Below are 72,089 nucleotides of genomic sequence, written 5' to 3'. Positions count from 1 at the left end.
TGTTACAACTACTTTTTCAACAACACTTTACAACTTACTTACATCACTAAACTCTTATGAACTCACCAGCTTAGTTGCTGATCAACTCTTTCAAATAACTTGTATTCTCAGGAGACTACTAGACAGGTGCTCGTGCTGGGAATTCAGAAGATGGAGCATTATAGCTCCAAGTCTTGTTTTGTTATTTGTTTATGAATTCTATGTTTTGTGAACACACACATTGTAAACACTTTCTTTCGAAATGAAATGGTTGTTCATTACTTGCTTACCGTATACATATCTCGTGATACTAAACATGATGTCCTCCACCCCCGAACGATTCCGCCGTTCCGGTTTTGGGGTGTGACAATAATCCAGCTCAAGGAAGTCAGATCTATGTTTTGGAGCTTTGTCTTAAGCGGTTGAGTGTTGAAATCAAGTTTTGGGATGAAGAGGTGATTACGCTTAGCGTAAAAGCCTTCAAGCAAGTACGTTGCGTATACGTGCTGAGTACACCCTGCATACTTAGTCCGTTGGGCCTCGCATGTTTGGGCTTCGAGTTTGGGCTATCTTTTGGGCTTAGTTGATTGGGGAATTGTTGGACCATCTGAATGCAGGTGTTTGGAGCAGGAAAATTTGATGGGCTATAGGGTTAGGCCCATGTAGGGATTTGGGCCCAATTTGGAAAATTGGGCCATATATGGGCCTTGGATGGTTAATTGGTTTTTGGACCTTTTGGATTGAAAGATTGGGCCTTAGTCTTGGGCCAAACTAGGTAAGGGGTAAAATGTTCACCCTAAGTATGGATTGAATGATTTAGATTCGACTCTAATTGTTAACTGGGTGTTATTCAATATTGACAGCTGTGGGAATTGTCGGACCAACAGCCAGGGATTATCAGTGTGATTCAGCAGTGCGAGGTGAGTCTCCTCACTGTACTATTGGGTTGAAGGCACCAATTTCGTCCTATTGGTTTATGTATTATAGGAAGACCAGGGGGTGGCCCTTGGCATTTATATGAAAGTCCAGGAGGTGGCTCCTGGAAAATCTGTATGCAATACCAGAGTTGATTCTGGCAGTTAAGTAGATAAGTAGTTGTAGATTATATGCTAGTTCTCTTTGTGATGCTTGCGTTGAAGACCAGGAGGTGGCTCCTGACACTTGTCTGTAAGACCTAGGGATTTGGTCCCCGGCCTGGCAAGAAAAGACCATGATACGGCTCGTGGCATAATATCAAGACTATGGTTGGCACATAGCACCTCCTATTGCATGTTTGATATGTATGACTCGTATGTCATGTATGGTATGTGGTATTTGGGGAACTCACTAAGCTTTATGCTTACAGTTGTTGTTTATGGTTTCAGGTACTTCCGGTTCGAAAGGGAAGGGTCCAGCTTGATCGCAGCGCATACACCTATGTTTTCCGTAACCTTGAGATTTTGGGATTGTAATCTGATAACCGCTTACATTATAAAATGTCTTTAAGGATTTGAGTAATTGATAATTGGGTGTTTTGGTTGTTTTAAAAATGAAATTTTTACCTTCGTATTTTGGGATGTTACACATAGACTTGGGGAGCTTTATGTTTTGGAGCAACTACATGTTGCTGATGTTGCTGCATCTAGTGTCGATTTGTTATCTTTTCGTTTAAACCCTTTATCGTCTGTTTTTTATCTTTGACATTCTCGTTTGGGACATGTGTCACGTCTCGTTTATAGTTTTTGGTTTCCATTGGTGTCTTAGGTTCTTTGAAAATTGTTGATATTTCTAATTGATGTGGTTGTAAATTGGCAAATTTTTTTGCCTTACCGCTTAATAAAAGTGTCACTCGTTCTATTGATGCCTTTGATATTGTGCATTCTGATGTGTGGGGTCCATCTCCAGTCACATCTAAATCTGGAGCTAATTATTATGTTTCATTCATTGATGATTACTGTGACAACCGTCAATTTCCGGTCAAGTCAAAGTCAGATAAAGTCAATAAGTCAAACCGGTCAACTCATCTAACCCTAGTATATTAGGGTTTACATTATGTTACTTTTATACAACTCGCTAATTTAATAAGGAGTTATCACTTGGAAAGTTCGTAAGTCCAGAAAAATCTAAACCCTAACCAGGGTAAGTGATGAAACTACTCGATAAAACATTATTCCTTAACCCTCGGGGGCATATAACAATCATAACGAGACTTAACGGGATGTACAAACCTTGCGTGGCGAAGCTAAACATCCAAAATCTCTCTCGCTCTATCTCTCTCTACCTCAAATCTCTCCAAGTATGTGAAATCTCTCCCAAATCTCTCCAACTATGTGAAATCTCTCTCAAATCTCTCCAAGTATGTGAAATCTCTCCCAAATCTCTCCAAGTATGTGAAATCTCTCCCAAATCTCTCCAAGTATGTGAAATTTCTCCCAAATCTCTCCAAGTATGTGAAATCTCTCCAAGAATGTGAAATCTCTCCCAAATCTCTCTAAGTATGAGAAATCTCTCCAAGAATGTGAAATCTCTCCCAAATCTCTCTCAACTTTTTATAATCACTCGGGGCATCCCGACCCTTAATTTAGTCGAAAACCGCTCGAAAACGGAAGTTTATGCGAAAAACAGCTTTAAGAAGCCGAACCCTCTTAAGGAGCCGAAACCTCTTAAGGAGCCGGACCCTCTTAAGGAGCCGAAACCTCTTAAGGAGCCGAACCCTCTTAAGGAGCCGAACCCTTTTAGGAACCGAACCTCCCTTAAGGAACCGAAACCTCTTAGACCCGAAACCTCTTAGAACCGAAGTCCCTATGAACCGAAACCGAACCTCGGAAGACCGAAGGTCCCTTCGGACCGAACTACTAGCCAGCTTCGCCTTCGGTCCCTTTTGATGACTTCACCTGCGAGATAGCTCGGACCGAACCTCCCTCCTCTCGGTTCCAATGCACCAACCGAACCAGCCTTCGGTTCTAACCCTCTCAAGACCCAATCTTCGGCCAGACCTCGGATTTTCCCATTTTCTTCCCGGTTTTTGACCCAATCTTCGTTTTAAGCCCATTTTTGATTATTTTAACGTGAGATTTTCACCCAAACTTATATTTTGACATATAAGACCCCATATATTCATAAATTAAGCACATTTTAGGGAAATCTTTATTTAAGAATAAAATCTAGTGGGTGAGATATTTAGGTGGAGTGTTGACTTATCCTTTGGGCAATGACACAAGTTACCTCCCATACCCACTCCTTGACTATTCCCAGTCATTATTCACTCATACCTAGTCAATCATTGTCCTTTTTACGCTCTTTTTCAGCCATAATCTTGATCAAAAGGCTGGAGAAATCCTTATCTCTTCTCCCATTTCACTCACTTTTCACCAAAAAGCAAAACACATTCTCTCTCACCAAGAATTCGAGATTCAAGGCTGATCTTGAGCTCTTCACACACCTTGGTAAGTAAATCTCTTCCCACACTTGATTTCCTTACACTTCTTCACTCAAATCATGAGTTCCTTACACAAATATCGTCATATTTGTTGTTGGATCTTCGAATCATCAAGCATCTTCTAAGTGTTCTTGAGTTGAACACTTCTTTTCTCCATCATCCATCTACTGAAATCACTCAAGGTGAGTTCATACCCCTACATTTTCATGTTTTCTTCAAGTTTTAGGGGGGGGGGGGGAATACAAGTTAAAATACCAAAAACTTAACTAAACTCAAACAACAGCTTTCATCAGAAAAGTTGAGTCTTATTCACAGACTGTTTTGACTATCTTAAACTTAATATCTTTCAAAACTGTTTAATATGAAAATAGTTCAGGTTCATACCTTTAAAATGACTACTTGCACATCTCCATATGATTTTTCTAAGATTTATGGTGATTTTTACAAAACTGCCTATCATTTCAGAAACGAATTCGGACCAGTATGTGAATATGAACATTTTAACACAAGTTACAGACTTCTAAAAATCATAATAAAAATTATGAATAAACTAGACACATTTTATGAACTCTCAGAATTTACGGATTCAGTTTTCGACTTTGTATGATTTTTCTATGATTTTTCTAAAATAGTGTAGAATGGTCAAAAACTAGTTAACAGCTTATAACTTTCATCACACTTTGTAACATGTTGAGCAAAGTGTTAATCTTTGAGGATTTCATATTGTACATGTGTTTCTTGTTGTGGTATAATTATATAACAGAAAATACTCACTGATTTGTAAGAATCCTCCATCATTACCAATAGTACAAAACAAGGCATGATAAACATAGTTATATTTTTGCTATACATTCGACTTACATAGAAAAGGGTTCTTATACACCACAAACAAATATGCTAAACTATAATAGGTATAATAGAGTTGCATATACATTAAAAACATTATGATAAACTATAATAGGTATAGTTTATGTTTCATTTACATTACGAACTCATTACAAAAGGTTTTCATATAAAAGGGGTACATTACAAAGTACCGGGTTTTCATATAAAAGGGGTACATTACAAAGTACTGGGTTTATACAAAAAGGGGTACATTACAAAGTATCGGGTTTTCATATAAAAGGGGTACATTACAAAGTACTGGGTTTATACAAAAATGGGTACATTACAAAGTACCGGGTTTCATATAAAAGGGGTACATTACAAAGTACCGGGTTTATACAAAAAATGGTACATTACAAAGTACCGGGTTATCATATAAAAGGGGTACATTACAAAGTACCGGTGTAACACCCAAAAATTTCGAACAAATTTAAACTTTCAAAACATGTCAAGTTCATCAAAACATTACACTTTGTTTTCAAAATACATTCTATCAGAGTATTCCCAGAAACATAAACATAACAGGAGGAGCTGTACGATCATGCCTTCGTCTTGCCACGATCCCCTGATGTACCTGAAACAATAAACTGAAACTGTAAGCCCGAAAGCTTAGTGAGTTACCCCCAAAATACCGATACACATACGGTCCACATAACCATGTCAACACTAACATATCATAACAAACTGAACAGAACAGCACATAATGGGTCCACAGCCCTACAGACTGAAATACCCACGAGCCCACAGTACGAGTCTCCCTTAGCCCGTAACTGGAATGCTCCCGAGCCCACCGTACGAGTCTCCCTTAGTCCGTAACTGGATTGCTCCTAGGGTTTGTTGGCTACCGCACGAAGCAGTACAACCTCAACCCATCCCATATAACAAACACATATCATAACCACTGAGCATGCAATAATCACATAACATCACAGGTAGTCCTACAGGTCTACCTAACTGGCATAACCACTAGCATGCAAAACTAACTTATACTCAACATCTAACACTGCTAGGATAACATATCCAATGGGCCGGCCTTGGTGCCTTAGACCCCTTAGTATAGTGAGGATAACTCACCTTGCAAATGTCGACCCGGAAGATAAAACCCAACTCTCGAATCATTTGGCACAAGCTCCACCACCTAATACCATAGCACAATATACTCATAAGTCCTTAACCTTATAAGGTACTCCATAACCCACTAGTCAACCCTTGGTCAAAGTCAAAGTCCTCAGTCGAGGTCGACAGTCCATGTTGACCTTACTCGCTGAGTACCCTCGGCTACTCGTCGAGTTCCTTGAAACACCATCCCACTCGCCGAGTCATCGAGGTGACTCGTCGAGTTTCTCCGATTCTCGACCAAACTCTAAGGCCACCCGTCGAGTTTTCCTTTTTGCACACGACGGACACACACACACATTCGTAACTTGGGGAAAACTCATCCGACTCGCCGAGTTGTTCTTCAACTCGCCGAGTCTTATGGTAATCTTCATCGGACTCGCCGAGTTGTTCATCCAACTCATTGAGTTCACGGCCATCTTCATGTGACTCGCCGAGTCAACCTTGCGACTCGCCGAGTCCATTCATTCCTTTTTCCATACAGACTTGTTTTGAGCCATGCAGCGGCTCCAAATCACAGATCCAAGCTTCTAGGGCATGCTTATCACGTAAAGTTGCAAACTTTACGTGCATGCATGGCTATAAAGGCTCTAAATGCCTATTTTAAGTTCTTAATGGAACTTCATGCTCAAGAGGGACCTTAATCATGACCAAAACTGAAACTTTATGCTTATAGAATCCAAGGAGGGTCCAGATCTGAAGTTACAACCTCAGATCTAGCCCATAGCTCATCTTTCCAACTTAATATCTCCCTAAAAACCCTAAAACTCAACCAATAGAAGAGATCCACAAAGAAAAGGCGATTTGGTTACCTCCAGAAGATGATAACTAAGATAAGAGTTGATTCCCACACTCTACTTGCTCCAATCTCCTTCTCCTCTAAGCCTTCTTCCTCCAAGGATCCTCTATTCAAGATTCAAACACACAATGGGCACACACACACGTATTAGGGTTTTAAGGGGCTCTCAAAGACTGCAAAGAGGCCATAGGAGGCTTATCATTCCTTAAATAGGGTGCAAAACCCCGAGATTTAGGGTTTCATCTGCCAGCTCCTACTCGCCGAGTCCCTTAGTGGACTCGTCGAGTAGGTCATTAAACACGCGTTCCAACCCCGCTGCTACTAGACGCGTAGGGCAACCAACTCGCCGAGTAGGACATTAAACCAATTAACCTTTTATTTAAATCCATACCTGGAATCGGGGCGTTACAACCGGGTTTATACAAAAAGGGGTACATTACAAAGTACCGGGTTTTCATATAAAAGGGGTACATTACAAAGTACCGGGTTAACACAAAAATGGTTTTATGGTATTAAAACTACATATCATTTAGAATTGTTAGTTTTCAGCTATAATTGCTAAGTGTACATGTTAGAGTTATATAAAATTGAATTGTAATCGACTTAGAATTGGTAGGCCCGCCTTATTTCCTGTTCCTTGTTTGGTTGTGGACCTAGGGCAGACCGATTATATTCGACGGTTTATTTAACTTAAATTTTTTATAACTTATATACACTGGGTGATTATGGAAGGAATCTACGGGTATTTCTAGGGTACATTATTGCATAACATAGGAGCTTTCATTTCATACTTAGTAAAGAAAATATTGGATTTTCTAGAATCATACTCTATCGCTTTTACAAGGAAAATGGCTTATTTCTCAAATAAAACTCTTATGAACTCACCAACTTAATTGTTGACACTTTTCAAAACTACTTGTATTCTCAGGCAATCAGTGAAACAGGAAATCAACAGCATTTTGAGGATGGGACGTTAAATCATCAAACAGTTCATTTTGTCATTATAATGTAATTGATTTTGAAACATGTAAACATATACTATGGTATAACCTTTTCAATTATATTTATGATGGTTGTATTTACTTTGACCACTATTATACTCTTTGTTGTGATACTATACATGAAGTCCTCCACCCCCGGACGTTTCCGCCATCCTTGGTTTGGGGGTGTGACAATTACACCCGTTATATGTTGGTTTATTTATTAAGCGCATGTCTTATTTTTTCAACATATATAGTGGCTTCAGAGCTCTTGTCAAGACTCAACACTCTGCTGTCATAAAATGTTTTCAATGTGATTTGGGAGGGGAATTTACCTCCAATGAATTTAAACAATTATTAGCATCTGATGGCACTGTGCATCAATCATCTTGTACAGACACCCCTCAGCAGAATGGTGTTGCAGAGAGAAAACATCGAAATCTCCTAGAAACCGCAAGGTCCTTGCCACCTTATGCTCAAGTTCCCAATATGTTTTGTAGAGAAGTTGTTCATACCGCTACTTATGTTATTAATCGCATTCCTACTGCGCACACTTCGGGGAAGTCTCCTTATGAAATGTTGTTTGTGCAACTTCCAGATTATTCTTCATTACGAGTGTTTGGGTGTACCTGTTTTGTCTTCAAGCCTCAAGTAGAGAGAGAGAGAGAGAGAGAGAGAGAGAGAGATAAGTTATCTTCAAAATTAGCCCTTTGTGTATTTCTGGGATATAGTATTGGTCAGAAAGGTTATCAGTGTTATGATCCATCAAATCATAAATTGTATGTCTCTCGCAATGTCGCATTTTTGGAGCACATTCCATTCTATAGCATTTCTGTACGGTCACATGATGCAACCCAATAGGAGCTTCGTACTATTGATCCGTTTATCATTGCCATTGGTGATCCACCACATGCCACTGATCCACCACATGTCGTTGATCATTTGCCTGCATATCACACGATCCCCCGCCATCAAGACCTTATTGTAATAAGAAGTCCACAACGCTTCCTGAATTTGTCTATTCCTCTTACTCACCAGTGTTTGCCTCATTTATTGCTAATGTACATTGTCTCTCTGAGCCAGCATCCTACAAAGAGGTCGTTTTTTATCCCCTTTGGCAGACCGTTATGGCTAAGGAGGTTGCAACTCTTTATCAGACTCATACATGTGATCTGGTTCCGCTTCGACCCGGAAAGCACACGATTGGTTGTTGTTGGGTATATAAAATCAAAACAAAGTCTGATTGGTCCGTCGAGCATTATAAAGCCAGACTTTTTGCACAAAGGTACGTACAAAAGTATGATATGGATTATGAGGAAATGTTAGATGTCATTTTTATGCATCTTAGAGGGTAGTTTTTATTATCATTTGAGCATCATATTTTGTACATTTGCATGTCGTTTATTTAAATAATGTTCAGCTCATGTCTTTCATTAGAATTCATGTACAGCTCATGTTTTTTATCTCAATTTCAGATAGTTCGAGTGGAGCAGTGCTTTGGGAGCAATTAGATGCGCGTTTGGAGCTTAAAATGGAGCTTGGAACTTATGGAGTATGTTGAGGAATGATTGGAAGATGCTTTGGTCAAGAAACATTCGATCGAATTGATCATACGAAGATAGAATCTGCAATCTGAAGTTAAAGGATGTTGCTGACAGCTTTGACCCCCTGTCAGTATTTTGACCATATCTCATGAACCGAAACTCCGATTGATGCGATTCAAAATGATCTGAAAAGTAGATGGAATTTCAGACGTCTTAGGTAAAACATGCGGTCGCAACTCTGGCCCATCCGATCGCATGGAGCATTTATGTGATCGTATCTTTGCTCGCAGCTTGTCTTCGAGGTTTTTTTGTGCCAAAAATTCATCCGGGAGTGAAAATTCAAAACATGTGATCGCAGGTTGTGCCCATGTGATCGCAGTTTGGCCAAAATTTCTCGAAATGGTATTGTACTTCATTTCAAAGGCCCGTGACGCGTTTTCGGTAATACATGCGATCGCGGGTTGTCTATATGCGATCGCAGGCGCGTCGTTTTTGCTGATGGACGTATAAATAGACCCTCATAAACTTCCAGTAACCGAAGTTGGCGTTTCCAGAGGTACCAGATGACGAAAATACGATTTTGGAGGCGTTTCTTCTCTGATTTCAATGATTTCTGAAGATCTAAAGACTGTGGATCATCTCTTTCAAGTAGATTAGTAAGATTAGTTGTTTGATGTCTCTTTTTAGTTGTTTTTATCATATTTTAGTCATGTCTGGCTAAAACCTTAGTTTTCAGTTCTGCAAAGATAAATACTTTTCATGTGATTGATCATTAGATCTGGTTTTCTATTTGTGTTTCTATCTAGATTCTTTAGTTTTGTTCTTAATGAATGTTTGATTTTGATTCTTGTTAGTCTGATCACCTAGCTAGGGTTTTATCATTCCAGTTAATCAGTTATAGAATCCGTAATTGTTCTTGTCAACTGGTAAAAGTAACAAGTAATAAATCGGTTCCGTCTTTGGGATTTGACTTTATTATAAACTGAAAAATCATATCTTTACGCTTCCGAGCCTGTGAAAGTATTGGATATTGCTGGGAATATTACATAGATTATAATGCAACTTTTCTGATCTTAATTAAGAGCTTGTTTGATTAGACAGTAAAAATTTAAGGTTAATTGAAGAGCTTGTTTTGGTTAACTAATTAAGGTAAAAGAGATTATACTAAAGCTTGTTAGTTTTTCTCAGTACCAGCTTAGATAGAACGTATCTCAGATAATCAGATATGGATCAGTTACATGATTAGGAAAGTCGCAGCAGAACTGAAATCTTTTTTTATATTGATTTTCATTTATTCTAATATCACTGCATTTTTAGTTTTTAGTTTACAATAACCCCCCCCCCCCCTTTATATTTCTGTTTTGACTAGGATGTACCTGATGCAAAAAGGCATTGACTTTTAGGCTGTGTCCCTAAGGATTCGACCCTGCTTCCCTGTGCTATATTTTTAGTGCAACCAGCAGTGATAAATTTATTTGTTTAATACGTGCGCGACAGCGTGTTAATAAATTCGTGCCGTTGCCGGGGACACGGTACTGCTAATTGTTTTGTGTCAAAATCTTTACTTACAGGTAATCTAGTCTTCATGCATGGTCGAGCCAACGACCTTAAAAAAGGGCGGTTTCCGGGAGGCAACCCGATGAGTAGTTTTTAGTTTTTATGGTTTCAATAAAGAGATGGTCGCAGTTCCAAGCAAGCTTGGGAAAATTAGAGGATCTTCAGAGTTGCTAAAATCCAGATTTTTTGTCAGCATTCATCGTCAAAATTAGATTTTTGCAAACTTATCAGGTACATTCTTTCCTGGCTGCACATTTTTGTTTTTATTTGCTTTATTGAGCTGTTCATTCCTCTCTGAGCATTGAGGACAATGCATCATTTTAAGCTTGGGGAGGGGGTTAGTGTAAAAAATTTGCATTTTTGTTAAAAAAATTTAATTTTTCAGTTTTTCATTTAAAATTTTCAAATTTTATTTTTCTTTATGCATTTTATTTATTGCATTTGCACATAAAAAATTTGAAAATCGAAAAATATTTTAGTTTCCTTTTTATTTTTCTGCATTCATAAAAAAAACCCCAAAAAAATTTTATTTCTAGTTATTTTTATTTTTTAATTTTCTGCATATTAAAAAAACTCTTAAAAATATTTAAAAAATATTTTACATGAGATGAGGATATCTTTTTACATTCGATAGCTCTGTTAAGATGAAGTGTGATAGTTACCAAAAATAACAGTCTCGTTACAATCAATTTTAAGAATTATCATTTCAAGTGCTTTAAATATTTTCAATATGAACCAATATAAGAGTCAGATAATTTTTACAATGCAACTGTGGGATGGAAAAACGAACAGTGTTTTGAAAATAATTTCCTTGAATGCCTTAAAAAGAACCTAGATTGGATAACCTTTATCATTCCTTGAAGTACTGAACCCTATAGTTTCTACGACTTTTGAGGTTAGGAGGGAGCTCTTGTTATACCCACAATTTATGATCATTTTTGAAGTATTGAAGATATGGTGGTCCTTAAAGTAAAATTCGCGCCCAGTCAATATATATATGTTAGAAATGGTATATTAAACAACTTGAAGAAATCTGAAATTCAAAGTCAAATCCAAGTCAAGTTCAAGTCAAAATCAAGAAGCAAGCAAGTTAAATCTGAAGAGTTGATCAAGACGAAGAAGACATATGGTATAATGAGATTGATCCCTCGATAGTGGAATCATAGGGGTAAGCTTGGATTTTCTGTCCATAATTGAGCTTACCGCGTTTACTGGACGAGTTCGGAAAAAAAGGAGGGGTTGGTCAAGCTAAATTTTTATAAACGAATTTTCATGAAATTATTTTTAAAAATACATTGTTTTCACAAATTTAATTCGGCGTAAAAATTATTTGCTCAACCTTGGTTTGACTTATTAAATATGAAATCTGAATCGTTAATATGAAAGTATTAAGACTGTTGTCTAGGGAGTGATTTCATTGGAGCTTCCTCGTTGTGAAATTTGATCATGTCACAAAAAAGGAGTGAAGTATTTTGATAAAGTTTAAATTTTTAGTTTCCTTAATCTTGTTTTAGTTTTTATTCTAAGTTCCTTTTTATGTCATCTACATATGTCCATTTGTTTATAATGTTTTATCTTTTTCTTACTTGAGGGCAAGTAAGGTTTAAGCATGGGGAGATTTGTTAGATGTCATTTTATGCATCTTAGAGGGTAGTTTTTATTATCATTTTAGCATCGCATTTTGTACATTTGCATGCCATTTATTTAAATAATGTTCAGCTCATGTCTTTCGTTAGAATTCCCGTACTACTCATGTTTTTATGTCAATTTCAGATAGTTCGAGTGGAGCAGTGCTTTGGGAGCAATTAGATGCGCGTTTCGAGCTTAAAATGGATCTTGGAACTTATGGAGTATGTTGAGGAATGATTGGAAGATGCTTTGATCAAGAAACTTTCGATCGAATTGATCACACGAAGATAGAATCTGCAATCTGAAGTTAAAGGATGTTGCTGACAGCTTTGACCCCCTGTCAGTATTTTGACCATATCTTATGAACCGTAACTCTGATTGACGCGATTCAAAATGATCTGAAAAGTAGACGGAATTTCGGACGTCTTAGGTAAAACATGCGGTCGCAACTCTGGTCCATGCGATCACATGGAGCCTTTATGCGATCGCATCTTTGCTCGCAGCTTGTCTTCGAGGTTTTTTGTGCCAAAAATTCATCCGGGAGTGAAAATTCAAAACATGTGATCGCAGGTTGTGCCCATGCGATCGCAGGTTGGCTAAAATTTCTCTAAATGGTATTGTACTTCATTTAAAAGTCCTGTGACGCGTTTTCGGTAATACATGCGATCGCAGCTTGTCTATATGCGATCGCATGCACGCCGTTTTTGCTGCTAAATAGACCCTCATAACCTTCCAGTAACGAAGTTGGCGATTCCAGAGATACCAGACGACGAAAATACGATTTTGGAGGCGTTTCTTCTCTGATTTCAACGATTTCTGAAGATCTGAAGACTGTGGATCATCTCTTTCAAGTAGATTAGTAAGATTAGTTGTTTGATGTCTCTTTTTAGTTGTTTTTATCAGATTTTAGTCATGTCTGGCTAAAACCTTAGTTTTCAGTTCTGCAAAGATAAATACTTTTCATGTGATTGATCATTAGATCTGGTTTTTGATTTGTGTTTCTATCTAGATTCTTTAGTTTTGTTCTTAATGAATGTTTGATTTTGATTCTTGTTAGTCTGATCACCTAGCTAGGGTTTTATCATTTCAGTTAATCAGTTATAGAATCCGTAATTGTTCTTGTCAGCTGGTAAAAGTAACAAGTAATAAATCGGTTCCGTCTTTGGGATTTGACTTTATTATAAACTGAAAAATCATATCTTTACGCTTCCGAGCTTGTGAGAAGTATTGGATATTGATGGGAATTTTACATAAATTATAATGCAACTTTTCTGATCTTAATTAAGAGCTTGTTTGATTAAACAGTAAAAGTTAGGGTTAATTGAAGAGCTTGTTTTGGTTAACTAATTTAGGTAAAAGAAATTATACTAGAGCTTGTTAGTTTTTCTCAGTACCAGCTTAGATAGAACGTATCTCAAATAATCAGATCTGGATCAGTTACATGATTAGGAAAGTCGCAGCAGAACTGAAATCGTTTTTTATATTGATTTTCATTTAATCTAATATCACTGCATTTTTAGTTTTTAGTTTACAATAAAACCCCCCTTTATATTTTTGTTTTGACTAGGATGTGCCTGATGCAAAAAGGCATTGACTTTTAGGCTGTGTCCTTGAGGATTCGACCCTGCTTCCTTGTGCTATATTTTTAGTGCAACCAGCAGTGATAAATTTATTTTTTTAATACGTGCACGACGGCGTGTTAATAGGAAAATTTTGCTCCTGTTGAAAAAATGACGATTGTTCGCATCTTGATTACAGTTTCTTCCATTCGTCAATGAAAGATTTATCAGATGGATGTCAATAATTCGTTCTTGAACTGTGATCTTCATGAGGAAGTATACATGTCTCCTCCCCCTGGTATTGCTCACCAACCAGGTGAAGTTTGTCGACTTCGGAAAGCACTATATGGCCTCAAACAAACCCCTCGTGCTTGGTTTGAGAAATTTTCTACGGTGATTACTTCGCTTGGTTTTCAACCAACTAATCATAACTCGGCTCTATTTGTTCGATGTATATGTAACATCCATAAAATTCATAAAAATTTCAAACTTTTTAAGTATCCCCAAAACCATTCATTGTTTACAAATTGTTTTGAAAATAGTTTAACATCAGAGAAATCCTAGAAATCATAACACAAAATGTGAGGAGGTGCACGATCAAGCCTTCACCTTCCCACGGTCATCCAAAGTACCTGAAACATAATCCAAAACTGTAAGCCCAAAGCTTAGTGAGTTCTCCCAAAATACCAACACCATACAACCAGAACAATGTCATAAACAAACAATATGAATACAGAGTCTTCAGCATGACTGGACCGCCTCACTGGGCCTACACCCTATCTGGCCCACTCTTAGAACCTTCAGCATGTATGGACCGCCTTACCGAGCCTTCAGCTTGTCTGGACCGTTCTCCGGGCCTTCGGCCAGATTGGTACGCCCCTTTGGGCCTTCAGTCTATCTGGGCCGCCCTGGGTCTGTTGGCCTTGAGCATAAAGCAGGACCACCTCAACCCACCCGCCATCACATAATATCAAACACTAGCTAGCACATACGGTTATCATATAGGCCTAACAGATCATCAATCATAGCATCATCCTACATACTAGGATACAAATCTACTCGATCACTACACATAGTATCATACAATAAACCAGGATACAATCCAAAGGGCCGACATTAGTGCCTTCGACCTTGTCAGTATAGTGAGGAGAACTCACCTCACAAGTAGTGTTGAACCGGTAAGATCAAAACCCAACTCACAGCTCCGAACTCAACTGCCTACAACCACCATGTAACTGACTTCATTAAAATCCCGAATACCAAAAATACCCCTTTAAGTCAAACTTGGTCAACCATGGTCAAAGTTAGAGTCAACAGTCAAGGTCAACAGTCCATGTTGACCTAACTCGTCGAGTGCATCTTTCTGACTCGTCGAGTTCCTTCAGAACTCAGAAAATCGGGAAAACCCTAGTCAACTCGTCGAGTTATCACAGCAACTCGTCGAGTTCATACAGTGTCCAGAAGATCGGAGAAACCCTGAGCCAACTCGTCGAGTTGGCAAGGTAACTCGTCGAGTTCTTCTTGTCTTAACTCATTCGGCCACTTTTAGGCGAGTCCAATGCCCCAAACTATAGATCTGGTCCCCTAGGGTTGAGATACCACATAAAGTTGCTAACTTTATGTCCATTCATGGCATCAAAGGGGTAAAACACTCAAACATAGCTCATTAAGGGATTTAGGTCATGAAGAAGGGCCAAGACTTGATAAAGTTGGCAACTTTAAGTCTAAGGAGGCCATGAGACGTCTAGATCTGAAGTCATAGCTTCATGACATGCTCAAATCCAAGAATGACCCCAAAATAAGCTAAAAATGACCATATACTTCCATAAGAGAATATCTAAGCAATAAAAGGCCAAGGTATCAACTTTATACCTCAAAATGGTTGCCACAACAGCTTTTCCCTTCAGCTCTACACCACCCACTTCAAGCTTCTTCAAAATAAACACCAAAAAGGCACTCTTTAAGCTCTCACACACTCAAAATGAGAAGAAATGCGTGAACTAGGGTTTCTATGGACAAGGAGGCGATAAGGGACGCCAACAATGAGAGTTAAGGCCTTTAAATAGGGTGCAAACCCTAAAATTTAGGGTTTTCATGTTCAGCCTTCAACTCGTCGAGTTGGGGCCTTCCAACTCGTCGAGTAGACCTTAAAAGATACGCGACCATTAAAACTCTACACGACGAGTTGGCACCTTCCAACTCGTCGAGTTGTCCTGAAAGTATAAATATATAAGGCTTTATATTCTTACCTGGAGTTTGGGATATTACAACTCTCCCCCACTTAAATTAGATTTCGTCCTTGAAATCTTTCCTCATTAATTCTCATACAACGGCCATCCCCAATGATCTCAATCGGAAATTCTATGCACAAAGTAATTTTCCCAAGGCAACCGAAACTTCTATCCCGAGGATAACATCCCAAGTCCACTCATAGCCCTTCCGATGCTGCCACTGTACCTTTACTAAAGGTATCCCCTTGTTGTGCAGGACCTCTACCTTTCTTTCTAAGACAGCCACCGACCTCTCAACGTAGTTCAGGCGATCCTCAACCTGAATGTCACCCAATGATACCACGACATTCTCATCCAACACGCACTTTCGCAACTGCGAAACATGGAAAGTGCTATGAATCTGACTGAGCTCTTCCGAAAGATCCAGTCTATATGCCACCTTGCCAACCTTGGCAATAACCCGAAATGGTCCAATATATCAAGGACCCAACTTTCCCCTCTTCCTATAGTGGATCACACCCTTCCAGGGTGAGACCTTCAGCAACACCATGTCACTGACCTGAACTCCAACTTAGACCGGCATTGGTTGGCATAACTCTTCTGCCGACTCTGAGAAGTATGCAATCGCTTCCTGATCTGCTGAATCATCTCGGTGGCCTGCCGGATCACCTCGATCTGCCCCGTGATCATGTGGCCAACCTGGCCTCAATAGATTGGGGTACGACATCTCTGCCCATACTATCCATCACTAGTTACATTCCCCTTATTCCCTAAACTGACTACTCAACCCTGAAAACCTGAAGTTCTTGCCAAGAACAGAATCATAGATCATACGCTGCTGCCGATACTTCTTTGCTGGGAAAAAAAAGAATTAGATATTCTTTCAAGAGAAAGCTCATTCAAATGACCAAATTTCCAGGGATAAATGAACAACGGGAGGCAAACTGGGGGATGAATCCTTTTTGTGCTGACAGGATAATGCTTCCTTTAACTCTCGAACTAACATACATATAATAACCAACTAACAAGCATGAACACTCAGACCTGGCCCAATCAACCTCGGGCTGGAATACCAGGCATGCCTACGACGGGTCCAATCATCCTTAGGATGGAATTCCCCCGTATCATACACATGTTTGGTCCAATCAACCCTCGGGTTGAAATACCAAACACGTCAGGTCCAATCGATTATAGGGTTTGGTCATCCTCGGGATGGAATACCCTAGATTGTAATACCACTATACACATAACTCGGGTCTAAACTCATAACCTAAGATCCAAGGACCTACCCTTGCACTTCGCCCAAAGTCTTTTGACTCATCGCAACTGATTACGGCTCGCCCGAACCCCCAATAGTGCATCCATTCTGAAGGTTCTTCAAACATGGAAAATGAGCCATTAAGATCACTAGGCCCTCAGCCTATGACTAGAATACCCTTACGTGGTCCTCACATAGGTTTGGATTGCCTCTGAGCCCACAACATGAGTCTGGTACGCCCTCCCTGGCCCTTACCTCATGACTGGACTGCTCCCGATAACCTATCGACACTGTCGTCGTCACATCAGTCGCCCAACTTCGGGCCTGAAAGTACTCACCTTCCTCCATTGCCCCAAAAGGGCCTAATCGACGTCCCGCACAACACCAAACAAGCGTCACAGTGCTGAAACCCTACCACATACGATTCACTTATAGAACAAGTTGCTACCCAAACAAAATCTTACGAAACCATGGTTGCACACGATCCGAGAATAGGATGATGGTCGAACTCTTGATCCACTTCGCAGACTATAACCCCGACCTAACCATGCACATAAGTCGAACCAAACCCTATGTCCACCCTGAACATCCACAGATACACACGAAGAATCACCACCATGCACATACTTAAGGAACTCCTAACCTCATGTTGATCGCCACAAAATCCCATAATTGATCGAGACTGAATAGATTCTACTAATACAAGACTAGCTCGAGAAGACTTCCAAGGTTATCCTGAAGGTTTCCTAAAACCCAAGTCTGTTACGAATCTGAATTCCACTCCACCATCGAGGGTAAACATACCCCAAGACTGAGGAAACATAAACACACTGCACAGGGGAATTGGTGACGCATTCCTAGCTTATCACCTGTCACCTCTCGAACCCTTCGGAGAATTCCCGCTGAAGACGACTCAACGAACAATGGTCTACAACACCCTGACACCTAAACCAAGGAACCACAAGTCCACCTGGATTTGAACATTCCCGCTTCTGGAGAGGTTCACCGATCAACGCCTGCCCAACCACTCTGGAAACCGTAATCCGAACAACAGCAAACAAAACCTTCAATGGTTGACGCGCAATCTGAGAATTCCCAATTCTCCCCCACTTAGAACACTAACCACTACCCACTGGTGGCGAAACCAAAACATAACTTAACCATCCCAACCAGGTATTACCTTACTTAACCATGTAATGGATAACCTATGCAAAATAATCCTCAAGGTACGGAGCAACCGAACTTTAAGAGAAATCTGAATCCCAGCTGAAGAGTTATGAATTTCCAAACTATAACTACTTACCCTGGACTGGCGATTCTTTACCCTAAGCTCTCATCCTCAAATGAATCTCTGAATTCTAACCATCTACAATCCCTTGATAATAAATTCCCCGGGCACCTCCTATGTCCTAACGACTCATGCGGAAGGCATATAAAAGTTCACAATACAATCATAAACAATAAGATAATAGATGAAGACATACTAGCTATAACATCTGGTGTTGTCCTGGCCTCCTTGGCTGTAAGCTGTAAGGTGCGACCTTGAGCCCTCGAGGGCTCCGCCCTGCCCCGACTCCCGTCAGTAATCCTCAATGTAGCCGGCGCTGGAGCTAACACCAGCCTGGCAGCGAGCAATGGACAGTTGGCCTTCACGTGGCCAACCTAATCGCAGTGGTAGCAAATCCTCATACTCTGAACCGGGGCTAAATGGCGGAAATCCCTCGCAAAGTGCCCCTCCTTGCCACATTTGTGTCACACACCACCGGATCGACAAGCTCCAACATGAACCTTCCCGCACTTCCCACAAGTGCGGCCATGCTGACCTCTAGACCTAGAATCTGCGGCCTTGAACCGATTCGGTGTCGGCTGCGCCTGTGTCGGGGACTGCCTTTGCTCCCTCAATTGAAACTCTATCTCAAGCTCACTCCGCCTGGCGGCCTCCTGTAACTCCAACAAAGTGTCACACCTCTGAGTAGAGACGAACTGTCTGATTTCCGTCTTGAGCATGCTCAGATAACGGGTCATCTGAGCCTGCTCTGAAGCAAACTCAGGGCAAAATATCGCCCTATCGGTAAACATCCGGGTGATCTCCGTCACCAACTCCAATCCCTGTCTCAAATCCAAAAACTCTCGAGCTAACTTCTCTCCTCAACCCGTTGAATGTAGCGAGTGCGAAACATCTCCCTGAATTGATCCCATGATACCACAGCTCTCTTCTCATTAGAATATGATCCCGTAATAAGTCTCCACCAATCCTTGGCTTCGGACCTCAGCAAGTTCAGAGCACACCTAACCTTCTGGTCAGCAGGGCATGAACAAGTGAATAAGCATCCCTCCACATCAGATAGCCACCTCATGGCCATAATCGGGTCCTGAACTCCATCAAAATTCGGGGGCTTCGTATTATCGAAGTCCCAATACTGAAAGGCCGGACCTGCCCCACCACCTGCAGCCGCCACGGCTGTGAAGGCTGCAGTGGCAGCCGTCTCAGCAGTGGCTGCATAGTGCTCATCAAAGTACTCAACCATAGCGGTCTTAATAGACCCAAAAATCTCTGGCAACTCAGCCCAGAAAAGTGCAGCAACCTCATCGTGCAGGATCTCCTGAATCCTGACATCCAACTCATATGGTCTAACAATAATCGCAAGCATAAGTATACACTCAATCCTCACTCCCTAGAGGAAAGGCTAAATATCTCCCGACTGGCCGGCTGACCCCGCACAACTCATCCTACCACCAATTGCCACACAACCCTCCATTGGTGCCAGATAGTCATTGCATGAACACTATCACATACCACATGACTTAAACAATCCTAGGCTAAAAGATTCAATCTCACAACGGTTGGACTTAGACGAGAGTTGCGTAGCAGGACCAAACCCTCTAACCTATAACCATTTAACCCATGCAATATGTGACTTAACGCATTCATTCAATAACTAATTCATACCTAAAAGAGTCACACAACAATCAAGGAGGTACACGAGATAAGGCATCAAAGATCAGACAGTTCTATCATGCAATTCCTGAAGATCCCTAGCCTATCACTAGCATAATGTTCTAACATTTTACAATATCAAATAATAGCATGGTATTTTGGGGTCAACTTACTGGGTCCGACTGGTATTTTGAAAACCGTTTGAAACTCTTTTCCTTAGTTTGAGACTAGATTCACACGAGTGTTCCTCCAATTCACTAAAACCAAGGCTCTGATACCAAGTTCTAACATCCCTAAAATTCATAAAAAATTCAAACTTTTTAAATATCCCATAAACCATTCATTGTTTACAAATTGTTTTCAAAATAGTTTAACATCAGAGAAATCCCAGAAATCATAACACAAAATGTGAGGAGGTGCACGATCAAGCCTTCGCCTTCCCACGATCATCCAAAGTACCTGAAACATATTCCAAAACTGTAAGCCCAAAGCTTAGTGAGTTCCCCCAAAATAGCAACACCATACAACCAAAACAATGTCATAAACAAACAATATGCATACAGAGTCTTCAGCATGACTGGACCGCCTCACCGGGCCTACAGCCTATCTGGCCCACTCTCAGAACCTTCAACATGTCTGGACCGCCTCACCGGGCCTTCAGCCTGTCTGGACCGTTCTCCGGGCCTTCGGCCTGATTGGTACGCCCCTTTGGGCCTTCAGTCTATTCGGGCCGCCCTGGGTCTGTTGGCGTTGAGCACAAAGTAGGACCACCTCAACCCACCCGCCATCACATAATATCACATAATATCAAACACTAGCTAGCACATACAGTTACCATATAGGCCTAACATATCATCAATCATAATATCATCCTACACACTAGGATACAGATCTACTTGATCACTACACATAGTATCATACGATAAACCAGGATACAATCCAAAGGGCCGGCATTGGTGCCTTCGACCCTGGCAGTATAGTGAGGAGAAGTCACCTCACAAGTAGTGCTGAACCGGTAAGATCAAAACCCAACTCACAGCTCCAAACTCAACTGCCTACAACCACCATGTAACTAACTTTATAAAAATCCCGAATACCAAAAATACCCCTTTAAGTCAAACCTGGTCAACCATGGTCAAAGTTAGAGTCAACAGTCAAGGTCAATAGTCCATGTTGACCCAACTCATCGAGTGCATCTTTCTGACTCGTCAAGTTCCTTCAGAACTCAGAAAACCGGGAAAACCCTAGTCAACTCGCCGAGTTATCGCAACAACTCGTCGAGTTCGTACAGTGTCCAGAAGATTGGAGAAACCCCGAGCCAAATCGCCGAGTTGGCAAGGCAACTCGTCGAGTTCTTCTTGTCTTAACTCATTCAGCCACTTTTAGGCGAGTCCAATACTATAGATCTGATCCCCTAGGGTTGAGATACCACGTAAAGTTGCTAACTTTACATCCATGCATGGCATGAAAGGGCTAAAACACTCAAACATAGCTCATTAAGGGATTTAGGTCATGAAGAAGGGCCAAGACTTAAATGGAAAAATCATTGTCATTGCTTTCAAGGGATCCTATTAGAATCATTGGTTCACACATTTTTTGTGTCCTTAAGATTCTTTAGATTATGTTTCAACACTTTCCACCAAACTATTAAGAGATTTCAGAAAAATCTAAAATGAGACATCAAGAATTTTATTTTGGTGAAAAAGTTTAATTTAATTTATTTGTTTTGAAATTGTGGAAGATATTGTAAAACTATTGTTTTTCTTAAATACTCAATTGAAGATGTTGGAAATTTATTTTTAAACAACTACATGTCATTCAAGTTTTGTGCTAGTGTTTTTAACATAATAGCTAAATAAATATATAATTTTCATTTAATAGATGTTATAAGAGTGTTATTACCGGAGGTACAATACCTTAGGGTGTATAAGTAAGAGAATAAAATATTCAAGATAAGAACATTGTAACTAAAAAAAATTAGCCAAGTCAATTCTTGAGCGGAACATATGATTAGTTGAACTAAACACAATGAGCATATAGGATATTATTATAGGATGGTTGCCTTAGGAAAATTTTTTGGTGGAATGTAGGGTGTGATTAGCATAATAAACTTCAGTTAGGACTTATCACATTCAAGTTAAGTTTCGTGTGAAATTTGTGGTTGTTTGCACGGAAATATCTATCACACAAAATATGTTTTTTTTGTGATTTTATCTATTTATGGGGTCAAATATGCTTTTGTGATAAATGTTGTTACATGAAAAATGTTTGGACGTGTTTATCTACTTTGTAAATGATTGGGATGCCACATTTATTGGGAAAAATAAGGTGTTTGATAAAAAGAAAAATGACAGATGTATTGTGATATGTGAAGATAGGATTTGATATTTCACTTGTATTCTTGGATATATAAATGATAGAGCATAAAAGATGAATTATTCCACAAGGGAAGGGAAATTAACCATTGGTTCTTTCTCTAAATATCTAAAATATTCCTGAAATTGTGTCGTCAGATGAATGTACAACTATAATATTTTGAACCAGAAATACATGATAAAACTATTTTATGCAAACTGATAGACATCTAAATGCATGAAAACCATGAATTCAATATGACATAATCTTACACAATTAGAACTTTAGATGTGTGCAACCCATGTTACAATATAGCAAGTGGCAGTGGAAATGACAAAGAGAAAGCTTAATCGTAAAGACAATGAAAGAGTTCCAAAAAAGCATAACATCAAACAAACTCAAATTTGAAAGCAAATCCTGGAATTAATCTTCGATAGCATCACTCCTCCATGACCGAATCCAATCCCAATGCCACGTACCATGTTGTCATCGGTCACAAACCTTACATATCACATTCGCTTCCAATCTAAACAACATTTTGTAACGATCCTTAAGAGGTTAATTACCCAACCAAGGGTCAATCCAAAACTTTGACTTATCACCCATTCCAACTTTATATTTCATAGTTGAAATAGGAATAATATTAGAATCGTGTAACTCATTTGTAGAACCAACAATACGCGACCACACACCTTGTGTCTTGCATGGTTTTCCAGAGTACACAAAACTGCCTTCCTCTCAATGAATTGCCTTTATCACCTTAACCCAAAGAGCAATTTCATTATTCTTAAATCTGCATCTCTATTTTTGTAATAAAGCTTGATTAAAAGCTTCTAAGCTTCCTATGCCCAACCCCCTTTTCTCCACCGATGCCAAAACAACATACCATTTTTGTAATAAAGCTTGATTAAAAGCTTTTTAAGTGTTTATTGGTTTTTACATTTCCTAAAACCAAAATTGGACCGAATATCTCGGTTTTTAAAAAACCTAAACCCAAATAGTTGGTTTCTATTTTCGTTTCGGTTTTTTCCATTTTATTTTTATTTATTTTTTGGTTTACTAGTTCAGTTTTGCTCACTCCTATAAAAAAGTATTAGAAATGAAATTTGGTTAATGTGTCGTATGAGCCTTTAAACACTTTTGGTTCACTAATGGGATATGTTTGCACTAAATAGCACTTAGGGGGTGTTTGGTACAGAGAAATAAAACCAGGGAAAAAGAATCGATTCATTTTCGCTTGTTTGGTTGCTATGAAAAATAAAGAATTGAGAAATAAATCAATTCCTTTTCCATCAAAACAATTCCCTATTAAAAATAGGGAAAATGAGAGAAAACAACGTGTTACGTTGGGTCGAGCATCAGAAAAAAAAGCGGAGAATTCAATTACACCTCCATTCAAACCCCCTTGCGTTCAAAATTAATCCAACGCTCCAAAAAAATCGATCGCGTATGGATTTCTTGCAATCGGCCCTTCTTCTTCGTTTGCCTTACTGTCGATCGTATCATTGACTAACGATCGACTGTTTTTGCGATCATAGACTCACGATTTCACACTTCTGGGTTGCTCCTTTTTTTTTATTTTGTCACCACTATCTTCAGATTCAAGGTATGTCGTCAATCTTGCAATCTATAAACTCAATTCTTGATGTTTCAGTTATGTATTTGTGTTGTGTGAAGGTCAATTTTGACCATATTATATGCGATTATAGCTAATTTTGAATTCTTGTTGTCACCATAATTGTAGATAATGATGAATGAGGACCGATAGCTATTTGTATCTGGTTAGTTGTTTGTATAAAGCAAATTTTTTTTACAATTTCAGTTTTTATTTTTATTTTTTTCTTCAATTTGAACAGCCATTAGACCTTCATATGATGTCAGAATGAGTAGATTGTTTTTGTAGATTGTAGTCCTCTATCTTGGCTATGTTTTATCCTCAAAAACAGCTTAATTGATTAAGATATGATTGAGATATATAGCCCTAAACATGGGCTGTTATGATTGTTCTAAGCTGTTTCAGCATTTTTTAGCTTTTTTTCCAACTTTGAACCATCATAAAATCCTCATACCAGCTCAGAATGAGGTGATTTTTTTTCCAGATTGTAGTCCTCTATTTTTTCTGCATTTTAGGCTCAATAAATAGCTTATTTGGTTTAGTTTTGGGGGAGTTATACAGCCCTAAACATGCCTGTTTGGATTTTTGTAAACTGTTTCAGCATTTTTTAGTTTTTTTTGTTCAACTTTGAACCATCACAAAATCTTCATACAAACTCAGAATAAGGCGAATATTTTTTCCAAATTGGAGTGCTCTGTCTTGTCTACATTTTAGGCTCAAGAAATAGCTTATTTGGTTTAGTTTTGGCTGAGTTATGCAGCCGTAAACATGGGCTGTTAGGATTTTTGTAAACTGTTCCAACAATTTCTAGCTTTTTTGTCCAACTTTGAACCATCATAAAATCTTCATACCAACTCGGAATGAGGCGATTTTTTTTCAAATTGTAGTCCTCTGTCTTCTGTACATGTTAGGCTTAAGAAATAGCTTATTTGGTTTAGTTTTGGCTGAGTTATGTAGACGCGAACATGGGCTGTTAGGATATTTGTAAACTGTTTCAGCAATTTTTTAGTTTTTTTGTCCAACTTTGAACCATCATAAAATCTTCGTACCGGTTCGGAATGAGGCGATTTTTTTTTTCAGATTGTAGTCGTCTGTCTTGTCTACATTTTAGGCTCAAGAAATACCTTATTTTGTTTATTTTTGGCTAAGTTATGCAGCTCTAAACAGTGACTGTTATGATTTTTCTTTCGATAGTTCTAGCATTCTTTGGCTTTTTTGTCATAACTCTTCCTTGTTTGTATATACGTAGATGACACGAACACCTTTGCAATAACAGATTGTACGAAATAGACAAATTGTTAGGACATCCGCCGTAAGAGCATTTTATGCAATGGAGACCTCGCAAGGATGGACTGACCGTCGAGATCTTCTTGCTAATACTATGTTTACTGATTGGAGTTCAAGTCGTGCCAATAATTAATTTATTCCATGTTTTTATGTAAACTTCATTATTCATTATGTGGTGTTTATACTATTTTTAATAATTGAACAACTCTATTATTATTTCATTATTCTTGTTTATATATTGTATTCATTATGTGGTGTGATAATATTTCTTCAGTTTGAATCTATTTGTAAATTATTCATTATATTATAAATATGTTTTTCAATATTATATATATATATATATATATATATATATATATATATATATATAATATTAATTAACAAGAAAATAAATTATAAAAAGTGATGTTATAATAAAAAATTATAAACATAAAATATACATATTTTGGCAAACTAAGATATGTATCATAATGCATTTTTATAAAAACAATGTTGTTTGAAAATAAATAAACAAGGGAAAAAATGAATTTCTATTTCATTGTTTAATACTACCAAACAAGAGAAATGATTCTCAGACACATTTCTCTTGTGGATTCTCAGTTCTACCAAACATGGGAGTCAATTCTCTTTTTCCAGCTTAATTCTCTTTCTCTGCATTTCCATTCTCTGCAGCAATTCCATTTCTCTGTACCAAACGCACCCTTAGTGAATTACTTGAATGCATATTAATGACATTTTACGAAATATGTGGTTTATTAACCAAATTATGGAAAAAAAAAGTTAAAATTAGTATAATGCTTTATGTGAGACATGTCTTACTATCCGAAAAATGTTTGAATCATATTGAAATGACTAGATAACTTGTAGCCATTATATGATCATAAGACTAAAATAAAAATGCATATATGAAATTATATATAGTAATAAATAAAGTAGGTTGCTTAAATCATATAATCGTCAATGGAATCGGGTGACTCTCTGTAAGCCATCAACTGAATCGCCGCAACACATTACTGTAACCTTGTGAATCCCCACCTATCTCTAGCATCATATCTCAATTGGAAAAAACGATACCTAAACATATATGTAATAGGTAAAAATTTGTATTTATTTTGTATAAAGATATAGGTAATATGTATAAAAATGAAAGAAACGATACCTCCTTACCAAGGCGCTGACTATTAGTATAAACACATTCATATTCAAACAAAATCTTCTTTTGAAATCAGTAGACACAATTATCTGCAAAGTAATCGCAATATAGACTTTCGTGTCCTTCCTCACGATTTCTGTTTAACATTGCATATCTTGTTAGTAGAGAGGTTGCATCTGCTTCTAGTAGCTTGTTTGTGTAATACTCGTACATCATACACTGACTTTGGTCGTCAAACGTTGACTTTTGTTTTCCGACATCCTTTGGTGGGGGTGGGGAGGGGGGTTTGATAGGGTTTCTTTGCGATGGGATCGACAACAAACAAGGATTAGCAGTGAACTTTTGGTAAGAACAAATCACAAGACGTGAAGGGAGGCAAGAATGATAATTTTTAATGAGTAGAAGATATATGACAATAACCCTTTATGTGACAAATTTTCCTAGTAATCTAGATGTTAAGGAATTATGGAGAAGATGTGATCAAGATGGTGTAGTGGATGACGTTTATATTGCTCAGAAACTTTCAAAGTTGGGAAGAAAATTTATGTTTGTGAGATCCCTTAGGGTAGGAGATGTCCATCGTTTAATCTAGAATATTCGATCAATTTGGATAGGGAATTTTCATGTGCTTGCATCTGCAGCAAGATTTGGTAAGGATGAGACAAAAAGAACATTCGTGAATGGCCACAAAGAGTTTCCTAAGGCTAGTCTAGAAACAGTAAAGACCAATATGGAGAATGAACCGAATGATGAAGGTAAGAAAACTTTTGCTTCTGTGTCGAAGAATGGAAATAATCATCCACCTGAAAAGGCTTATAGGAAAATTATTCTTGATGCAAAGGATTTATTGCATGTATCAGAATGTACTTGTGTTGTATTAGGGTAAGTGTGTGATATTAATTTGATTTCAAATTTGCACATGGTATGCTATAAAGAAGGTTTTAGAGAAGTTGAGATACAGTACATGGCTGGTTTGTGGGTTTTGTTGGAATTCAAATCCCCAGAGGCATGTTTGAAATTTAAACAATATGAAGAGAACAAATATTATTTTAAAGAGTTAAAAACTTTGTTGAAGAATTTTGTATTAATGAATGGATGGTTTGGTTAGAGATTGATGGCCTTCCGTTATGTGTGTGGTCATCTCAAGCTTTTAAAAAGGTAGCTCAATGTTGGGGATGTAAACAGAAGGGTATCCGATAAGAATAGATAACTATTTAGATAAATTGTATTTATCTTGTATCTGTTGTACAACTTACAAATCCTAAAATATAGGATCTCAATTGTAATCATCTTCAATATAAATATATCATCGTTCTCCTGTAGGAGACTTTTAAGCCAAAATACTATGTCTTTTTTACTTGGTATCAGAGCGCAGGATCTCCAGATCCTTTATACCTTTCCTGTTAAATCGACCCTCCTCTGATCAGTTACCACGACTACCCCCACTCTCATAAATTCCTCAAAAATAGCCATAGCAATAACCTGCAAATTGACTCGTATGAATTTTCTACTCTGGAAGGCACAAGTAGTTCCAATCCTGCGAGGGGTCAAACTTTTTGGCTACCTTGATGGAACCATAGTCATGCCAGCAGAAAAAATCACTGTTGGTACAGGAGATGCAGCAAAAGAAGAAGACAATCCTGAGTATGAGTCCTAGGTCACTCAAGATCAAGAAATACTTGGCGGCTTACTATCCTCCATGACCGAGGAAGTGTTATCTCAACTCACTCGCTGTACAGATACGTCCAACCAACTATGGACTTCTCTACAAACTATGTTTGCTGCTCAACATAAAGGTAACTCTATTAAGATCCGTACACAACTCTCAAATACAAAGAAAGGTGACATGACAGCCTCCGAATACTATCAGAAGATGACTTCTCTTGCTGACACCATGGCCAATATTGGTCACCCGATGACTGATGAGGAAGTTATTGGCTATATTTTAGCCGGGTTAGGTCCAGGCCATGGAGACCTATTTACAGCCATCATAGTTCTAAGTAACACCCAAGAAGTCAAGCTGTCAGAATTCTACTCATATCTCATAGCTCATGAAGCCCAGACAACAGCGATGAATGGATCAACAGATTTTGTAACCTCTGCCAACTCTGTTGCAAAGCAGGAGACTAGTGACCCTCGAAAGGCTCAAGGCAATAACAGGTACAATAATTTAAACCATAGCAGTAACCAGAGAAACAATTATCGCAACAATGGCAACCGTAGTCGAGGACGTGGCAGAGAAAGACAATATAATGGAGGCCCAAGGTGTCAAGTTTGTGGCATACCAAGACACACAACTTTGAACTGCAGGAATCGGTTCAATCACGCATATCAAGCCGATGAGTATCATGGCGGGAATAGCGCCACATATGGAAGTTACACCCATGATCCAAATTGGTATCTTGACACCGGAGCAACAAATCACCTTACAAGCGAACTTGATCGTTTGTCTATTAATCCTGAACGCTACCAAGGAAAAGATCAGGTTCAAGTAGCTAATGGCACAGGTTTGCATATCTCTCATGTTGGTCATTCTAAAATTCAAAGTTTAGGTCGGCCACTTGTTCTTAAAAATATCTTGCATGTTCCTCACATTAACAAACATCTTCTGTCAGCCAATAAACTTGTTACTGATAATCATGTGTTTATTGAAATTTACCCCAATGTTTTCTTTGTTAAGGACATACACACGAAGAAAACGCTTCTAATCGGTAACAGCAAACGTGGTCTCTTCCCGGTGCCCATTCGTCATACTCCTCGCTATGTTGGATAAAGCACCAAAGTTTCGTCATCACAGTGGCATCAATGCCTTGGTCATCCTACTTCAACAATTGTCAAGTCTATCTTGAAGTCTAATAATTTAGGTTTTTCCTTTAGTAATGAGTTATTTGTTTGTGATGCATGTCAACATGCAAAGAGTCATCAACTTCCTTATAATAATTATGTTCATGTCACTTCATCACCACTTGAGCTTATTCACACTGATGTTTGGGGACCGGCTCTAGTGTCTAGAGGTGGTTTTCGATATTATATTAGTTTTTTTGGATGATTTTAGTCGTTACACTTGAATTTATTGCATTAAACAAAAATCTGATGTTGAACAAGTTTTCTATAGTTTTCAAAAACATGTTGAGCGTTTACTGAACACTAAAATACGTATCATACAATCTGATTGGGGGGGTGAATACCATAAACTTCACAAATATTTTCAACAATGTGGCATATCTCACCGAGTGTCATGTCCGCATACATCTCAACAAAACGGTATGGCTGAAAGAAAACATCGTCATATCGTTGAAACAAGCTTGGCCTTGCTTGCTCACTCATCCCTTCCTCTTCGATATTGGGATGAAGCTTTTCTCACAGCCTGTTGCCTAATAAATCGTATGCCAAGTCATACTATCCAAAACTCTACCCCTATTACACGTCTCATGAACATCATACCTGACTATACATTCTTACGCACTTTTGGGTGTGCTTGTTGGCCAAGTCTTCGTAAATATAACACACATAAGCTCTTTTTTCGATCTACCTTATGTGTTTTCTTGGGTTATAGTTCTATGCACAAAGGGTACAAGTGTCTCGATAAACGAACAGGTAGAATTTACATCTCTCGAGATGTGGTTTTTGATGAGTCTCGTTTTCCATTCACTACTTCTGTAGCGTCTATACCACCATCATCATCTCCCAGTGTGTCGTTCCCTCAAAACGAGCCAAATGTTATGAATGACCACATGAGAAAATATGATCTATCTTTGTTATTAGCCAACTCTTTTGATGCAGCTACAGTTCCTGTGATGATTAATACCAGGTCTCACCAACCAAATAACACATCTATGCTGCCTCTTCTAAGAATCTCACCGCCGGTACCCTCAAACAATGTACCTATCCACTTACCAGATGCACCGGCTTCCACTGGTACAACTACAGTAGCCGACGATACAACCCACGAAGAATCTACATCAGTGTCACCTGCTCCATCTAGTTCACTGGTACCATCTAGTCCAAATGTCCCTCCAACCAACTCATTTGTCGCTCCTTCTGGTAGAGTTACACGAAGTCAAGTCGGAAATTTTTTCCCAAAACAGTTTTCTGATGGAACAATTCTTTATAATCTGAATAGACGTGCCTTTCTTGCTAAACCTACATCACATCAGCATGCTCTTGCTGATTCTAAATGGCGTAGTGCTATGGAGGATGAATTTACCGCATTACAGAAAAATAACACCTATTCTCTAGTAGTGATGAACATATCATCATCATTCTCGTAGGGCGAGTCGAATAGAACTATAAATTTTTTTGAATAGGTATTGAAATTGTATAAAATATAGAGAAAGAAAAGAATGGTGTAAATAAATTTGGGGAAGATTGTATGTATTTATAAGTAAAAAATATTAATTAATTTTAAAAAAAATTTGACCGTTGAACGGTTAAAATGAATTCATTGGCTGAGAATTGATGTTGCTCTACGTCTTGTCGTCCTTCATACAACGATAAGACTACCCCCATTGGGGGTTCCTAGTGAGCCGCTCGTGACAAAGAAAATATTAAAAAAATAAGAATTGGACAATCCTTGGTGAGCTAGTTCATGGTCACGGCCTCCGCCGCAACAACTTTATGTGTAAGTGTCCAACTTTATTAGAGGGAAATCAATTAATTTTATACCACAAACTGATTTTTGTTAATAAGGAAATTTTATCTTTAATAAAAAATAAAATAAAATATACCAAAAAACTTAATTTAATTTTCTCTACAAAAAAAAAGACATATAGTTCAATAAATATAAAATAGGTTGGGCTGGGTTGCTAATGGAACTAAAAAATTAGATTGTATTGAATTGTGGAGGTGGAAATATAAATTAATTTTTTATAGAAAAATTGGGTTGGAATAACTTGGTAAAGGAATAGTCTAATGGCCTTAAAGAGCTGGGGCGGAACCCATACTGATCATTCTAAATAACAGAAATACAAATCATGAAATAGAAAAAAAAATGTTATTTGTTTAGGAAAAGGACCAACTACTAAACAAAATAACACTAGAAGAACTTTTCATGCAACGAAATACAAACTTAGATTATAATTGCCAATTTTCGTAAATTAGGGACCATTTCTGTAATTTTGTAGAATCAAAGGTGAGACAACGCATCTGTGAGGACTTGTTGGATGTGGGAATTCAAATTGGCACTGTACATGGTACCCTAAACCTCCATGACTGCAACAACGTGATGACATTCCACACACTTTCAATTTCAATGCATTGATCACCTTCAAAACCGAGACAATGGCTTCGTTAACCTGCACCAACTTCACACTGCTCACCGCAGCTGCAATTCTGCTTCAGATCGCCGGTCTCTCTCTCTTCGTCTTTGGATTCTTCCCGATTAAACCAGCTCTCTCCGGTGTCAGGTACAAATTCATTTCCAAAAGTTTCAAATTAAGAATGTTACAGTTTGATTGACTTAGCTCCGAAATAGTGGACCAGAGAGTTTCCACCCTTCCTCATGTGATTCAATCGAGGTTCAAAATTTCACAGCTCTGCATCCTGACCAGCTTAAATCATTATACCAGGTAACTTTTAACTCGACGCACCACTCAGAATGAAAAACACGGTTATTCATCTTATTTCACCACGCTTAAATCAGCTTTCGTCCGTTGTTAAGTGTTCCTTTGTATAATTTGAGATAAATTGGGCGATATACCTTAGCTGAGTAAGGGTAACTTAACTTCTTACACTTGTAAAAGACAAAATCACTTGCTTTTTCAGAAGCATTGGATGCCATTTGACATGGTGAACTTACATAATGCAGGAACTTTCTGAGATCCCACCTTCTTATGATCGACTGATTCTAATGGTATGAAGCAACACAATCTATTTTTTTGTGGAATAGAAGTAGAAGATGCATAAGAAATTCACTGTGTCAATATAATTGTGTGGTATTTAGGTTATTGATGGTCTTCCAGCAGAATTTGTTATTGGAAGGGATGATCAGCCTCCATCAAAGATCTATAAGGATGCAATGCCATATACTCAGTCTTTATTGGCTAATAAAATGGCATTGGGTTATCATGCAAAGGCTGCACCTCCAACTGTTACACTGCCACGCTTAAAGGTACTGAATTTATTTTTGTTATTAGATTATGTGATCTGATTTCCATTTCCCTCATGCATTGATGATTGATCATATACAATAGGCTATGACTACTGGCTCAATTGGAGGATTCTTGGATGTATTGTTTAATTTCAATACCCAAGCACTTTTGGAAGACAATATCATAGGTGAGTTGGCAAGATCTTATTGGGTTTATCAAATTGCCCATCTAATGACTAATTTGTTGCAGGTCAATTTTTTAGAATTGGTTGGAAAATGGTTATGCTTGGTGATGAAACATGGCTTAAGTTGTTCCCAGGTTTATTTACAAGGCATGATGGAGTTAGTAGCTTTTTTGTAAGTCTTCACAACTTGTGATTTTCTTTCTGCTCAAACATTCATTGACCATATCTTACTATCATTGTTGTTGATTTAGGTTAAAGATACTGTGCAAGTGGATAACAATGTTTCTAGGCATCTAAGTTATGAACTTTACAAGAATGACTGGAATCTTCTGGTAATATAACTTTTCTAAATACATCATCTAAGTTATGAACTTTACAAGAATAACAGTTATGTAAACTATTTATTACAGCCAGACAACTTTATATGGCATCAACACTAGAATTCTCTCCAATTTCATTTCAGATTCTTCATTATCTTGGTTTGGATCATGTTGGACATCTTGGAGGGCGTACAAGGTAATATCTTAACTTTTAATTACCCAACTCACTCTTTCTAAAAATAAAACTTCATTGTTGTTAATTATCTATTTCAGTACCTTAATGGGACCCAAACTCAAGGAAATGGATGAGGTTATAAAATTGATTCACTCGAGTATTATCCAGAATCATAAACAAACTCTCTTGGTTTGTACCTCTTTTTTCTAACATGTATCAAACTATAATCTATTTATTGACTTGAAAGTTGAATCCCATTTGTTTATATATAAAAATCTTTTTCTTGATTTCTATTTTTTATGTAGGTGGTTGTTAGTGATCATGGTATGCAGGAAAATGGTAATCATGGGGGATCTTCATACGAAGAAACAGACTCATTGGCACTTTTTATTGGTCCAAAACACAGTCATGTATCAGTATCACCCACAGATGTTGTTACTATTAATCAGGTATTTTAATTTTATTAGTCTAAAGTTCATAATTATGTTTGCCTTATAAATTATAATTTAACTTTTTAAAATTTTGGTTTAGGTTGATATTGCTCCAACATTGTCTCTCCTTTTTGGTGTACCTATTCCCAAAAACAATGCTGGCTATCTAATTACTGATCTATTTCATCCATTACAAGGTGTGATGACTATTTTCCTTCACAAGGGTAATATTGTAATATTGTAAAATGTATGTTGTTGATTCTTCTCTGACAATTTCAGATCATGAGCTACTAAGAGCAATGGAACTGAATTCATTACAGTTGTTGAAATTACTTGAAGCTCAAACAACTCATTCCACTTGTAAAAGCTTATATCTAGATGCTATTTCTCTCCATAAATCTTGGAAGATGAAAAATGATTTAAGGTAAAGTTATAAATCTTATAAATATTTATATTTCATGATTTCATGATAATAACTCTGAACAGAGTTTTTTATAGGTCTGCTACCAATGATGAGTTTACAAACACTGTATTTGCATACAATGAGTTTCTAAAAACAGCAAGCCAACAATTATCACACACAGCAACTGATGTAAGCATTTCATTACTCCATTTATAAATATATTCTTTCTTTTTCATTTGATTAATTTTTTTACACAATGCAGAAACCCATGGGCCTACTTGCCATAGGTGTTACAACAATGCTTCTATCATGTATCATCTTCTTATTCCTCCTTTTCAAATTGATCCAAGAAACTTATCAGAATCTAAAAATCCAATTATCCGAAGCTTTTATAGCAATTATTATCATAATTCTTGTTTTAAGCATGGGATCAAGCTCTTTAGTTGAAGAAGAACAATACCTATGGCATTTCATGACCTCATCTTTCTTTCTCATATCACTTCACAAAACATTCAAATCCAAATCCATGAATAAAATCAAAACCCCAATTTTAATTTCAATAATTATAATTTCCGGAAGGGTTTTGCGAGGGTGGCATCAAGGTGGTGTAAATTGGACTCATCTTCCCGATATTTCAAAATCACTCGAGAATTCCTCAAGCTTTTACATAAAACTTCTTCAAATCCTCTCGGTTTTTGTTATACTCATCTTATGTTTTTGCACTCTCTCTTCCTTAAAGAGTTATGTTGTTATATCGATTATGGGAAGCTATTTTTGTGTTGGATTGTTGGTTTTGAATTATGTGATGAAGTATCAGGGTGATGGAGATAATGATAATGATGGGATTTTAGCAGCTCAAATGATATATGGTTTGATTGTTGGATTGACAAGTGTCATGGTTGTTGGATCACCGTGGATTATATCTTTTTATTTAAAAGATTTGGTTTTAAAGATTAAAGATTGTTTGTACCTTAGTGGGATAGCGTATGTATTTGGGTGGTGTTTTTTGCAACTTTTGTTGCAAAAGCCAGTGAACTCCATGCCTATTTCATTGCTTCTTGTGCAAATTCTTGCTACCATTTTTTGTGGTTCAGATCGTGGTTCGGATTTTAAACAGTGGGTTGAGGTCGGTTTTCAAATTTCTATTTTTGCACTTAAAGTATTTTTGATTGTGATAAAAATGAAAATATATGCTTTTTAATTCCAGATTGGTGCTATATATTATTTGGGAATGGCGGGTCATTTTAGTCTTGGAAACACCAATACTTTAGCTACCATTGATGTTGCTGGAGCTTTCATTGTATGTTTATTATCTTCTTTTAAGCAAAATTTTAGTCATATATGTTTTCTTTAATCAATCATTTATATATATCTAGGGAATCTCTACTCATTCGACAGTGCTTAGTGGATTGATAATGTTTGTGATAACATATGCATCTCCAATGTTATCTCTTCTTAGCATGGTGATGTTGATTTCCATGAAAGACATAAACCCTAATTTGAAGAATATGGGACAACTTCTTAAGACAATTCTTGGGTTTCCTTGTCTGGTTCCACTGGGGTTGAATTCTGTGCTTTTGGTTGCATACACCATCATACTGCTTTTAATGAGGAATCATTTATTTATATGGACCGTGTTTTCACCAAAGTAAGTTCTTTTTGTGATTCCCCCATTAGTGTTTTTAATCATCATATATAATTTAAGGAATTTGATTATGTTACATTTTGTGGCAGGTATATATACGTGGTAGTGACAACTGTTTGTGTTCTTGTTGGGGTGCTTATTGTTGCTTCAACAGTGACTTATATTGTTTCTGTGGTTTTCCTGTTGAGACATCGATTTTATAAGCATTCAACATCATAACTTTATGGAAGGAGGGAGGATGATAGTTGACTTGGGTTTTTTTTTTGGTCTGGCTTTCTTAATACCCTTTTGGCATCTGAGTATTAGTAGAAAATTGATTAGTGTTTTGTAGAATTTTACTTGGTCTAGGATTTGTACTACTAGTAGAAAATTGATTAGTGTTTTGTAGAATTTTACTTGGTCTAGGATTTGTACTACGCTTGCTAATCTTATATACAAACAAAAAACTTTGAATTTCTTGGAGAATATTGTACACAATGCATTTTTCAACAATTTCAGTCCCATATTTGTTTTGAACAAATTTATATGGTTAGTGTAATCGAATGAATTATGTGTATGGTATATGTATCCATGTGTGTGTCTAATGTATATGAATGCTGTGTATGTGTGTAAGTGTATTATCTGTATTTGATATGTTTGTAGACTAAAGCACATGAATTTTTATATAACGTTTATTCAGTGATACCATATAGTTGTGGTATATAAGATCAAAGTTGAATATTCTCCCAAGTCTTGTTTGATTTATGTAACATGAATGAATTTCAAGAGGAGGCTAGAAGCACAAAAGAGAAACATGATGAAGCTAAAACACCAAAGCTAAGTCCCATGACTAAATAAAGCTTCTTAGTTTGTGCTAGTTTGGCCTTGATCCTCTTCCTCACTTGCCTCATTACCTTGTTCTCATCCTTCATCACTTGCCACTCTTCTTTCATAATCACATTCTCCCTCCTTAACTATATATATATATATATATATATATATATATATATATATATATACATGATCAACAAACAAAAAAAATCTTCTTAAACTCAACCGTTTAATTTGTTTGCTAATTGTTATACTATTATATGATATTTTTTTTATATAACTAAAAGTCCAATAATATAAATTTTCAAAACATATATAATTTGGCGTGTTACCTCAAGAATAGTGTTGACAAGCTTCTGTGTTGCTTCCTTCCATGAGGCTATTGTTTGGGAAGTGATAACAGATTCATCATCAGTTATCATTGAACCAGAAGTAGTGGGATCAGATAGAAGAAGTCCCTCCATCACAAACTCCTCTCCTATCAAATTCACTGTCTCAGCATCCAACTTCTCTCTTAACTGCACAAACCCCCACATAGATGAAGAAGATGAGGGCAAATTTGTCATTTTACATGGATAAATCTGTCAACCTTTTTTAAGATTCTCTCAGCTATTTGCTGCTTCACATCGTTCAGAGCAGATATCTCCTGCTGCTTCCTGTCAATGTCTTCCTTGCTGTTGCTACTCATCACCCGTGATGATGATGCCTTTATATGCTTTGCTCTGATAAAAAATAATAATAATAATAATAATAAACTCTAAGCAACCAATTTATTCTCATCGTATAAAAATACTTTTCAGGGACCACATCTGTAAAAATCAGCAAACCACAGGGACGAAAATGGTAATTTACCATGTATATTGATTATTTATTGTTTTTATTATTACTATTATTGCTTTTGGTTTAATTTTTTTAACGTTTATTTTTGTTATTTAATGCAAAATATATAAATGCATACAAAAACAATAAATCAAAGTACTGTATCGCTTATATGCAGCACAAAGGTTTTATATAAGATATTATAACCAATTTGAAGTTAAATATTTTTAGTTTTAAATTTTTTGGTGAATTACTTATAATGCAACAACAACTATTCACATTATTTTCCCAATTTATACAACAATTTTGTTATTCAAGATCACAGTTAATTACCTTGCTCCAAACCTTAGAGTGGATACACTCTCTGATGAATTAGATAGACTCGGTGAGCAACAGCAAAGCAATGCAGTCTGGGAGCTTCCTCCCTGGATGTATGAAAAAAAAAGCTTAAATGCAAGAAATAGCAACCTACTTTCATTACTTTTTTACTATAGCATCTTACTTTCATCTCTTCCTATTACAACATTATACTTTGGTAGATTGTTCAAAGTACAATGTCCTAATAAAAAAAAACATGAATGTACAAATGCTGTAATAGAAAGAAATGAAAAGATGATATCCATAAGATTGTACTAACAAGAGCATCTTGTAGGAGGCGAGTGAGCTTGGAATCACGAAAAGGGATGTGTAATGATTTGGCATGTGGACTAGAAGTCAAAGCACTGATCACATTTCCAAGTGCAGAAAGTGATTTGTTAATGGTTTTGGCTTCTTCTAGAACTTTCCCTTCAGCACCTGTCTTCTCAACCTTCTCAGATCCTGCCAAATCCACAAGAACAACCTTTCCACTGCTCACCCTGTTCAGTTAATAATTTCAGAAATGTAAATATGATTTCAGTGAACTGTAAATTCTCAAAGAAATTATAAGACCTTTTCTCATTTGTTACTTCTTTCTGAATAGTAAACATGTAGATGCAATGACTTCTACTACTTCCAGCATTCATTTCTACATGAGTTCACAAGTCAATCAAACAACTTTCACAAGAGAGAGAGAGAGAGAGAGAGAGAGAGAGGAATACGAGTCTCTCCAACAGCTCTGTTAGCTATCCCTCCCTGCATTAGTCATTACCAAGGTTAAGAAGTAAAAGATAACTGAATATTTAATTTTTTAAAAGAGTTTTTTAACTAGAAAATTTATAGTAAAATTCTGATCTTACACATAAGACTTTTAATGCTTCTTCTCCATCTAGTATAGGGATCTGTAGAAGGGTAGTTTCATCATCTTTTAAGCTGATAGGGAAATGCAATTGATTGGAAGATTCCATATGAAAGATATTGAAACTTACTTCTGTTACTCCAGACAACACTATCCCATGTGATTTATGCTCTTTAATCTGTATGTTGTCCTTGGATAAATCAAAAAGGTCCCTGCCAGAAACACTCCCAATTGCAATTATAAAACAGAGTTGAAGAGTAGAGATGAAAGACACAAAAGATAAGATCAGTTGCTAACCTAACTTTCTCCATATAAATTTCCACCTGCGTGTATAATACAATAATTAAATTGCATCTAGAAAAGGACTCTTGAAAACAATGTCTCGGATTCTAGTTCAAATGGAATAATGAAAAGAGGTTTCTTATAAGTTATACCATTGAAAGCTTGATCTTGTAAGCAGTTGCTTCACCACAAAAAATTATAGCATCAAAGAGTTCATCCACCACTCTTGGTAGCAGCCCCTTCTTAAGGTTGTCAGCTTCCAAAATGTTGGCTCCCTGGTCAAAAAAAGTCAAATATGGACTTTATTTAAAACAAGTGTTATGGAGACATTGTATTTTACAGTAATGCACATCACCTCCATAGTAAAAGTCTTCCCTGCTCCTGTCTGTTAAAGTGCATAAGAGAATTCATTAATATCATATTAAAGGTGAGGGATCTCTTTCAAAGCTATTTGAACAATAGAGATAGCTAATGAAAAGCATATAACAAGCGAAAAGGCTTCATTGCAGTTCTTATTTGGCTTAATTAACAGTGACACAATCACAGAACAGATTACTGGAGTTGATTGAATAGGCAATAGCAATAACCAGATTACAGTATACAAATATCATAAAGTTCAGATAATTAACTAAACTAGGTATTTCGATTTGTCATTCATCTCTTGAAACGAAAATCAACTGAACATAATTAGCTCATAAGAATTAGATGCGATACATACCTGTCCATATGTGATGATTGTGCCATTAATTGAATTAACAGCATCTGTTGCATACAAATGAACATTCAGACCAAAAGTAAATATGCATACGTTACTTCAACAGACTCAAATGATAAGTTACATTCCACCATATCTTCTATGTATACGTGTGTGTGTATACACAGATCCTAAAACTCATGTATTGAGTGATCTAAACGTAACACGAAGGTTTAGCTCCGATTTACCCAAATTATGATGTTTACCATAAACTTAGAGAAGAGCTCAACAAAATATCATAAAATTAGGTAAAATAGTCTAGTAAAACAGACAAATTAGCACACGATACCTCTAACGATAGGACGAGCCAAAAATTCGTAGACGTCAGCTTGTTCAGAATCTTCATAGAACACCTTATCAAAGCTGAACATATATTGTTCATCTTTCTCGTCCTGACAAAAGCAATGAACATTACTTAGAAGGAATAATAGTGTATTGAGTTGCAGTTTACATTATCGCGGAGGAGGATTATAGCAAAGAAGATCTTCAGCAACCTTGATAGAAAAACTCTGAGAATCGGAGCGTGTAATGCATATAGCTTCTCCATCCTCTCTTGAATTTAGAGGCCTGAATCTCGCGCATACGCAAATGCTTGCCATGATTGAGCGTGTGTTGCTGTTGGAGAGACGATATAACTGCCTTCTGCTACTCTAGTCTCAATTTATAAAATTTCAATTTCATCACCACCACCTCTACTACTTCCCGCGTTCCGTTACAACATATCCGGAGTTTTGTGGGTCGGATCGGATCGGGTCAAGGTTAGGCACGTAAAATTCTTAGTTCTAGACCTCTAGTAGTGTTTAATATTAGTTAAATAATATAATATTTTATATTTAAAGTTAAAATGTAATTACTGGACAATATTTTTGCCATGAAACTAGTATTATCCGTTTGTTTAAGTTTTAATCATTTTTATAATCCCATCATCATTTTGAATAAGATAACAAAGTAAAAATCAAAAACTTGTCCCATCGACTTCTTGAATAAGATGAACAAAATAAAAAGACAAAAATGTTAAAAAAGAGAACTAAAGTTAAATCAAGAACATAACACGAACCTATATAAAAGTCCAAAATATTCGGAGGACTCTACCAAACAAAAATATGTAATTGTCAGCAAAATTGTTTACTTTTTTTTAATCCAAGAAGTTTTTCTTACTTTATACACAATACATAGGTCATCGATTCAGTATTGGCTAAAAAGGGGGATAAAATCCCCAATTAAGTAGTTCAAATCATTTTATCGATATGAGTGTTCTATATTGATAAAATCTTTATTTTGAAACCATCTCTATATTAACATTAACATAGTGGTCGAAAGAGTACCATGCTGCGTCTGAACTTCAAACAGTTTAGCTTTAACCATGTGAACGGTCCCACATTATTGGTTGATAGAGAATCAAAGTGGATTTTCCAATAAATTACGAAATGTTATAGCTCTTACATATGATTTCTGAATTTATTCAGAAGTAATTCGCGAGATCATGCACCCTTCTTTATTAGGTATAACTTTCCTAGTTATAACAGAAAAAGTACATCTGGTTAGATCCAGCCTATTCTTGAAATAAACAACTAAAATTAAATAAAAAGCTTGGAGTTTCAAGTTTTTGGGTTATTATTATTTAGGTTAAATATGTATTCATTCTACAATGTTTTTTTATATGTTTAATAGATATCAAAGTCAAATAAAATATGTAACCATATTTCACTTTTAGTCTACATTAGGCTATCCGGAGTGGATGCCTCTTCACGCGTGAAAAGCTGAGGTGGAGGGGCCAAGGACGCGTGAACACCGCCCCAAGCCCCGGTGGTTTGGCTGTGGCGTCTTTGTGAAGACGGATGATCTCATTGGCTACCCCTCACATTTTCTCTTTCTCTCTCCTTTTTGCCTCTTCACACCCTAACCACTAGTGAATACCATTTCCACAATCCACAACCTAGTGGATTGGTTGTGGAATGGGTAAATAATGACATGGCATCTTCTCCACACTTAAATCACTCATGACCACTCCAGGCAGCCTTATAACTCGATATTGGTTAACTCGTGAGAATGCGAAAACAAATATTAGTGCATTTTGATGATGCTTATGTTAGGTATTATTCAACATATGGAAATGTAGACAAGCTAGCTGGAGAGATAAAAAGAAAGGGGTTGCATCTGTTGAAGGGTTGAACCCAAATTATGGCAGGTAGCTAATCAAATAAATATATTTCCTCATTTAACTTTTTATCTTAAAAACATTGGTTAATCAAAGCTTTCCATTTCTTATTTTTGTTTTAGGTGCCTAAGATTATGAAGCTCTTGGGAAAATGATTGCACCTCTTAAAAGCAACATACCAATCATAACACCAAAAGAACTCCCTGAAGTAGATGGATTTATTTTCAGATTCCCATCAAGATTTGGAATGATGGCTGCTCAATTTAAAAGCACTTCTTGATTCTACTGGTGGTCTTTGGAGAACACAAAAACTTGTTAGGGAAGTCTGCTGGTATCTTTTATAGTAATGTGTGTCAAGAGGGTGGCCAAGAAACTACTTTATAATTACCTATTTATCCTTTAAATTTTTTAGAGTATATTACATTTTTGGTCCAGATGATAAATTGAGTTGTATGCAACATCAAAAGACAGGTTGAGACACGAGTTTGATGGTGCTCATTAGGGATGTAAACCGATTCGGAATCGGCCCGAACCGAACGGGAACTGAAAGAAGTAAAAACCAATTAAAGAGTAAACGGGGAACCAAGAACCGGGCCGAATACCATTAATCGGTTCCAACCGATATTGATTCTGGTTTGTTTTTCGGTTAAAAAGCTCATCCCTAGTGTTCATTATGAGATTAAAGCAACCGACCCTACATAATAGAGTTTGATGTGCTCAAGGAACGCATATACTGATCGATTAGCTTTCTTCAACTTGTGTTTCAAATAAATGACATCTATCCGAAAATAACGCAAAACAATCAATCTTTAATCTTATTTTATTTTATCAGGAAAAAAATTACCCTGATAAAAATTCTTAAGGCTGTCTATATATAGAGGAGGGTTGACTTGAAATTTAAAAAAAATAAAGATTTTGAGATTTTTTGATTCTTATATAATTATAATTATTCCATAATCATCTATAAACAAATAAATAACCAATGTTCATAAAAACATCAAACCATATAAATAAATAAATGTTATAATTTATCCCCAAATTTTACTATAATCACAATTCATTAATTATCTTATACTGATCTTATTATAGTAACTAGACGCATTCCCGCGCGTTGCGCGGCGTAGGTTAAAAATATATTGTTAGAATATAGTTTTCAGACACCTTTTAGTTAATTCGATTCATCAATTTAGGTTATTTTATTATTATTATATTTAATGTTTTCCTTTTAACTATGTTAAAATATATATATTGAATTTTTTTTAAACATTATTTGATATTTTACTTTAGGTTTTAAATTTTACACTAAATTTTTAAGCTTATTTGATATATTAATGTATGTTATTTATTTAACTATATATTGAAGTTAACAAATTAAGTATATCATATTGATAAGTCCCAAATTCTTCCATTTATGATAATGTTTACAAATAAAAGCATATTTAAGTTAATAAATTAAACATATTGTATGGAAATATGAAAAGTTGGGAGTTTCAAATGAATGTGGTGAAAGAAAAAAATGTTTCCTTTATAATATAGTATGATATGATGATTATTGTTTTAATTTTTAAGTCATTGTGATATATACAATTATTTGATAATTTTATAAACCGTTTAAAATTGTGTAAATTATATATCAAACGTATGATAATCTATATATAACGGGTAACAAAATGTATGAACAAAAATATGAACTACAACTTTTAGTAACATAAAAATACAAAAACATCTATTGTAACATTTGTATTTAAAAAAGATATATATACAATGAATAATAAAAAATATGAAAAATAAACACTACAACTTTTAATAACATAAAAACACTAAAACATTTATTATAACATTTATATTAACTTTTCATATTTAAATCCCAAATCTCTTCAAATACATTAATGTTTTTAATGAACAAAACTTTACAACCTTATAAAAGAAAATAAAATAAAAAGTTATTAGTGATTACTAATTAATAATCATAAGTTAAAAACTTTTGAGTTGTAACTAATAAATATACATAAATTAGAAAACTCTTGAGTTGTAGTGTGAGTTTCAAATGAATACGGTACTTCGAAATGTGTATTTATTATTATTATTATTATTATTATTATTATTATTATTATTATTATAATATTCATCTAAATAATTGGTTTTGATGTATCATTTTAATCCGTTCAATTATTAAACATATAGATATTTAATTATAAATTTATAACATACATAGGTGCATATATATGTTAAACAAATCACATATAATATATATTTTCGTAAATGTCATATGTAATTCTTGTCGTAGTAATATGGATAAATTACTTTTATATGAAGAACATATCATGATAAGTCATCATAGTTACATATCAAATGTTAAAAATTATGTTATCTTTTAAATATTGTCTTGTAAATATGTTGTGTAGGATAACCCAACAAAAAAATAAAAGAAAATAAACATAATCAAAATAGAAAAACTACAATCAAATAAATAAAAATATTGGGTGGTTGAATGTATAAATAAAAATGTTACATAAATATACGTTTAAATCAAAAGAAAAAAACTAACATTCGTTTACTTTGCTCAAAAAAAAAAAAACCTATATCCGTTTTCTGAATCTTCTTTCTTTATTTAACACCATTCAACCATAGAAACTTGATGACAACTCTTCACTAACCTGCAATCAAAATGTTTTTCTTAAAAAATAAGAATGAGAAAGATATTCCAAGCAAAACATTGATGTTTGGAGAGTCACGTTCAAGATTGAGTAATACATACAAATCACATATAAAGATCAAATGAGAAATTGAATATAAAGAAAAAATAGAAAAGCTTCATTTGTTTTGGTTGAAAGAAAAAATCATATTACAATTACCATCGATGCGAGATAAGCCATTTCTTCAAATCGTCATATTTGGATCGTGAATGCTTAAACTATATGAAAACTTTTGAATCATAATATCTTCAACCAAATGATGACTTTTTGTAAGAAAAATGTACCAACATAACTACATATATAATGAAGGTGAAAAGGTGTGGGGGGTTTCAAATGCATGAGGTGTTGAACTTATAGAGTGTGTGATTTTCTTGGAATGGGATTATGTGTGATTAATTACTTATATAGAACACCATTTTTTAGTGGAAAGTAGGGGTAATAGTACTATATTTGATATTAGATTCTTTAGTTGCACTTTTTCTTCTCGAAACCAAACCTTCCATTTTCCAAATCATACTCCACGTATATATCCTGTTGTTGGTAATTTCCTATGATTATCGATGGCCCGATGCTCACATTCAAGCCGCTTGGAAAGATCATCATACACGCCACCCCGGGCTCCACCTGGGAGAAGTAATCGGCCATGGGCAGTGACAATTTCGCACCACCTTTAAAATGAAACATTAGCTCTGGAAACACCGGTGGTTTGCCTCCTATGGCGGCGTAACACAGACGGAACCCCTCTGGTGACTCCGCATAAGTAGCTCTATTACAATTGCCTTTGGACATTTGAATTACAAACTCTTGTTCGACCAGATCGTAGATGGGATTATCCATCGTTGTGAATGTTGACCCAGAATCAATGATGGTTACGCTGTTACCATCAGCTCCGCCCACCAAAACACGATGCGGGATCTTAACTCGATTACCACCAACACTGATTTTCCGGAGGTTTAAATAGTAGTATTCTTCAAATTGCTCAAATCCTTGCAACTCCGGGTTGTTGCGGAACTTGGTGTAGCTGATGATGCCTCCATCTCCGGTGCCGGAATTTGATGAATCCCGATAGAGAAGAAGCTCGCTGCTCACAGTCTTATTGTCATCAAACTGGTGAGAAACCAAACAATATGAGCATTTTTTGAGACCAATCTGAACTGGTAAAGATTAGAATCCACACCCAAACCCGACAATACCCTCTGGTACTCCTGAAGATAAAATGGAGCATCCGACAGCGACATCAACCACATCTCCCTCAGGGAAACGCAGCGTCTCCGACAACAGTAATCCGGATGTGTTCCCGGCGCCATACATTTGCTCGTAAAAACAAATCTGGTTGGCGTTACATTGAGTTGGATCATGTGGCCCAATAACCCACCTGCATTTCACTTCATTACACAGGAGCTTCTTAGAAGTGGAAGAAAGTTCAGGCATGAATACATGGGGTTTGTTGGTGATTTTAGTGTCACCATGTCATTTTAAGTAATTGGAACTAACATGTGAGCTAGGGGGCTTCATAATTTGTATTCTATTATATATACGGGGTTGTGTGTGACATCCACTTTTTTTCATGGCCAGAAAAAACCGATTTGTTTATGCTTTGTTTTATAAATCAGAGTAATCTTTTAAAGAAAACGGTTGCGGAATTTGTTCCCAAACAAGATATGATAAAACTTTATCAAAACATTTCTCAAAGAGAATGTACTTTTCATTAAATAATAAAATCTCGGGATGTCATGTTCCGATACAGACCAAAAGCATAAACATATCAAAATAGACCTTACAACAGTTATTTATAACTACTGGCCTATAATCCATTATCTCTCATCATGTCAACCAACTTATGCTCTTGAGCCACTTCCTGTAATACAAAGAAAACTGAGTGGGTCAGGCTTGAGAGCCTGGTGAGCATATAGGGTTTTCAACCCACAATAATACAATTATTATATTCAATCATCAAACAATCAACCCAATTACCCATCCCCATTATCTTCTTTATTTCTTAAGGGTTTACCCTAAGAATCAAATATCCTTTATTCATTCATTCCTAAGGATTGACCTAAGGAATTTGCACAAAATCCATTGCTACATAAGGCGCATCTGCCAACTTTATCCTTTAAGCGCCTGTGTCAGGATTACGACATTCACTATTAGGCGCCACTGCCTGGATTACGACATACACTATTAGGTGTCACTGCCTGGATTACGACATACACTATTAGGCGCATCTGCCGACATTATCCTTTAAGCGCATCTGCCAGGATTACGACATTCACTATTAGGCGCCACTGCCTGGATTACGACATACACTATTAGGCGCCACTGCCTGGATTACGACATACACTATTAGGCACATCTGCCGACATTATCCTTTAAGCGCATCTGCCTGGATTACGACATTCACTATTTGGTGCATCTGCCAATTTTATTCTTAGGCACATCTGCTAGTATTTTGAGATTCTCTATTTGGTGCATCTGCCAATATTATTCTTAATTATCTTTCATACCTCATCATTTATCTACCCATGTTTTACCCAACATATTCGTAGATATAAAATGCATATACAGTTTAACTTATTTAAAACCTATATAAAACATTCATACTACACCCATCTCAAATAAACAAACAATATATAAACACATAGCACGTATTTCATAGTAAATACTTCATATTTATGTGTTAGAAGAAAGTAACTATACACTCACCTGATAAGACGATGATCGAACAACACCTCGTCTATTAAAATAATCTTTTCCGATAAAACCGGGACGTTTTCTCCAAAATCGGGCTTCATGCGGGCAAAGTTTCGGCTCGAAAACTATATTTCTAGGGATCTTCGGGGCTTCGGGACTTGCTTCAGGTCTCGGGATGATACCGGGGCTCCGGGGGTACTTCTTTGCACGTAAATCGAGGTAATATGGGTGAGTGAATGGTGAATTAGCAACCTTGGCCAACTGCCCCTTCAAATCTATTTATAGGGCTGATTTCTCGATTTTCACGTCGTGAACAGTATTTTCACGTCGTGGGCTTGATCGTCACTGCATGCGTCATCGCAACTTGCGTCTGTCAGGCTCCAAAAGTCATAAATACTGAGTTCACGTCGTGAACACTGTATTCACGTCGTGAACTCTGACACAGTATCGGGGTTCGCGCCCCGAACTTCAAAAATTCATATCTTTTTTATACGAGCTCCGTTTTCGACGTTCTTTATATCCACGCATAGGTGAGATTATGCTCTACAACTCTTGTTTAGACTACGTCGGCTAATTTTGACTTTATTTTTATTATATTATTTTTAGTAGGCCGGGACAGGAAAACTCCGTTAGAAAATCATAACTCCTTCGTCTGACGTCCGTTTTCGTCTGTCTTTTCACTATTGGACTACTATCGACGAGATCTTCAATTCTCGTTTAGATTGTTTCGGCTAAATATCGCTCGATCTCATATTCGAACTTCGGGTTGTACACTGCTAAGCCGAAACTTCAAAAAATCATAACTTTTTCATACGAAGTCAGATTTGGGCGTTCTTTTGATGCACGCTCTCGGTTTAACGTATTCTACGACTTTCGTTTAGATCGCTAAATCCAAATATCGCTCTGTCATAAATTCACTATTTACGTCGCGCTGTGTCGTGCCGGTTCTGTCGCGAAACTTCGACACGTCATAACTTCTTCGTTATGACTCGGATTTCGGCGTTCTTTATATGTACGGAATCCTTGTAACATACACTATAACATAGTTAATATTACTCCTTCTAAATAATCTTCCATCAAAAAGTCATTTTTGATGCTTATCGTCTCTAAATTGACTAGCCCGGATCTACGAGTGTTACATTGTGCGGAGTGCACGCATGTATAAGATCGAATTAGAAGCTGGTTCGATGACTAGTCGGGGGTCCGGGGGCATCGCCCCCGGGTCCGTGGTTTCCAAAGGGGCAGCGCCCCTTTGGCGGGGTCTAGGGGCAGCGCCCCTAGCGGGGTCCAAGGGGCAGAGCCCCTGGCTGGGGTCCCTAAATCCTCGTTAGTTTTGGTAACCCTAAATCCTCATTAAATCCGGATTTACATTACTTGCTTCCAAAGCAACTAATGACGGCCCAACCTAATGAAACCCTAATATCGTTTATTATATAAACGACTCTTCTTTTTAGAAGAGGGTTACGATCTTAAGCTCTCGTTTTTCATCACACTTTCACAGAATCCTCTAGCATTTTGGCTTACGATTTCTGTGCCTAGAATCGTAAGTGTCCACTCGGATTATCCTATGCTGAATTTCTTGTAACCCAGACATAGGGTAGAAATATCAGTTCGGAAAGTGATATCACGATCCAAGTCGGTATCCAGATCTCCACCACAAACTCTAATATTCCCTACAGGGTTTTGGGTTTGGGTATGGTTTGGTTGATGGGACAATCAGAACATTTATATTGAGGAGTACATGGGAACCAAACAAGGCTGCTTCCGGTATCCATGATAAAGGATAGTTTTTGAGAGGGTGACCCGAAACTTAGAAAAACAGAGTATCCACCAAATCCATGAGCAAAAAAAAGAATTTGAGCGACAGAAGCAGAAGCAGAAGAGTTGTGGTTGGGGATTTTCAGGTGGTGGGCTCTGGCTAGAGAAGAAGATACGAGGTAGTTTATGGTCCGCAACCATTGATGTTGGTTGGTTGCAAATTCTGTAGAAGGTACTGCAATGTGTTGTGTGAGGGAAAGTTTGAAGGTGGTCTTTGAAGAAGAAGAAGATGAGGAAAAACTTAGATAGAGGATGGAGATAATAAAAGTGAGAACGGAGAGATGACAAGTAGCCATGGAAATTGGAATTAGTTAAGAAAAGGCGGGCTATGGAGAAGTGTTTGATTCTTGACTTTTTGTGGTGCATACTAATTCTCATTTTTGTGGTGCATAAGTGCATTACTCTTTCTTTTTTTCTTCAATAATAAAGATTATATATTTCAAGAATAAAGATTATATATTTCAAAAAGTCTTGGTCTTAGTATTATGCATGATTTGGTGGCTGGTGCTGACTCACATACCATCTGATTAGTCCTCCTCTTTCCAAAATCATCAGTCTTGTTGTCTTGTTTTATGGATAGGAAAATTTGCCTAGAAGACATTTCGTTTACAAAAAAAAAAAAAAAAAAAAAAAAAAAAATATCAAGATCATAAAAACACCAAACCATAAACTAAAGTTACAATTCATCCCCAATTATATATAATTCATTTACTATAGTGTAACTATTTTTTCGAAGTCTATGACGTAAGAGTTATCTTATTATAGTTTCGTATTATAGATTAACACCAAATTCATAGCTGGAAAGTAAACGATGCCACGATGGGTCGGGGTAATGTTTTCCTTTTGGATTCTTTAGTTGCATTTCTTCTTCACGAAACCAAACCTTCCATTTTCCAAATCATACTCCACGTATATATCCTGCTGTTGGTAATTTCCTATGATTATCGACGGCCCACTATTCAACTTGATTGGAAGGATCGTCATACACGCCACGCCGGGCTCCACCTGAGAGAAGTAATCGGCCATCGGCAGTGATAATTTGGCTCCGCCTTCAAAATCAAACATTAGCTCGGGAAACACCGGCGGCTTGTCTCCAATGGTGTAACACAACGGTGACTCCTTATCAGTAGTGTTAATTCTTTTATACTTGTACATTTGAACTTCAAACTCTTTTGCTACAAGATCGTAGATAGGATAATCCATGATCGTGAATGTTGTGCCGGAATCGATGATGGTTCCCCCGTTGCCATCAGATCCGGGCACCAATAAACGATCTGGGATATTTACATCTTTGCCACCAATGGTGATTTTCTGGAGGCTTAAGTAGTAGAATCCTTCAAATCTTGACGGATTCTTGAGGAACTTGGTGTAGCTGATCATCATGCCTCCATCTCCGGCGCCGGAACTTGAAGAATCCCGATGGAGAACAAGCTCACTGCTGACAGTCTGATTGTCATCGAACTGATGAGAGACTAAACAATATGAGAACTTTTTAAGACCCATCTGAGCGGGTAAAGAATCGGGTCGACGTCCAAACCCGAGAATACCCTCGGGTAGTCCTGCGGATAAGATTGAGCATCCGACAGCGAAATCAGTGACATCCCCCTCAGGGAAATGCAACGTCTCCGACAGCAGTACTCCGGCTGTTAACCCAGACCCATACACTTGCTCGTAAGAACAAACCTGTTTGGTGGCGTTGCATTGAATTGTCTCAGGTGTCCGAGGAACCCACCCACATTTGGTGTTATTACAACCGAGAATTTTAACAGAGGATGAATGTTTGGGCATGAATACGGGGATTTTGGAGGAGGAGGAGGAGGGACAATCATAACATGTATAACGATCAGTACATGGAAACCAAACAAGGCTGCTTCCGGTATCCATGAGAAAGGATAGTTTTTGAGAGGGTGACCCGAAACTCAGAGGAACCGAGTAATATCCGCCATTTCCGCGAGGAAAGAGAGGGACTTCGGAGGTGGAGTTGTTGGGGTTTTTCAGGAGGTGGGCTCTGGCTAGAGAAGAAGATACGAGGTAGTTTAAGGTCCGAAACAATGGATGTCGGTTGGTTTCGAATTCTCCAGAAGGTACTGCAATGTGTTGTGTGAGGGAAAGTTTGAAGGTGGTCTGTGAAGAAGAAGATGATGATGAAGGTGAAAAACAGAGACAGAGGATGGAGATAAGAGTGAGAATGGAGTGACGAAGAGTAGCCATAGAAGTGGAATTAGTTAAGAAAAAGGCGGGCTGGAGAAGTGTTTGATTCTTCTTGTTGTGGTGCATTACTATTTATAGCAAACTACATCTCTTTTTTCCACATTGATGTACAATTCTCAATGCAACATTTACTTTACTCTTTTATGATAAAATTTATATATATTTCAAAGTTTTTGGTCTTTTTTTTTTCTTGAACATAGGTCTTGATCTTAATTAGTACTGGAACATCATTTTTTTTTGTATTGTTTTATGGATATCACATTAACCAATATTTTAAAGTAGAAATTAAATATTCTTTTATTTTTTGTTCCTATTAATCCTCATACCCAATTAAATGTTGACATATATAACATTTAATGCTCGTTTTAATATAGTAATGTGTCACATGTCATCGTTTAAATTTGTATGAGGATTAGTAAGAACAAAAGGTAAGAGTATATTTAATTTCTCATTTTAAAAATCGGTTTTTTTAGTTGAACTGGTCTACTGATCGGTTCAATTGATTCCATAATTTTAACCGGTTCCATAATTTTTATATATTTTTAATTTTTCTAAATACATATATACATAAAACCAAGAATTTGACATCCAAAAACATAAATCATTATCGTAATTTTATGTATTTTTTATTTTAACGAGTTGATTGAAATCCAACTATCCAAGCACAATAAACCGATTCAAACGGTTTTTTACCGGTTTATCACACCGATTCAACTCAGTTTTTTAAGAAACCTTCCAGATCATTGTTGAACCACTCTCGTCTCCGATTCCCGGTTCGACTGGATGGTTCAAACCGATTTTTTAAACATTGATAGGAACCACAAACATTCATATCTTTCACTATGATCTATATGGTATTTATTTGTTGCGACTTTCGTCTTTATCAAACAAGAAATAACCATCTTGCATCTATGTATTCTTTTACAATTTTTATTATTATTTGTTTTAGTTTATAATTAAAAAGAAATAGCTCATCCGCCGGTCCTTCCACCCTCTTTCTCATTTCATCTCACTAGTATTAATATAAAATAGAGTAAATTATTGGAATTGTCCTATGGTTTGGTTAAAATTGCATGTTTGGTCCCTAACTTTTGTTTTGCACTCGGGCCGTCCCTATAGTATATTTTTATTGCGGATTTGGTCCTTGCTATATCTAAAAAACTAAATCGCTCTTACTAATTCTTTTCTTTAATTAATTTATTGGCTTTTATTATTTATAAAATAGAAAAGCAATATGTATATGACCCACCCCTCTCCTTTATCTCCTAACCTTCAACTAGATCCCCATCTTGTTTTACAGCCACCATATCCCTATAGCGAAAATCCTTTAATCAGACCCACGAGTCACCGCTTTCTTTTCCGGCAAACTCGTAATCCTGCTAAAACCCTAGAATCCGAGCCTCAAGTCCTCCATCGTCGCTCCACCTGTTGTCCCTAACCCCTGCATCTGGTTTCATCCTCAATTTTGGCTAAAACAAGACTGAGGACGCTAAACCATTACCAAAGTTCCTCTTCGCTACCATTAAATCCCTCATTTCTTTCTTTCTTTTATCAAACAAATCCTACATCAGCCATCATTTTCATGTCAGAAGCAACCAATACCGTCAAAGTAGTCGGAGATATCTACAACGAGAAAGAACCATCACATGTTGCGTAGGTTTGATTTTGATTTGGTTCACCATATTCGATTGGAGACTTATATATTTGGATTTTGGTTTGGGGGTTCAGGTTCATCGGAGCAAGGTTTAAGGATTTAAGTTCATCGATGCTAGTTTTTGGTTTCGATTTCTGCAACGACCAAGCCACCATGTATGGATTCAGTTTCTTGATTCAAGTTCATTCCATTTGAAGCTCATCAGGTTCATTTTTGGTTTTGAATAGTTTGATTTTTACATAATTTGATTTTAAGTTCATCCATGATTTTTGGGTTTTGATTTCATCAATGATTTATTGTTTGAGTGTCGATTCATCCATGAGTTCTGAGTTTAATTTTCGGGCATGGTAATTGGGTTTAATTTATGGGATTGAGCATCCCTTGCATCGATTTAGGCACTGATTATGATTTATGGGGTTTGATTTTTTTTTGTTTAAATTTTAGATGGAAAGAAGAGAGGTGGTGATGGACGATGTTAGTGATGCTTGTGTTGGTGTTAATCTTTGATTGTGGAGGTGGTGGTGCCGAAGAGGATTTACAAGGCTGGCTGTAGTGTTATGGAGGTGGTGGTGAATGGTTGGATTTATGGGTTTGAGTGGAGGTATCGGTGGTAGTTGAAGGTAGATGTTGACGACGGAGGTTGGTGATTAGAATATTGTGAATGATGGGATCCATATGATTTATTTAACAAGTTTATTTAAAAGTTTAGTAATAAATTAATAATAAATAAATGAATAAATAAGGGTAATATCGTGTTTTCATGTTAGTTACAGACGAAAATCACAACAAATGAATACAGACGGTCCTAGTGCAAAAAAATGTTAGGGACGAAACACGTAATTTTGACCAATTTTGACCAAACAATAGGGACGATTTCAGTAATTTACTCAATAAAATATTAAATACGAAGAGTAAACGAGATGTTTATTTTTATTTGAAATAAGTGAAAATTATGAGAAAAAAATAAATAAATAAATAAACATGCAAAAAATAAATAAATTAAAATTACGTGTTTAGTTGTCAGACATGTGTACTAAACGGGTTAATTATAACAAAATATTAAATACGAAGGTTTAAACTATAATTTATTAGAATTTGAAATTTGAAATTAATATAGTCATTATGATATGTTTAATTTATGGAAACTAAATTAATGATATATTGAAAAATAAAAAATAACGTAATGACAAGTGGAAAATAAATATATTTACATTACCATAAATTGACATTTGATGAATTAGAGAATGACATATGTCAATAAGATTTTTATTTATTAGGGGGGATTTGAAGAGGTCTTATTCTTAAGTGTTATTTAAGGGAAGAAAATGTGTTATATATATATATATATATATATATATATATATATATATATATATATATATATTCCTATTCTAATAAAAAAACAGGTTTATTTTCCTTTTGTCATGTATCATTCTATGAGGTCTCCTAATTAATTTCATGTCACTTGTCAACCTATTGATTCTCCATTTCAAATTTTAAATTTTAAATTTTCCCACTCCAATTAAATTAAACTAATAACATTAGAATAAAAATTAAAATAAATTTAATATATATTATAAGGTCACGTATTTATTTAAATTAACGATTATAATTTTATATAACTAAAAAATATCTCTTAACTAATAATTTATTTAAAATAATTAATTAATTATTTTGAATTTTTAGTATGAAGGTTTAATTAAATTTATAACCGTGGTTCCCACAGGTTATAAACTAGTATATATATATATATATATATATATATATATATATATATATATATATATATATATATATATATATATATATATATATATATATATATATATATATATATACACACACACACACACTCAAAGAGAGAGAGAGAGAGAGGTTTCATTAAGAGTATAAAAAAATATAGATCTTGGCATACCGGCACGGCCGAAATGATTATGTAGTGTTGTCGTTTTCTTTTTCCTCTACCGCCTTCCCCACCACCACAACCGCCACCGTCACCACCATATATATATATATATATATATATATATATATATATATATATATATATATATATATATATATATATATATATATATATATATATATATATATATATAACCAAGATCAAATAAGAAGAAAATTTTGGTAGGAAGATAAGAAACTTTTTATATGCATATTTTTTTAACCAAAAATCAAAATGATCATTAAATAATTCAAAAGTATGATGATTCACAAGAAAAAAAAAAGTCTTCATGATTCATTTTTAACTAAATAAAAAAAATCCACTTACATAACAATTTTAGTAAATAACAATGAAATCATCGTAAAAAATGAATCATCGAGATGTTTGTTTTGGGAATTTTTGTGTGACTTATGTTATTCTTGATTCATCTATTAATTCATTTCGTATGTTCACCAAAACAATATGTAGAAAAAAAAAACTCTTACCTTTCTACCGAAAAAAAAACAAAACACCAACTCATAAATGAAAATTTTCATGTGTTTCTTACATTTATGTAACGACCCAAAAATCAAGGGTAAAAATTTCATTTTTAATATAGCTAAAACATTGATACCAATTATTTCAATCATTTCAAATCATCGTTAAGTAAAACATTTATCAGAGTTCATCCCAAAATCATTCATTGCGGAAATCATAGGTGTGTGTGCACTGCGATCAATCCAAGCTCTTCTTTTCCAAATCGATGATACCAGAAACCAAAACTGTAAACCGTAAGCACAAAGCTTAGTGAGTCCCCCAGAGCATACCCCACACACAATCCACATAACACATATCATATTAGCTGTAAAAACTATCTCTACCACATAAGCCCTACATATAATCATATAAGGAAGCCATAGAAACCCTCCAGGGTCTTACACCTACTGCCACGGGAACCCCCACGTGGTCTTATCTGCCATGGGAACCCCCACATGGTCTTCCTGCCAAACAAGTCATAATGAAAACTATACATACAAACATATGAGCTAAACATACAAACATGTAAGAATGCCCTGGAAACCCTCCAAGGTCTTACACCGGGTGCCACTGGAACCCCCACATGGTCTTATATCCAACTGCTTCGGGAACCCCCCGGGGTCTTCCATGAAAGTATCACAAAGACAACTAGCATACCAAATTCTACACAATCAACTAGCATACTGCATATATAAATATTTGCCATGGGAACCCCTGCATGGTCTTCACATAAATACATAATGTATCCATAGCACATTCGCAACAATCATCACAACTAAATAAATGGGCCGACCTTGGTGCCTTACACCCATTAATATGGTGAGAAGACTAACCACGCACTGCAGAAGCTTCCCACATGAATTCCTTAGCTGTTCCCCCGCCAGCTTCCCGAGCTGTCACTACCAAACAATATACCCAATTAGCAGTTGGGTCCCATACCATAATCCTTAATCCATGCATGGGGTAAAATGGCCATTCTACCCCTGGTCCGGTAAGATCCAAAACTAAGGTCCAATCCCAAAACAAATGCCCAACACTAAGTAGGCTTTCCAAACCCACTAGTGGCCCACTAATGGCCCAATTTGGCAAATTGGGCCCAACCCCTCTAACGGGCCTTACCCTAAGCCCAAAAATATTCCTGACCCAAAACATCTGACTTCTGATGGCCCACTAAGGCCCAAAGAACCAAAATCCCTTGCATGGCCCAAACCGAGGCCCAAAACTCGCAAGACCCAAATCTGATTAGTACGCTGGGTGTACTCCTATATACGCTAAACGTACTAGCCAAATGGTGTGTACGTTGGGCGTACCTGCATGTACACTCAGCGTACTCCCCTGTTAAGACATTTTCCCATTAAGTGCTTAATAATCAGATCCAGAAGCTACAATCACAGATCCAAGTCCTTTTCAACGTCTTAATCCATAAAGTCACTGACTTGGTGACTTTGCATGCCCCAAACAAGTCCAAACTCCAAAAATGATAAACTACTTCCATGAAAATGGTCTTAACTCATGCATGAACCCATAAAGACCTCCAAGATGGCAACTTTCTACCTTAGAGACTCATTTAACACTGAGAGTGGCAACTCTAAGTCTAAGAATCGGATTTCAACCATAGAGTTCCATCCTTGGGACCAAAATGAACTAAAAATCATAATGGTAGATCTAAGAGATGAAAGATCAAGATCAAAGCTTTATACCTTTATCAAGTTGAGAATGAGTCACAAATGCCAGATCCACAAGCTCCTCCTTGATTCCCATCTTTGCAACAAGTTCCAACTTCTTAAAATGCACCAAAAACCACCCAAAATGCACCCACAAAGCTCACAACACTCTTGGATGAAGCTACCACTCGAAATTAGGGTTTTAAGGCTCTGAGAATGAAAGGGAGGCGCACCCCCTTGAACTTAAGGTGCTTAAATAGTGAGCCAACCCTAAAAATTAGGGTTTTGGAGATCCTGGGCGTACGCTGGGCGTAATCCCCGTACGCTGGGCGTACGTCTTCAGCACCCGCGATTCATTAACCAACACTACGCTGGGCGTACTCACTTGGCTGCCACCTTGCATGCACGGGTTGAAATGCAAACTTTTCCATTCAAGGACCAATTCTGCCAACAACTTCGAAGTACTATAACTTCTTCGTTCTAAGTCCGTTTCCGACGAACTTTATATCCACGAAAAGGTGGCAAGAAGCGCTACGCTCCTAGCTACTCTCCAGCATTAAAACCTTTCGAATAAAACCCAAGACCCATAAAAGACCGAATTGTCAGATTACGCTTATACCCTTGGCCTCTGAAGACACAGTCGAACACTTTTCAAAACCGGGTGTTACAACTCTCCCCCATTTAAATTAGATTTCGTCCTCGAAATCATTCCTTACCATTCCTCACGCCAAATAACTAAGGCCTCATGGACATAGCCCCGAGCATACAATAGCCTTTCCAAGGCAACCGAAACCAACCCTCGTAGGATTCTAGAACCCGAAGATGAACGAATTCCGTGCAACCTGATCACATCTGCTTCATCCGAATCTGAAGTTCGAGATGGTCTGTCTCCCTGACGACTGCCCACATCGAATCATCATCGAAATGATTTCACAAGAAACCAGCCTAGATAGAATACATCCCACTCGTAATACCTTGAGGCTTCCTAAAGAACAAAATCACTGATCAACTTCGACTACCGAATAACAAGCAATTCCACACACTGAACCCAAATTACTGAAGTCGCCCCTACTCCTCTTGCTGCCACATGTCTGCTTTCCTAGAGAACACCCGGGGACCTCCCTGATCCCAACCTGTCTGCCAACTATCCGGAACACCGTACACCTACCCGATTGCTGAGCCAAAAACACACTCAGTAGTCCTCTGTGACCTCTGAAGAATACCTCGTCTAACCAAAACTGCCCTATCTCCTTCAATCCATTTGATCCATCCGGTCGAGATAGGCTGACAACCTGTCGCCACTGAATCTGACGCAAAAAGGTGAATACTAACAGAATAGTTGTAGTCTTACATCATACCCGGTCTCCTTCGACCTACCGTTTCCTGATTCCGACATGTCGTGGCTCCATTACGGATAGAGCCACCTGAGGCACATCACAATGGCTTAAACTACCATCAAACCAACCCGTTCACCACCCTGGAATTCTGCCCTCGACGCCCTTGGCATATAGATGCCCCACATCCCATCTCACTGAAACAAAATCATGCACGAATTCTGATTCAGGTTCCTATCCAAATCCGAATTGTTACTACGCTCCTATCCAGAGATCCTCGGATCGGCATTTGCATAATGCTCCATAACTTCCCGTCATCCTTTACTCGACCGATTAATTAATACCCTTAGCCGATTCCCTGAGACTTCCAGTCTCGGACCCGATCCAACCACCAGGTTCTTATGATATCCAATTACAGGGCTACCCAGCCGTAGCCCTACAGAAACATGCACTACTTGACCACAAGATCTTGTATCACGAGGTCCAACCCTTAGCTCAGCAGTCTCTACCGGTTCCAACCTGAATTCCCATAACCATCCGGGCTCGCCCCCGAATAACTGATTGGTCAATCACCTCTGGTCCTGATCCTAACTAAGTTGTGACTCCCCTACAACCCTGCGAACTAGCCTGCCCTAGTGCAAATCACCTGAAAGAATACGTGAATGCTACGGCACCCCCGTAGTCTTACAACACTCTCTACTGCTAGTGAATGCTACGGCTCTCCCGCAGTCTTACAACACTATACCCTAACTGACCATTAGTGAATGCTACAACTCCCCCGTAGTCTTACAACACTTTCACCCTTGCTTCTGTCCTGGGTACCTGGACGGTTCTCCCCCACTTAGATCCAACTAAGTCCGCTCGGCACACGAAAACTGAAGGATTCCCAATCCTCATTACGTTCCAATGTTCACCTTGCTGACGACCGGTGCTTACCAAATCTTGAACACCATGAATAACCCTTCCAAAACAACACGATTCCCGAAATCCAACTAACACATCTTGTGTCCCAACAATGCCAATGACTCTAGCTGTTCACACTGATATCACACTCAGATCTCAGAGTCCAAAGGTCGGATGCTCCCACAACACTTCAGCGACAGCTTCTCTCTCTCTCCCTCGGCAACTCCGAGAGGCTTTCCTAACATAATTGCAAAGGTTACTGGAACCTAGTCACAACTCCCTCGTTCAAGCGTTTGAACCAACTCCGAAACTGACTGGAGAAGGTACACTCACTGCTCCTCCATGATCGTCAGACAGTCGACCTCCTTGTCGTCCACCTGAACACAAAGAAAATATAACGGCTTGCTCCCAATGGGCAATCCCTGAAAATGTGACCAAACCTGCTACACCCGTAGCAACCCAAATCACTGAACATATTCCGATAACGACTCGAGGCAATCACGGTACACGCGGAATCCGCTCTGTGAGATACATCCGTCTGAATATCTCTCAAAGATTCCTCGACATGCTTAATGGCATCTGACAACCCTTGCTAACCCAGACAATAGCAGAAAACCGACCCGAGATCTAACTTATCATAATTTCCAAGAGATACAAATACCCGATATCTACCGGATATAGCCGAAGATAGCATATCCGCAACCATCTGGAGGAATCCTGACCACCTCCTCCTTGGTCACCTCGACCACCCTGAGAACATGATGAAACACTTCATTCCGATTCCAATGACAATCCAAACCCTTGGAACGAAACTCTGTCGTGCATTTTCTGCAAGCGTTGCACTGGATCCGACCCTGCTGGCCTCTCAAAGGCTGGTCCAAACTCTTAGGTCTCCCCCCTAGACCCTCCAATAAGTTCACCTGACCTGAACCTCTCTCATTGAGGTACTCCTAGTCAATCTTCCGTCCTCGGCTCTGAGATCCATATCATTCAGGGTCTCGCACCCTGACAAACTCACCAGCTCAAATGCCAACGGCTGAACTACAGAAGTTGGAGCAACCTCTCCTCTAAACCGGCTATAAACTATTCCCAATACATAGTTTCAAATCCCAAAGCGCAATAAATTACACAATCAACCCTTGCCTCCTGATACAAGAGATCCAAGGTGAACTCGAAATCTTGGCAGTCATTCTGCTAACTGGCTCACCACCGGAGCGGGGACAAAACCTTGGTCCCACCCATGCGTGCTCATCCTCACTCTGCAAAGCAGCTATTCCCACGATCAAGGCATAACCAAGAATTATCCTTCTCATAAGCTTCTCAGATTCTCCAAGACTCTCACCGATTCGAGTATGGATCCTGTGCTTTCAGTAGTACGGGCCCAATACTACTTTCCACAGTTATCTATACTTTCCTCAGGAATCATCTCGAATCCTCTAAGTCACCTACTCCCATGATGTACTAAATGTCTGCTAGACAACAATAAGGTATCCACCAAAGCACCTCCTAGGCTCCCCCTCGGTTCCCAACCTCACTGAATCGCCCCACTAACTAGCTGGAGCATATCCTAGGCTCTCCTAGGTTCCCAACCCACCCATTCCTCAGCTGCTGAAATATTCCCAGTAATGTCAACTAGTTACCTTATAAATATAACCACATGCAACAGAGATCGGATAATCTTTCGAGTAACAGCCTCAATCCTAGAACGGTTAGACTCAAACGAGAGCTGCACAGTAGGGCTGAATCCGTCACTCTGAGATTATCCAGTCTGTGCCACATGTGACCTAGCATATTCACTTAGTAGTTAGCTCACATTTCTAGAAGTCCCACAGAGCACAAAGCAATCAGCATTCGGACAATGGAAAAACTAACCAACATATTCCAATCAAACAATTCTATTTATACATACAATTCACAATCAGGTGTCTTCTGTCACTGATCTCATCCTAGGATCATCCTAGGTAAATCTCCGACCCACAAACCATCATAGAACATTCAGCCCACATACCACCACTCATGTTGTCCCCATCCATCCATCCTCGCTGCCGGCTGCCTTATGCATGAAAATTATACACATAACAGGATCTAATAGACTGTCGAATAATAGACTCCGCCCTAAGACCACATGAAATAAGGTCAAATCAGCTATTCTAAGGCTATAAGATCCTAACCGTATACAATTTTCAAAACATACACATTACAGTTATCAATACCAATAATCATTCTCGCACGACATCCAGTATCCCAAAGGCTACAAGCATCACATATCAGGCCAATCTATTGCTGACTACTCAGCTCTAGCATGCAAGTCTACAAGCTCATACAACATATATAGGCATATCCACTAGCCCTAACTAGCATGCGATACTCAGATTCATAATCAAATCATAACAGATAACCCATGTGGGTATTCTGGGGAAACTTACTTGAGCTCGGCTGATTGCATGCACCACACCTTTTTCTCTTTTCAAAACTCTTTTCCTTTTCTCACAACTCGTTTTATAAAAATGATTTTCTTTTGAAACTTTTCATACCAAGTCCTCAGTTTGAGTTCAGTCACACCCGAGAGTATGCCCGAATCCGTCAAACCAAGGCTCTGATACCAACTTGTAACGACCCAAAAATCAAGGGTAAAAATTTCATTTTTAATATAGCTAAAACATTGGTACCAATTATTTCAAACATTTCAAATCATCGTTAAGTAAACATTTATCAAAGTTCATCCCAAAATCATTCATTGAGCAGGTGCACTCACTGCTCCTCCCTCATCGTTAGACAGTCGACCTCCTTGTCGTCCACCTAAACACAAAGAAAATATAACGGCTTTCTCCCTATGGGCAATCCCTGAAAAGGTGACCAAACCTGCTACACCCGTAGCAACCCAAATCACTGAACAGATTCCGACAACGACTCGAAGCAATCACGGGACACGCGGAATCCGCTCTGTGAGATACATCAATCTGAAGATCTCTCAAAGATTCCTCGACATGCTGAATGGCATCTGACAACCCTTGCTAACCCAGACAATAGCAGAAAACCGATCCGAGATCTAACTTATCACAATTCCCAAGAGATACAAATACCCGATATCCACCGGAAATGGCCGAAGATAGCATATCCGCAAACATCTGGAGGAATCCTGACCACCTCTTCCTGGGTCACCTCGACCACCCTGAGAACATGATGAAACACTTCATTCCGATTCCAATGACAATCCAAACCCTTGGAACGAAACTTCGTCGTGCATTTTCTGCTAGCGTTGCACTGGATCCGACCCTGCTGGCCTCTCAAAGGCTGGTCCAAACTCTTAGGTCTCCCCCCTAGACCCTCCAATAATTTCACCTGACCCGAACCTCTCTCATTGAGGTACTCCTAGTCAATCTTCCGTCCTCGGCTTTGAGATCCATATCATTTAGGGTCTCGCACCCTAACAGACTCACCAGCTCAAATGCCAACGGCTGAACTACAGAAGCTGGAGCAACCTCTGCTCTAAACTGGCTATAAACTATTCCCAACATGTAGTTTCAAATCCCAAAGCGCAATAAACACAAGCAACCCTTTCCGCCTGATACAAGAGATCCAAGCCGAACTCGAAATCTTGGCAGTCATTCTGCTAACTGGCTCACCACCGGAGTCAGGACCAAACCCTGGTCCCACCTATGCGTGCTCATCCTCACTCTGCAAAGCAGCTATTCCCACGATCAAGGCATAACCACGAATTCTCCTTCCCATAAGCTTCTCAGATTCTCCAAGACTCTCACCGATTCGAGTATGGATCCTGTGCTTTCAGTAGTACGCGCCCAATACTACCTTCCACACCCATCCAAACAAGTCCAAACTCCAAAAATGATAAACTACTTCCATGAAAATGGTCTTAACTCATGCATGAACCCATAAAGACCTCCAAGATGGCAACTTTCTACCTTAGAGACTCATTTAACACTGAGAGTGGCAACTCTAAGTCTAAGAATCAGATTTCAACCATAAAGTTCTATCCTTGGAACCAAAATGAACTAAAACTCACAATGGTAAATCTAAGAGATCAAAGATCAAGATCAAAGCTTTATACCTTTATCAAGTTGAGAATGAGTCACAAATGCCAGATCCACAAGCTCCTCCTTGATTCCCATCTTTGCAACAAGTTCCAACTTCTTAAAATGCACCAAAAACCACCCAAAATGCACCAACAAGTCCTATGAACTCGGCGAGTCCAAGGTTAGACTCCCCTTTTTCTGTTATGGTTCATGGGAACCAGTTGAGTGAAAGAAAGGTTTTAGAGGGTCCAAGGGAGTGACCCAAACGTATTGGGATAAGCCATAGTCCTGGAGTTCATAGGACTCGACGAGTGCACGAGCAGACTCGGCGAGTCCAAGGCAATCTCCCAACTCTTGAAGATGAACTCGACGAGTTGTTCATACAACTCGGCGAGTCGAGGACAGGACGTGTTCTTAGGATGAAGATGGACTCGACGAGTGTTCATACCGCTCGGCGAGTCGGAAGAAGGTTCATCCGAGGGTGTGTTAGAAGGAGAACTCGTCGAGTCGTTGCTAAACTCGACGAGTAGGGACGTGGATGAGTACAGTTAAAGAAATAGGGACTCGACGAGTTGACGACCCAACTCGGTGAGTCGGGTCAACTGGAAGTTGACTTTGACTTTGACTTGGACTTGGTATGGGGTAAAATAGTCATTTTACCCTAAGGGGTAGAGATCTGATTCTGATTAAGTGTTTTGTGGGGATTATAGTCGGAGGAAATCCGGAGCAGCAGCAGTCAGGGATTCCCCGCACAGATTATCAGCGGCTACTCGTTTGAGGTGAGTTACCTTCAAGTAGCGGTGGGTCTACGGCCACAATGCCGGCCCACCAGTAGGAGTTGTTGTAGATGATTGTCTTTGTGATAATTGTCTATGTTTGTTATGTTTGCTACTACCTGATATGTTATGTGCTAGTATGATATGATGTTAGCAGTAGGGGAGATAGTCCCCAAGATTTCCGGTCGATAGGGCCGAAGGGGGTAGTCATACCCAGTCATGCTAGATAGAATATGATTATGTGTTACATGTTATGTGGTAGTAGTGGTGGGGTGAAATAGTCCCCAGTATCCGGTCGAGAGGACCGAAGGGGAGGCCAGCACCCAGATATGCTAGGCAGTATCCGGTCGAGAGGACCGAAGGGGAGGCCAGCACTCGGATATGCTAGGCGGTATCCGGTCGAGAGGACTGAAGGGGTAGGTCGGGCACCCAGATATGCCTGACAGTATATGTATGTTATGTGATTGTATGGTATGCAGTACGATGGGGGAACTCACTAAGCTTCGTGCTTACAGTTTACAGTTTTGGTTTCAGGTACCTCTTCAGCGAAGGGGAAAGAGCTGGCGCGGTAGCGGCACATCATACACACACGCATTGATTTTCCGCACTTGAGATATTCTGGGATTGTACTCTGACATGTTGCTATTATATGTTTTGGGTTTTCAGACATGATACATTGATTCACAAAATGATATATTGTTACGCAGTTTTCTTATGAATGTTTTATAATCCGTTAATTAAAATGAAATTTTTGGACTCGAAATTTGGGATGTTACAAGTTGGTATCAGAGCCCTGGTTTGAGGGATTCGGACACACCTTCGGGGTGTCTGAACTCAAATCAAGGGATTTAAAAGATTTTTACAAGAAAAATGGTTTTCTAAAAGCTAAGTTAAAATAGTTTTGAGAAAGAACGAAGTGTGTGATGTGCGTGACCGGCCGAGCTCAAGTAAGTATTCCCCAAAGTACCCATACAAGTATATATTATGTTTATTAGTTTCAGTAGAAAAGCATGTTAGAATAGGACTAAGGATCTAGGAATGATGCCTTATGTGCCTGCTTTATGTGCTTCAGCTTATGAGAATTGCATGCTAGTATTGAGTAGATAGTAATAGGATAGCCTGTTTAGGTTATGCCTGGTAGTATGAGCTCAGCATTGTATGCCAGTAAAGTTTCCTGTTCTGAGGATAGGATTGCTTGAGATCGATCCCTTTGGTCTGAATGCTGCTTGCTTTGTGCTTTGTGGGACTTTGAGTGATGGGAGTTAGCTGTTAGGTGAATACGTTGAGTCACATGTGATAAGGGTTGGATAATCTTAGATGATTGGATTTGACCCTATTGCGCAGCTCTTGTTTGAGTCTAACCGTTGTAGGGACGAGTCTTTTACTCGAAGGATTATCTGAGCCTCGTTACATGTGATGGTACTCAAGTAATGGCTAATTGGCATTACAAGGAGGTCTTCAGCAGCTGAGGACCAGTTTGGGTGGTGTCAGAGATTTTCCCTAGGATAAGCCTAGGATGAGAGTAGTAGAGATCAGTAACAGTAGCAGTGACTTGGTGGAGTCGAGGCGGCTCTTGAGGAAAGTACGGATAGATGTGGAAGGTAGTATGGGCCCGTACTACTGAAAGCAGAGGATCCGTACTTGAATCGAGAAAGGCTGAGGCAAGACCAAGGAGCTCGTGATGGAGGTGATCCCTCTAGATGTAACAATATCACTGACGGTTGTCATTATGTATTGCAGAATGGTGGTACTGCGTCCGAGGCCAGCTGTTGGCAGTTCAGGAGAGGGATCGGGTTCGGGCTTAGGTTCCGAACCAGTGGATGAGAGGCTACGCGAGTTTATCGCGTCCGAGATCACTACAGGCATCCTTGATGCGACCCCGATCATCTTTGGGTCGATCAAGGAAGGGATTGTCGAGCTGATGGAGGATCGCCTCCGGGCATTCAGGAGCGACATGGCGACCAGCCAGTCGGGATCACGCACACTGTCCTTTAAGGACTTCAGGGGCAGTGGTGCGCCAGATTTCCATGGGGCGAAGGACCCCATTGTGGCCAGACGGTGGATTGCAGACATTGAATCTGCATAGTTGACCAACTTCTGCCCTGAGCGGTCGAAGGTGAGATATGCAGCAGGATGCTTGAGAGATAGGGCCAGGGATTGGTGGGAGTCGGTTGGTGACTCTCTGGGAGCCTCAGCTGTTGAGGCTATGACGTGGCCGGACTTTGTGACTCGGTTCAGAGCGGAGTTTGCACCTGCAGTGGAGCTCCAGCAGTTGGCGAGGGAGTTCTTAGATATGAGACAGACTACGGATACTGTGGCAGAGATCACCGCCAAGTTTCGGGAGAGGGCGTTGCTAGTGCCCCAGTATGCGGGAGATGAGGATATGAGGAGGACCCGCTACCATGACATGCTGCGGGGCGACATTCGGGAGCATGTTAGTTTTTTAGCTTGCCCTACCCTGGATTCCATGATTGCCAGGGCAAGGGAAAGGGAGATTGATCTGGAGCACATCCGGAAGAGGAAGGTCGAGGAGGGACAGGTGGTTGGGGCTTCGGGGAAGAAGCCCAAGGGATCAGACGTTGGGCCAAAAGGCCAGCAGGGCCGAGGCCGCTGCAGGAAATGCGGCAAGTCACATGAGGGAGTATGCAGGTTGGGATTGTCGGGCTGCTACAAGTGCGGCAACACGGGGCACTTCAGCAGGGATTGTACCGCCCCTGCACCCACTATTCAGACATCTGAGTTGCTGTGTTTCCACTGCTACCAGAGGGGCCACATGAAGGCCAATTGCCCCCAGTTGACAGCAGCAGCGCCAGTGAAGGCGCCAGCTCCAGCGACCCTGCGGATTACTGATGGCCGGCAGGGCAAGGTAGAGGCTCCAATGGTGAGGAGCCGGGCTTTCCAGTTGACGACCAAGGAGGCACGCGCCGCACCCGATGTGGTGACGGGTATGATTCTTTCCCTCTGATTTATTTATATGATGTTTATGAAATTGATATGTGCTCTGTTTAGGATCGTTCCATGTGAACGGTATCCCAGTTCAGGTATTGTTTGATTCGGGTGCTACCCGATCGTTTGTTTCTCTTGCACTCAGCAAGAGGTTTCCCGAGTCTTCAGGCATGTTGGATTGCCCTTTAGAGGTAGAGATTGCTGATGATCGATCGGTGCGAGCATCAGCGGTATTCCGAGATTGTGTGTTGAGATTATTCAAGGAGCGCTACCTGGTAGACTTGGTTCCCATACCTTTGCGGGGGAACAAGGTTATTATCGGAATGGATTGACTAAGCCCCAATGGGGCGGTGATCGACTGCGCGCAGCAGTTGGTGCGGATCAGGACCCCAAGTGGGGGAGAGCTGGTGATTCAGGGCGAGAGGCCACAGCGAGGACCGACTTTATGTTCGGCAGCAAGGCCTAGGCGTGACCTACAGCAGGGTTGCGCAGGATATGTCGCCTATGTCATGGATACCCGGGAGGCGGGACAGACGACGGTGAGTGACGTTCCGGTGGTGCGAGACTACGCAGATGTGTTCCCAGAGGAGCTTCCTGGGATACCTCCAGAGCGACAGGTGGAGTTCAGGATCGACCTAGTCCCTGGTGCGGCTCCGATAGCCAAGGCACCGTATCGGTTGGCTCCTCCTGAGATGCAGGAGTTGTCTACACAGCTGCAGGAGCTGTTAGACAAGGGATTCATTAGACTGAGCAGTTCACGCTGGGGAGCCCCCATTCTGTTTGTGAAGAAGAAGGACGGGTCGCATCGGATGTGTATAGATTATAGGGAGCTGAACAAGGTGACGGTGAAGAATCGTTACCCACTCCCGAGGATTGATGACCTCTTTGACCAGCTACAGGGAGCATCTTGGTTCTCCAAGATTGATCTGCGATCAAGATATCATCAGATGAGGGTCAGAGAGGAGGATGTACAGAAGACTGCGTTCCGGACGCGCTATGGCCACTACGAGTTCGTGGTGATGCCCTTCGGGCTCACCCATGCTCCTGCCGCGTTCATGGACCTCATGAACCGCGTGTGTAGACCGATGCTGGATCGGTCCGTGATAGTTTTCATTGACGACATCTTGGTCTATTCCAAGACGCATGAGCAGCATGAGGAGCATCTGCGAGAGGTTTTGGATACTCTGAGGAGAGAGAGCTTGTACGCTAAATTCTCCAAGTGTGAGTTCTGGTTGCGCGAGGTGCAGATTCTTGGGCACCTTGTCAACCAGAATGGTATTCTGGTCGACCCGGCCAAGGTGGAGGCCGTGATGAGATGGGAGGTTCCGAAGTCTCCATCTGAGATTCGGAGTTTCCTGGGATTAGCCGGCTACTATCGGAGATTCATCCAGGATTTCTCCAAGATAGTCGTACCCTTGACGCGGCTGACGAAGAAGTCCGTAGTCTTTTGTTGGGGGCCTGAGCAGCAGGCAGCGTTTGAGACACTGAGGCAGAGGTTGTGCGAGGCCCCGATCTTAGCATTGCCAGAGGGCATAGAGGATTTTGTTGTGTACTGCGACGCGTCTATTTCAGGTTTGGGCGTGGTATTGATGCAGAGTGGGCATGTCATCGCCTACGCTTCGAGGCAGCTGAAGCCTCACGAGGCGAACTACCCGACGCATGATTTGGAGCTGGGGGCTGTTGTTTTCGCCCTCAAGATTTGGCGTCATTACCTCTATGGGGTCCGTTGTACCATTTACACGGACCATAAGAGCCTGAGGTATCTCATGGACCAGCCAAATCTAAATATGAGGCAGCGTCGGTGGCTTGATGTGTTAAAGGATTATGATTGTGAGATCCTCTACCACCCGGGGAAGGCCAACGTTGTGGCCGACGCGCTTAGCCGCAAGGCAGCGCCGATCAGGGATGCCTGCATGAGGATGACCGTGGTTACTCCACTGTTGGAGCAGATTCGAGAGGCCCAACAGGAGGCCATGAAGGAGGAACATCGGAAGAGTGAGCGGATTGTAGGCCAGGTTTCCTCCTTTGATTATGATAGACGAGGGCTGTTGACCCCCCACCGTAGGGTATGGGTGTCGTACCACGGGGGTGTGCGCCAGGTTCTGATGGAGGAGGCGCACAAATCTCGATTCTCCATTCATCCCGGGGCGACGAAGATGTATAGGGATCTTCGTCTGGACTATTGGTGGCCCTGCATGAAGCGGGATGTGGCATGGTATGTGGACCGGTGCTTGACCTGTAGGAAGGTCAAGGCCGAGCATCAGAGACCACACGGCAAGATGCAGCCGTTGGATATCTCGCTGTGGAAGTGGGAAGACATCACGATGGATTTTATCACAAAGCTTCCCAGGACCGCGCGGGGAGTGGATTCGATTTGGCTCATGGTCGATCGATTGACCAAGAGCGCCCATTTTATTCCAATTTAGGAGAGCATCTCGGCCGAGAAGTTGGCCGACATCTACATCAGGGAGATGGTGGCGCGGCACGGGGTGCCAGTTTCCGTGATTTCAGACAGGGATGTGCGGTTCACTTCCAGGTTTTGGAAGAAGTTTCATGACGAGTTGGGTACTCGTCTGCACTTCAGCACCGCGTTTCACCCGCAGACGGATGGTCAGAGCGAGCGGACCATCCAGAATTTGGTGGATATGCTGCGGGCATGTGTGCTAGACTTCGGTGGTAGCTGGGATACTTACCTCCCATTGGCTGAGTTCTCGTATAACAACAGCTATCGCGCGAGTATCGATCGTCCTCCCTTCGAGATGTTGTACGGGAGGAAGTGCAGGACCCCGATATGTTGGGGTGAGGTTGGCCGGAGGGTCCTGGGGAGCACCGAAGTGGAGCTCAAGACGACGGAGAGGATTCAACAGGTCCGGAGCAGGCTTCAGACTGCTCAGAGTCGGCAGAAAAGTTATGCCGACAAGCGCCGATCAGACCTGGAGTTTCAGGTCGGGGATAGGGTCCTTCTGAAGGTGTCGCCATGGAAGGGCGTCATCCGATTCAGGAAGCGGGGCAAGTTGGGCCCCAGATATATCGGACCCTTCAGGGTTTCAGCTCGGGTGGGCAAGGTGGCGTACAGGTTGGATCTGCCAGCCGAACTCAGCTAGATCCATAGCACTTTCCACGTCTCCCAGTTGCGGAAGTGCCTGGTGGACGACTCAGCAGTGGTACCCTTAGAGGATATTCAGGTCGATGACAGCCTGAACTACATCGAGCGACCTGTAGCAATCCTCGACCGGAAGTATATTAAATGATATCCATAATTATAATTCTCTTTTTATGGAAACTAATTAAATTTGTCATTAATGTCAGCAATAACATTCTTTCAGAATGAATTCGCATCTAAGTTTTCATGATTGAGTTCATGTTTTGTTTCTGGACCCACTCACTTGAAATACAACAAAGTTGTATGGAATACACTCTCATTTTTCAAGAGTAAACTCTCATTCTTCTAGAATACTGTAGCACCTGGTTCCTGGTATGTATTTCATTTATGTAATTTTACATTTTTGGCCTGGGACTCGGCGAGTTGATGGCCCAACTCGCCGAGTAGAAGCGGGATAGAACGGGGGGTTTAAGTATGGGACTCGTCGATTCGGATCTTGCACTCGACGAGTAGGCTCTGTCTGGACAAAAACCCTAATCTGAGGGTTTGCACCCTATTTAATCATCTCATTCAGCCCCCACTCGTCCCTATTGCTCCCAGAAACCCTCCCTAGCAAACCCTAAGTGTTTTGGTGCAAGATTCAAGGCTTTTGAGTGATTTTGGTGGATTTTGATCACAAGGAAGAATGAAGAGCATAGAAGGATCAAGAGGAGACTAAAGGATTCGAGTTTGGTGCATCATTTGCTGTTCTCAGAAGATATAAAGTCTATACCTTGCTTGTTCTTTTGTTAGATCCCCTTTTTGGGGAGATTTAGGGCTTTTATAAGTCATTCTTGGTAGCCAACCATGATTGCAATCATGGTTGGGGGTTGAGGCTTCGGATCTAGGTCCATGGAAGGGTCACAAGGCAGTTGGGGGTTGCTTTTGCACCCATGGAAGGTCCCATGCATCTTAAGAGCTTCTTTTTGGGCATTTTAGGCTCCAAGTCCCATGCATGCACGTAAAGTTTGTAACTTTACGTGCTAGATTGAGTTTAGGGACCTAGATCTATCATTTGGACAAGAGTTGCACTCCAGAAATCGAAGAAATAAGACTTGGACTGCATCGACTTGACGAGTCGTTCTTGGGACTCGGCGAGTCCAAGGTTAGACTCCCCTTTTTCTGTTATGGTTCATGGGAACCAGTTGAGTGAAAGAAAGGTTTTAGAGGGTCCAAGGGAGTGACCCAAACGTATTGGGATAAGCCATAGTCCTGGAGTTCATAGGACTCGACGAGTGCACGAGCAGACTCGGCGAGTCCAAGGCAATCTCCCAACTCTTGAAGATGAACTCGACGAGTTGTTCATACAACTCGGCGAGTCGAGGACAGGACGTGTTCTTAGGATGAAGATGGACTCGACGAGTGTTCATACCGCTCGGCGAGTCGGAAGAAGGTTCATCCGAGGGTGTGTTAGAAGGAGAACTCGTCGAGTCGTTGCTAAACTCGACGAGTAGGGACGTGGATGAGTACAGTTAAAGAAATAGGGACTCGACGAGTTGACGACCCAACTCGGTGAGTCGGGTCAACTGGAAGTTGACTTTGACTTTGACTTGGACTTGGTATGGGGTAAAATAGTCATTTTACCCTAAGGGGTAGAGATCAGATTCTGATTAAGTGTTTTATGGGGATTATAGCCGGAGGAAATCCGGAGCAGCAGCAGTCAGGGATTCCCCGCACAGATTATCAGCGGCTACTCGTTTGAGGTGAGTTACCTTCAAGTAGCGGTGGGTCTACGGCCACAATGTCGGCCCACCAGTAGGAGTTGTTGTAGATGATTGTCTTTGTGCTAAGTGTCTATGTTTGTTATGTTTGCTACTACCTGATATGTTATGTGCTAGTATGATATGATGTTAGCAGTAGGGGAGATAGTCCCCAAGATTTCCGGTCGATAGGGTCGAAGGGGGTAGTCATACCCAGTCATGCTAGATAGAATATGATTATGTGTTACATGTTATGTGGTAGTAGTGGTGGGGTGAAATAGTCCCCAGTATCCGGTCGAGAGGACCGAAGGGGAGGCCAGCACCCAGATATGCTAGGCAGTATCCGGTCGAGAGGACCGAAGGGGAGGCCAGCACCCGGATATGCTAGGCGGTATCCGGTCGAGAGGACCGAAGGGGTAGGTCGGGCACCCAGATATGCCTGACAGTATATGTATGTTATGTGATTGTAT

The 72,089-nt window shown here is 39.1% G+C and overlaps 3 protein-coding genes and 1 pseudogene across 5 annotated transcripts; 1 reads left to right on the top strand and 3 right to left on the bottom strand.

The window, feature by feature from the left end:
- Positions 1–31,468: 31,468 nt before the first annotated feature.
- LOC145166554 (Alkaline-phosphatase-like family protein) lies at positions 31,469–36,008 on the top strand. Of its 3 annotated transcripts, none has more exons than XM_079085562.1 (17): positions 31,469–31,708; positions 31,777–31,870; positions 32,110–32,154; positions 32,245–32,412; positions 32,495–32,579; positions 32,642–32,748; positions 32,828–32,908; positions 33,040–33,092; positions 33,170–33,260; positions 33,377–33,520; positions 33,603–33,699; positions 33,782–33,926; positions 34,001–34,094; positions 34,168–35,031; positions 35,113–35,205; positions 35,282–35,553; positions 35,640–36,008. In XM_079085562.1, exons 1-17 carry the CDS (start codon positions 31,584–31,586, stop codon positions 35,767–35,769), a joined length of 2,688 nt encoding a protein of 895 aa, XP_078941688.1. In that variant the 5' UTR covers positions 31,469–31,583; the 3' UTR covers positions 35,770–36,008. The 3 variants fall into 3 exon arrangements, with proteins under 3 accessions (XP_078941688.1, XP_078941687.1, XP_078941689.1); XM_079085561.1 differs by having other exon boundaries at positions 33,989–34,094; XM_079085563.1 differs by lacking the exon at positions 31,469–31,708 and having other exon boundaries at positions 31,798–31,870; positions 32,067–32,154; positions 33,989–34,094.
- Positions 36,009–36,252: 244 nt separating this feature from the next.
- Positions 36,253–40,137, bottom strand: LOC145162617 (ATP binding microtubule motor family protein). The gene is made up of 15 exons (XM_079081710.1): positions 39,926–40,137; positions 39,721–39,823; positions 39,396–39,439; positions 39,033–39,062; positions 38,830–38,952; positions 38,693–38,718; positions 38,526–38,607; positions 38,397–38,438; positions 38,259–38,292; positions 38,110–38,185; positions 37,817–38,036; positions 37,513–37,604; positions 36,950–37,082; positions 36,693–36,878; positions 36,253–36,503 (listed from the first exon to the last, which is right to left on the bottom strand). Exons 1-15 carry the CDS (start codon positions 40,028–40,030, stop codon positions 36,312–36,314), a joined length of 1,488 nt encoding a protein of 495 aa, XP_078937836.1. The 5' UTR covers positions 40,031–40,137; the 3' UTR covers positions 36,253–36,311.
- A 4,613-nt stretch (positions 40,138–44,750) lies between these two features.
- On the bottom strand, positions 44,751–45,716 carry LOC145164052 (putative aspartyl protease At4g16563; annotated as a pseudogene).
- Positions 45,717–49,432: 3,716 nt separating this feature from the next.
- On the bottom strand, positions 49,433–51,086 carry LOC145166553 (aspartic proteinase nepenthesin-2-like). The gene has a single exon (XM_079085559.1). It carries the CDS (start codon positions 51,069–51,071, stop codon positions 49,647–49,649), a length of 1,425 nt encoding a protein of 474 aa, XP_078941685.1. The 5' UTR covers positions 51,072–51,086; the 3' UTR covers positions 49,433–49,646.
- Between the last annotated feature and the right edge of the window lie 21,003 nt (positions 51,087–72,089).

Source organism: Lactuca virosa, chromosome 3 (assembly GCF_052849685.1).
Source record: "Lactuca virosa cultivar CGN04683 chromosome 3, Lactuca_virosa_CGN04683_v6, whole genome shotgun sequence".
NCBI classification, from domain to species: domain Eukaryota; kingdom Viridiplantae; phylum Streptophyta; class Magnoliopsida; order Asterales; family Asteraceae; genus Lactuca; species Lactuca virosa.
Note: the sequence above shows the minus strand (reverse complement) of the source record. Positions and strands in the feature narration are given on the sequence as shown.

Coding starts and splice junctions, on each gene's coding strand:
- LOC145162617 (XM_079081710.1), bottom strand. CDS start 40,030: ATGGCAAGCATTTGCGTATGCGCGAGATTCAGGCCTCTAAATTCAAGA. Junction 38,439..38,525: donor TGTTGTCTGGAGTAACAGAA/GTAAGTTTCAAT, acceptor ACCCTTCTACAG/ATCCCTATACTAGATGGAGA. Junction 38,037..38,109: donor GAAGTAACAAATGAGAAAAG/GTCTTATAATTT, acceptor TTAACTGAACAG/GGTGAGCAGTGGAAAGGTTG.
- LOC145166553 (XM_079085559.1), bottom strand. CDS start 51,071: ATGCACCACAACAAGAAGAATCAAACACTTCTCCAGCCCGCCTTTTTC.
- LOC145166554 (XM_079085561.1), top strand. CDS start 31,584: ATGGCTTCGTTAACCTGCACCAACTTCACACTGCTCACCGCAGCTGCA. Junction 32,155..32,244: donor ATGATCGACTGATTCTAATG/GTATGAAGCAAC, acceptor TGTGGTATTTAG/GTTATTGATGGTCTTCCAGC. Junction 33,700..33,781: donor TCTATTTCATCCATTACAAG/GTGTGATGACTA, acceptor TGACAATTTCAG/ATCATGAGCTACTAAGAGCA.